The 72,089-nt window shown below is 41.5% G+C and overlaps 1 long non-coding RNA gene across 1 annotated transcript; it reads left to right on the top strand.

Moving 5' to 3' along the window:
• Positions 1-14,664: 14,664 nt before the first annotated feature.
• On the top strand, positions 14,665-37,953 carry LOC144339436 (uncharacterized). The gene is made up of 3 exons (XR_013414461.1): positions 14,665-14,801; positions 20,960-21,023; positions 37,820-37,953. It is a non-coding gene; the product is annotated as an uncharacterized LOC144339436 (long non-coding RNA).
• The last annotated feature ends 34,136 nt before the right edge of the window (positions 37,954-72,089 follow it).

Here is a 72,089-nt window from a genome sequence, read left to right as displayed (position 1 = left end):
GCTCACACCTGTAATCCTAGCACTTTGGGAGGCCGAGGCAGGTGAATTGCTTGAGCTCAGGAGTTCAAGATCAGCCTGGGCAGCATGGTCAAATCCTGTCTCTACAAAAAATGCAAAAATTAGCTGGGCATGGTGGTGCTCGCCTGAAGTCCCAGCTACTAGGAAGGCTGAGGTGGGAGGATCACATGAGCCTGGAAGGTCTGTGATACCACAAGGCTGTGGTAAGCCATGGTCAGGTAACTGGACTCTAGCCTGGGTGACAGAGTGAGGCCCTATCTGAAAAAAAGAAACGAAACAAAACGAAAAGAAAAGAAAAGAAAAAAGAAAAGCAAAGAAAAGAAGGAAGGAGAAAGAAATCATAAAGAAGAGAAAATATATTTACTATTTATTAAGTGGAAGTGGATCCTCATAAAGATCTTCATCCTCATCATCTTCGCATTGAGTAGACTGAGGAGAAGGACAAGGAGGGCTTGGTCTTGCTGTCTCAGGATGGCAGAGGCAAAGGAAAATCCACATGTAAGTGGATCTATGTAGTTCAAACCTGTGTGGATCAAGAGTTAACTCTATATGTAATATACACTCATTTAACTTACACTACATCTGTTAAGATTATTTTCCAAATGTTACCACTGTTTTGTATTACAGATAGAGAAACATAAAAATACTTTGCATTTCCTGATAATATAATCCCAAATATTTATACAGAGCATGACTTTGACATCAACATGGACTTTATTTATATAATGTAAATTATAATTGATCATGAAAAAATTTGATCATAAAAGAATAATGTTATAGAAGGGAAGGGTTATTGTTGCAGAAAATTATTTTTTGACATGGGAAAATTTAATGTTAAAGAACTACAAAAATAATAGCTATTATTAATTAGTTTTTAATTTTTGGTAATGTGTAGACAAAGGGTTTTATTTCTCTTTTCTTGAAATTAGAGCTGGGTGCGGTGGCTCAAGCCTGTAATCCCAGCACTTTAGGAGGCCGAGACGGGCGGATCACGAGGTCGGGAGATCGAGACCATCCTGGCTGACACGGTGAAACCCCGTCTCTACTTTAAAAATACAAAAAAACTAGCCAGGCGAGGTAGCGGGCGCCTGTAGTCCCAGCTACTGGGGAGGCTGAGGCAGGAGAATGGTGTGAACTCGGGAGGCGGAGCTTGCAGTGAGCTGAGATCCGGCCACTGCACTCCAGCCTGAGCAGCAGAGCGAGACTCCGTCTCAAAAAAAAAAAAAAAAAAAAAAAAAAGAAATTAGAGAGGAAGCTGAGCAGGCAAAACCAAAGCATTCACTCTGCAAAAATCTATAAAGTAGTGTGGAACTAAAAAGTGATAGATCATTACTAAAAGTAATAAGCCATTACTGTTCAATGTGAAATTAATAGTTAAATTGAGAAAAAAGAGCTTTAATATAATCCAAACCTTGTATGTGTTGTCTTATACCTGTAATCCCAGCACTTTGGGAGGCCGAGGCAAGAGGATTGCTTGAAGTCAGAAGTTTGAGATCAGCTTGGGCAACATAGCAAGACCTTGTCTCTCTCTCTATAAATATATATATTTTTTGTTATTTATATATATAATATGTTATCTAATATATATTATATATTGTTATTCATATTATGTTTATATATTTGTTAATTTTGTAGACTTATTTATTTATTTATTTATTTATTTATTTTGAGACAGAGTCTCGCTCTGTCCCCCAGGCTGGAGTGCAGTGGCGCCATCTCGGCTCACTGCAAGCTCCGCCTCCCGGGTTCACGCCATTCTCCTGCCTCAGCCTCCGAGTAGCTGGGACTACAGGCGCCCGCCACCACGCCCGGCTAGTTTTTTGTATTTTTAGTAGAGATGGGGTTTCACCGAGGTCTCGATCTCCTGACCTTGTGATCCGCCCGCCTCGGCCTCCCAAAGTGCTGGGATTACAGGCGTGAGCCACCACGCCCGGCCTGTAGATTTTGTTTAAAAGTAAAATGTTAACGCATTCCTTATAATATGTATATTGTCTTATAATATATATTATATATGACATAATATAAGGAATGTGTTAACATTTTACTTTTAAACATAACATTGTAGCTACATTAGTGTATTAATATTTTCTTTTTTTTTTTTGAGACAGAGTTTTGCTCTGTCACCCAGGCTGCAATGCAGTGGCACAATCTCGGCTCACTGCAAGCTCCGCCTCCTGGGTTCTCGCCATTCTCCTGCCTCAGCCTCCCCAGTAACTGGGACCACAGGCGCCTGCCACCACGCCCGGCTAATTTTTCGTATTTTTAGTAGAGACGGAGTTTCACCATGTTAGCCAGGATGGTCTCGATCTCCTGACCTTGTGATCTGCCTGCCTCGGCCTCCCAAAGTGCTGGGATTACTGGCGTGAGCCGCCGCGCCCGGCGCCTAATATTTTCATTTCTGGCCGGGCGCGGTGGCTCAAGCCTGTAATCCCAGCACTTTGGGAGGCCGAGGCGGGTGGATCACGAGGTCAGGAGATCGAGACTATCCTGGCTAACATGGTGAAACCCCGTCTCTACTAAAAATACAAAAAATTAGCCGGGCGTGGTGGCGGGCGCCTGTAGTCTCAGCTACTTGGGAGGCTGAGGCGGGAGAATGGCGTGAACCCGGGAGGCGGAGCTTGCAGTGAGCCGAGATCAGGCCACTGCACTCCAGACTGGGAGACACAGCGAGACTCCGTCTCAAAAAAAAAAAAAAAAATTTTCATTTCTATGTTTACACAGGAATGATAACACATTTGGCCTATCAGAAAATGAGGAAAACTTTTTCTATGCATCTTTAATATGGGAAGAATACTTTTATGTAATTGACTTAATATAAATTGACATCATAGAACATGGGGAAGAAAGGATGTTTTGAAGATGGAAGGTAATTACTACTATTTTTTAAACGGCTATAATTTCTACTTCCCTACTTACCAGGTTTAATTAATAACTGTGTTCACGGTGCTCTCTGATTTGTAGTTTATGGTATGTACTATATAAATGCTACGAATTTGCCAGTGACTTTATTTCAAATTGCTATTTGAAGTTTTAATTTTTTTTTTTTTTTTTTTTTTCAGACAGAGGCTCAGTCTGTAGCCCAGGCTGGAGCGCAATGGCATGATCTCAGTTCACTGCAACCTCCACCTCCTGGGTTCAAGCGATTCTCCTGCCTCTGCCTCCAGAGTAGGTGGAATTACAGGTGCTTGCCACCACGCCTAGCTAATTTTTGTATTTTTGGTAGAGACAGAATTTCACCATTTTGACCAGGCTGCTCTCAAACTCCTGATCTCAGGTGATCTGCCTGCATCAGCCTCCCAAAGTGCTGGGATTACAGGCATGAGCCGCCTTGCCCGGCTTGAAGTTTTAAATTTTTATTCCAATTAGAATAGAGTTGGTCAGGCGCAGTGGCTCACACATGTAATCCTAGCACTTTGGGAGGCGGAGGTGGGTGGATCAGGAGGTCAGGAGACCGAGACCATCCTGGCTAACATAGTGAAACCTCGTCTCTACTAAAAATACAAAAAATTAGCCGGGCATGGTGTCGGTTGCCTGTAGTCCTAGCTACTTGGGAGGCTGAGGCAGGAGAATGGCGTGAACCTGGGAGGCAGAGCTTGCAGTGAGCCGAGATAGTGCCACTGCCCTCCAGCCTGGGCGACAGAGAGAGACTCCGTCTCAAAAAAATAAAAAATAAAATAAAATAAAATAAATAAATAAATAAATAAAGACTTAATATACCAGTGTGTAGGTATTTATGTGCTGTACTATTTTCTTAAAGCCATCTCCCTTACTTCCACTATCCTGTGTTCTGTCCTTCCAAAGGATGTGAACTTGATGTTTCCACAAATGAATTAGTCAAAGCAGAAACATTAATTTGTTGGAGCAAAACTGTATCAATAATGCTACAAAGGAAAATTGTTGGAACTGAGGAACCCTGTATAAAATCACCACCACAAAAAAAGCGAACTTTTGTTTTTTTTTTTTTTTCTCCTTGAGATGGAGTTTCGCTTTTGTGGCCCAGGCTGGAGTGCAGTGGCACGATCTCGGTTCACTGCAACCTCCGCCTCCCAGGTTCAAGTGATTCTCCTGCCTCGATCGCCCGAGTAGCTGGGATTACAGGCATGTGCCACCACACCCAGCTAATTTTGTATATGTAGTAGAGATGGGTTTTCACCATGTTGACCAGGCTGATCTCAAACTCCTAACCTCAGGTGATCTGCCCACCTTGGCTTCCCAAAGTGTGGGGATTACAGGCATGAGCCACCGTGCCCGGCCCATTTCTCTCATTTCTTGCAAGTTTAAAGAATAAATAATTTCTAAGTGGCAAAATCACAAATAAGATGAATACAGAACAACCAAGGGACCCCTCAACACACAAATGTCTCATGAACTTCTACACATGAAAGAAATTTGAAATTGTTAAAAGTTATTCAATCCAGAAATATTTATGCAAAATGAAAATGAGTGCTTCTATTAAAGGATTATTTTGTAGTTTTATCCCATAAAATGTGAGTTTAGACAATTTTTAAGTGTTTTTAGTAATTTTAGAGTGAAGACTTCTAAAGGTACTGGAATAAAATCCTTTATAATGAAATAAATATCTATTAATGTCTCCAAAAAAGACTACATTGCCCCTCTTCTTCCATCTCCACCTCACAGCCTACTCTACACACACTTGACAGCCTACTTTACACACAAAGCTTGATAATTCCTGGTTATGTGGCCACAGAGAATAGGATCTAGGTTAAAAAGTCACATTGAACAACACAATCAAACCATTGTAGTCAGATCAGTCCTGGGGAACGTTAAGATAATTTTTATGCATGAAGGCAACTTTCCATAGTATTTTGAAATAGAACATGATTGCTTTTGATAACTATTCCTGTAGTGGTTAATTTTATGTGTCAACTTGGCTGGGCCATGGCACCCAGATATGTGGTCAAATGTTATTCCAGATGTTAGTCTGAGGATGTTGCTGGAAAGATATGACATTATTTATGTCTTTTCTCATGGACATGACATATATAGTGATACTGGAGTGAGACAGGGTCAGAATTTAAAAAGTACCAGGGAATGTCCGGGCATGGTGACTCACGCCTGTAATCCTACTAGCACTTTGGGAGGCTGAGGTGGGCAGATCACCTGAGGTCAGGAGTTGGAGACCGGCCTAGCCAACATGGTGACACCCCGTCTTTACTAAAAATACCAAAATTAGCCAGGTGTGGTGGCACATGCCTGTAATCCAAGCTACTCTGCAGGCTGAGGCAGGAGAATCGCTTGAACCCAGGAGGCAAGGTTGGAGTGAGTAGAGATTGTACCACTGTACTCAAGCCTGGGCAATAGAGGGAGACTCTATTTCAAAAAAAAAAAAAAAAAAAAAGTACCAATGAAATGAGGGAACAGATTAGTTTATGGTTTATCCCCTTCTATTACAGAGTGTATATAGCAAGTACAGAGAATGGGAAACTCAAATACCTTAAGGTAGCCAGTAATAGGTAGAGAGTCCACACTTACTACAATAGTGGGGCTTGTGGTATGAGATAAACTTGACAATGCCTAAATCTATTCTAAATCTATTCTAACTTCCTTTTCTTTTCATTCTTTTCTCCTCCACCTTCTGCTCCTCTCCCAACCTCCCCTTAATTCTTATTCTTCATAAGTTAATGCTGTAATGGTCAAACACAGAAAAAAACATCTGTAGACTACATTGGGGCATCAATTTCTGACCCAATTTAATAAATTTGAATTTGAGATTTCAAAGGAGTTGAACAGATATTGACACAGGACAGATACAGGACAATATAAGAGCTTACTTTGTTAAGAATGAATACTTCTGCTGGGTGCAGTGGCTCACACCTGTAATCCCAGCACTTTGGGAGGCTGAGGCAGGCGGATCACCTGAAGCTGGGAGTTCGAAACCACCCTGACCAACATGGAGAAACTCCGTCTCTACTAAAAATACAAAATTAGCCGGGTATGGTGGTACATGCCTGTAATCCCAGCTACTCGGGAGGCTGAGGAGGAGAATTGCTTGAACCCGGGAGGCAGAGGTTGTGGTGAGCCACAGATAGTGCCATTGCACTCCAGCCTGAGCAACAAGAGCGAAACTGCATCTCAAAAATAAAAATAAAAAAAGAATGAATAAATCTAACAAAAAAAGCAGGAGGAGTAGCAATGTAGATTAGGTTCATGAAGACTAGCCTGGGTAAGGGGGAGATGCAAAGAATATCACATAGAAGTGACGTTCATTAAACCTAGTACTCAAGCTGCAAGGCTCTAGAGGTTTGAAAACAAAAGCTCTCAAAGATGTCGACTTTCCCAAGTTCACAGGTAGCTTTGTGTAAGTATATTAGGCAATAACAGAGTTAACTAGGACACGTGCAGAATTCAGTTTCCTCTAAGGAAATAATTACGTAAAAGTACAGCCCCATTGAACCATAAACTTCCCAAGAGCTTATTTATACACATCCAACAATTTATCACATGCCTTGTACAAAGTAGGTACTTGATAAACATTAGTTGTTTCAAATAGAACTTAGTCATGTGTAAGTAGTTAATATGTTGTCTCAGAGGCCTTGTCAGTCCAAGAGAAGAGAAAGGAAAGTCTCTGTAAGATGAAGAAATAACTTAGGGGCATTGAGTCCTGAGGCACACCTCCAAGCAGGGCTTCATGGCAGGCCTTGGATCAAAAACATCCCTTCCTCAACACCCTCTGGGAGTGTTTTGTTTTTTATCTTCACATAACACCCCCAATTCCCACTACTGAAGACACCATTTAGCTAAAGCATTTTTCTTTTTTCTTTTTTAAAGTTATTATTATACTTTAAGTTCTAGGGTACATGTGCACAACGTGCAGGTTTACGTATGTATACATGTGCCATGTTGGTGTGCTGCACCCGTTAACTCATCATTTACATTAGGTATATCTCCTAATGCCATCCCTCCCCACTTCCTCTACCCCATGACAGGCCCCAGTGTGTGATGTTCTCCACCCTGTGTCCAAGTGTTCTCATTGTTCAGTTCCCACTTATGAGTGAGAACATGCGGTGTTTGGTTTTCCATCCTTGAGATAGTTTGCTCAGAATGATGGTTTCCAGCTGCATCCATGTCCCTATAAAGGACATGAACTCATCCTTTTTTATGGCTGCATAGTATTCCATGGTGTATATGTGCCACATTTTCTTATTTTATTTTATTTTATTTTATTTATTTATTTTTTTTTGAGACGGAGTCTCGCTCTGTCGCCCAGGCTGGAGTGTAGTGGCCGGATCTCAGCTCACTGCAAGCTCCGCCTCCCGGGTTCCCGCCATTCTCCTGCCTCAGCCTCCCGAGTAGCTGGGACTACAGGCGCCCGCCACCTCGCCCGGCTAGTTTTTTTTTTTTGTATTTTTTAGTAGAGACAGGGTTTCACCATGTTAGCCAGGATGGTCTCGATCTCCTGACCTCGTGATCTGCCCGTCTCGGCCTCCCAAAGTGCTGGGATTACAGGCTTGAGCCACCACGCACGGCATGTGCCACATTTTCTTAATCCAGTCTATCATTGATGAACATTTGGGTTGGTTCCAAGTCTTTGCTATTGTGAATAGTGCTGCAATAAACATACGTGTGCATGTATCTTTATAGCAGCATGATTTATAATCCTTTGGGTTTATGCCCAGTAATGGGATGGCTGGGTCTAATGGTATTTCTAGTTCTAGATCCTTGAGGAATTGCCACACTGTCTTCCACAATGGTTGAACTAGTTTGCAGTCCCACTGACAGTGTAAAAGTGTTCCTATTTCTCCACACCCTCTCCAGCACCTGTTGTTTCCTGACTTTTTAATGATCACCATTCTAACTAGTGTGAGATGGTATCTCATTGTGGTTTTGATTTGCATTTCTCTGATGGCCAGTGATGGTGAGCATTTTTTCATGTGTCTGTTGGCTGCATAAATGTCTTCTTTTGAGAAGTGTCTGTTCATATCCTTTGCCCACTTTTTGATGGGGTTGTTTGATTTTTTCTTGTAAGTTTAAGTTCTTTGTAGATTCTGGATATTAGCCCTTTGTCCAATGGGTAGATTGCAAACATTTTCTCCCATTCTGTGGGTTGCCTGTTTACTCTGATGGTAGTTTCTTTTGCTGTGCAGAAGCTCTTTAGTTTAATTAGATCCCATTTGTCAACTTTGGCTTTTGTTACCATTACTTTTGGCGTTTTAGTCCTGAAACTAAAAAAAAAAAAAAAAAAACCCGCTGGATGTGGTGGCTCACACCTGACACCTGTAATCTCAGCACTTTAGGAGGCCAAGGCAGGTGGATCACAAGGTCAGAAGTTCGAGACTAGCCTGACCAACATGGTGAAACCCCGTCTCTACTAAAAATGTAAAAATTAGTCGGGTATGGAGGCACACGCCTGTAATCCCAGCTACTTGGGAGGCTGGGGCAGGATATTCACTTAAACCTGGGAGGCGGAGGTTGCAGTGAGGAGAGATGGTACCACTGCACTCCAGCCTGGGCGACAGGGCAAGACTCTGTCTCAAAAAAAAAAAAAAAAAAAAAAAAAGCAAACTACATTTTTAGAGTTAATGTGACCCTAGTCACATCAAGATGAAGCAGTTTAAATTTGGTAGTTTTTCCCATAAACACTAGCCACAATCGGCTTTATTTGTGGAGATGGGGGATTTTGTTCTTAGTTTGGGAGTAGGAAACATTTTAAGGAGGGTGTGGCAGGTTGTTATAGTAAATGTACCTATTTGTATATTTTTTGAGACAGTGTCTTGCTCTGTTGCTCAGCTGGAGTGCAGTGGCACGAACATGGCTCAGCCTTGAACCTCTGGGCTCCAGTGATCCTCTTGCCTCAGCCTCCTGAGTAGCTAGGATCACAGGTATGTGCCACCATACCCAACTAATGTTTTTTGTTTTGTTTTGTTTTGTTTTGTTTTGTAGAGAGCAGGTCTTATCGTGTTGCCCAGGCTGGTCTTGAACTCCTGGGCTCAAGCATTCCTCCCACTTCAGCCTCCCAAAGTGCTGGTGGGATTACAGGTATGAGCCATTGCACCCTGCCTTGTCATAGTAAATTTAGAAAACAATCAACAAATAGGGGCCTGGGCAGAGGGACAGTAAGCATGAATGTCTTAAGGCTAGTTAAGGTAATTTAAGATCTTGACACTCAGAGTATCGCCTGAGGGCCAGCAACATGGTATCACCTGGATGCTCGTTAGAAAGGCAGACTCTCAGGCTTCACTCTGGCCTACTGAACCAAAATCTGCTGCATTTTAACAAACACCTCAAGTTATTTTTATGCTCACTAAAGTTTGAGATATCCTGTTCTAAAAAATTCTTTTTTATTTCCAAATAACGTCTAACAAAGTCCCTATAGGAAAGTTGGGAAATGCTTTGATTCTTCCTTGTTCTTCTCCAAATGACGTCCCACTTCTAGGAGCTAGGATTTAAGGCTGTGCTGTTACTAACGTATTTGAATTATAGGATAGGTTACATAGGCTTTAAAAGTAGCTTAAAAGCCAAACCAATGCTTGCCATATAGCATCCACGTGGAAATGTGTCCTGATTTAGACAGCTAACCTACAAATAAGCTATTTGAACAGAATTTCTTGATGAATTTGGATTGCTTTTAGTCATCCACAGAAAAGGACTATTCTTAGCCTGGAAAACAGAACTGAATTTTGTTGCACCGATGCATAAATAGCAGCGTTAATAATATTAGAATATCCCTTTTTAAATGTCTGTGACAGTGAGAAAAAAAATCAAATATCTAAACAAAATTTACACATGGCAAATCATGCTAAAAATAAAACACTTAATTTTCCATTGAAGAAATCAAAAAACAGCTAATAAATGGGGAAAAAAGTTCCTTTCAAGATTGTGTGTAGCTTAAAGTCAGCTATATTCTATTCATCTATCTCTAGTATCTAGAAGTATGTCTAGAACAAATAAAAGTCTCATTGGGTTGTGAATGAATTAATAAACGAGTTAATGTCATGTTTAAAGTAGGTTCTAAGAAAATATTTGTCAAATCAACAAAAATGTACAGGAAGACACTAAATTTAAAATATTAGTTAATACAAGAGGATGATTCAGGGTGACTAGCACATATTAAAACAGCGTGTTTTGCCGGGCGCGGTGGCTCACGCTTGTAATCCCAGCACTTTGGGAGGCCGAGGCAGGTGGATCACCTGAGGTCGGGAGTTCAAGACCAGCCTGACCAACATGGAGAAACCCCGTCTCTACTAAAAATACAAAATTAGCCGGGGTGGTGGCACATGCCTGTAATCCCAGCTACTCGGGAGGCTGAGGCAGGAGAATCGCTTGAACCCGGGAGGCGGAGTTTGCGGTGAGCCGAGATCGCGCCATTGCACTCCAGCCTGGGCAAAAAGAGTGAAACTCTGTCTCAAAAAAAAAAAAAAAAAAAAACCAGCGTGTTTTACACTAATGAGGACAGAAAAATTTTTAAATGATCTTTAATGACTATACATTTTATTTAGATATATTGATATGGTTTTTATCAGTAGAGGAGGTAACATTTGTAGATTACTAAAATGAATTGATTTTCGTTGCAAATCTTCACATCTAGGTAATCACTCATTTGTGCAGTACTGACATCAATGTTCATTGTCAAAGGTTTAACCTCTAAAAATATAAGAGAATAAAAATCAACTTGCCAATTAATATGCTTTGATTAATTGCTAATATGTATTTTGAATATTTTGTTCTGTGTCAAATTCTCCCATGGCATGACAAACTAATTAAATGCCTGAAATGCAAAAGGTTTTATAAACATCTCATTTTAATCCAAGTCAGATTAACTCAGAAAACTATCAAGCCAGTAGGTTTTATGTGTGAAGTGAAACCTTATATACTTCAACTGCAACCAGTACCTAAGGACAAAAGGGGCTCTTCAGGTTAACTTTTCTAAAAATTGAATTCAGGATTGGAGTTTACTTACCTTTCTTGTCTGTACACACGAAGCATTTATTTGCAAAACAGAATTCAACACTTAAATCATTTCAATGTTTACTTTCAACCTCAGTGCAGGCTGTTGCAAGGGCTACATCTCCAAGAAACGAATCACTTTGAAGCCAGGCATGGTGGGTGGCTCACGTCTGTAATCCCAGCACTTTGGAAGGCCAAGGTAGGCAGATCACCTGAGGTTGGGAGTTCGAGACCAGCCTGACCAACATAGAGAAACCCCGTCTCTAATAAAAATACAGAATTAGCCGGGCATGGTGGCACATGCCTGTAATCCCAGCTATTCAGGAGGCGGAGGCAGGACAATCACTTGAATCCAGGAGGCCGAGGTTGCAGTGAACCAAGACCGTGCCATTGCATTCCAGCCTAGGCAACAAGAGTGAAACTCTGTCTCAAAATAAAAAAAAAAAAAAGAAAGAAAGAAAAACAAATCACTTTGAATCTATGTGCTCAAATTGCTTTTTTTTTTTTTTTTTTTTTTTTTTTTTTTTGAGACAGAGTCTTGCTCTTGTTGCCCAGGCTGGAGTGCAATGGTGTGATCTCTGCTCACTGCAACCTCTACCTCCCAGGTTCAAGCCATTTTCCTGCCACAGCCTCCCGAGTAGCTGGGAATACCATCACTCCCGGCTAATTTTTGTATTTTTTAGCAGAGATGGGGTTTCACCATGTTGGCAAGGCTAGTCTTGAACTCCTGACCTGAGATGATCCACCTGCGTTGGCCTCCCAGAGTGCTAGGAATACAGGTGTTAGTCACCGCGCCTGACCTCAGATTGCTTTTTGAATAAAAGCATTTTTTTATTAGTCATTCTTATTTGTCTTAAAACTACCACTTCTAAGAAGTGCTTCTCTGAATCCTAGTACACTGCAATTGTATGAACAGAGTTCAGAGTCCACACTCACACTAAGATCACTTTAAATATACAAAGGACTTTATATCCCACTTCAGCATTTACCTTTCCAGAGTAGATGATACTGATGTTTTTCAATCATTGCCATGCCTTTGTAACTCTACCTGAGCTGTACTCTATATACACACACTAATTAAAATATCGATATTGAGTGCCCACTGTGGGACAGACACTTGGGATACTGGGATATATCATAGTAGTGAACAAGACAGGCAACGACATGACTCTTACAGAGCTTACATTCTAGAGGGACCTGGGAGTGGGAAGACAGGAAACAAATAAGTAAATATCAGTTAATGAGCAGTGCTATGATACAAGTAAAACATCTGATACACAGTGCCTCCTGGGCAACCTTAGATTGATCACCAGAAGTGTTCTCTCTAAGGAAATTATATGTAAGCTCAAATGCAAACAAGGTGGCAGGCCTGTAAGCATCTGGGATAAGGGCATTCCAAACAGAGAGAGAACATCTAACACAAAATCCTCAGAATGAAGAGGAGTTAGGCATGCTTACCAAATAGAAAGAAGTGGGCATGAAGAGAGTGATAGGAAATGAAGTCAAAGGGGTAGGAAGAAAGAAGTTCACACAGGACCTTATAGGCAAAAAGTAAAAGACCTTGAATTCTTTTCTAATTGAAATAGGAAATCTTTGAAATGTTTCAAACATAGGAGTGACATGATCAAATTTAGTACTTAAAAAGATCACCCTGGCTGGGCGCGGTGGCTCATGCCCATAATCCCAGCACTCTGGGAGGCCGAGGCTGGCGCATCACCTGAGGTAAGGAGCTCAAGAAACAGCCTGGCCAACATGGTGAAAACTCATCTCTACTAAAAATACAAAAAATTAGCCGGGCGTGTTGGCGGGCACCTATAATCCCAGCTACTCTAGAGGCTGAGGCAGGAGAATGGCTTGAACCTGGGAGGCAGAGGTTGCAGTGAGCCAAGATCACGCCATTGCACTCCAGCCTGGACAACAAGAGCAAAACCGTCTTTTTTTTTTTTTTTTTTTTTTTTCTTGAGATGGAGTCTTGCTCTGTTGCCAGGCTGAAGTGCAGAGGAGTTATCCCGGCTCACTGCAACCTTCGCCTCTCGGGTTCACGCAATTCTCCTGCCTCAGCCTCCTGAGTACGTGAGATTACAGGCACGCGCCACCAAGCCTGGCATTTTTGTATTTTCAGTAGAGACGGGTTTCACCGTGTTGGCCAGGATGGTCTCAATCTCTTGACTGAGTGATGCACCTGCCTTGGCCTCCCAAAATGCTGGGATTACAGGTGTGAGCCACCACGCCCCGCAAAACTCTGTCTTAAACAAACAAAAAAAATCACCCTGGCTGCTCTGTGAAGGATGAATTATAGAGGGTCAAGGTTGCAAGCCAAGCCAACAGCTACTGCAATCTAAGAGGGAGACAACAAAAGGGGCTTGGACAGCGTGATAAGGGCAGACATGGAGCAAAATGGATGCATTTTAAAAATAATCGATAGAGGCAATAGAGGCACCTACAAATGCAAAGATTCTATAGCTCTTTATAAAGGTATGTTTTCCTATTTTATTTCAAATGTTACAAATAGCAATATTAGAATTCTATGGCTCTTTGTGAACCCAACTAGGTCATAAGATCAATGTCTTCATAGAACATCCTATACAGATTCCTCAGATTCCTTCCCCTATCCCTCTGGGAAATAAGAAAACTCAAAACTCACCACCTCTTTGAGCAGTTTGGAATGTTTTTATAAAAATGCATGATTTATTGTTTGTCTGTGAAATCTTTAGGGGGAGGAATAGAGTTAAATTTATCTGTCAACTGAGCACAGCACAGAAGGCACAATGGATTCCTGGTAAATACATACACGATAAATAAATAAATGCTACCAATACTAAATTTCACTGGTCCCTTTTCTGTGTATATAAACTTTATAAGGGATCCTTAAAATGTATCCCATTTGTTATTCCACCACTTGGAAAATATTGTTTTGTTTTTTTTTTTTTTAGGATAATTCACATTAACTTCTACAATGGCATTGTTTGATAATGAAATATTTTCTTTTAAAAGTATTTAATTAAATTGATGGCAGTACCAATACATAGAACATTATGTTTATATTTTGTATTTATTGGCTAAGGCTGCCATAACAAATACCATAGACTAGGTGGCTTAAACAACAGATATTTATTTTCTCATAGTCTGGAGGCTGAAAGTCCAAGATCAAAGTGTTGGCAGGTTTGGTTTCTCCTGAGGTCACCTGGTCTTTCCTCTGTCTATCTCTCTGCATAACCACCCAAGACGTTCATTTTGCCTACTGCCCAGATGGAGCCTATTTATTAAGGCAGGGGAATTACAATAGAGAAAGAGTTTAATTTATGCAGAGCCCACTGAACAGGAGACTGGAGTTTTATTATTACTCAAATCAGCCTCCCTGAAAATTCAGGACTGGGTTTTTTAAAGGATAATTTGGTGGGAAGGGGGCCAGGGAGTGGGGAGTGCTGATTGGTCAGGTCAGAGATGAAATGAGTTGAAGCCGTCCTCTGGCACTGAGTGAGTTCCTGTATGGAGGCCACAAGACCAGATGAGCTAGTTTATCTATCTGGGTGTCGCCAGCTGATCCATCCAGTGTGAGGTGTAAAAAATACCTCATACACCAATCTTAGATTTTATAATACTAATGTGACCTACAGGAGCAATTGGATAGGTTAGTAATCTTATGGCCTCTGGCTGAATGGTTCCTGAGCCATAATTTCTAATCTTGTGTCTAATTTGTTAGTTTAACAAAAGACAATCTGGTCTCCAGGCAAGAACAGGGTTTGTTTCAAGAAAGGGCTGTTATTATCTTTGTTTCAAGTTAAACTATAAACTAAGTTCCTCCCAAAGTTCGTTTGACCTACGCCCAGGAATAACAAAGGGAACTTGCAGGTTAGAAGCAAGCTGGAGTGAGTTAGGTAAGTTCCTTTTCACTGTCTAATTGTCTCACTGTTATTATTTTTGCAAAGGCGGCTTCATCTGTGTCCAAATTTCCTCTTCTTAAAAGGACTCCAGTCAGATTGGATTAGGGCCCACCCTAACAGCCACATTTTAACTTCATCACCTATTTAAAAGCCTTTCGTCCAAATGCAGTCACATTCTGAGGTACAGGGGTTATAGGGCTTCAATATGAATTTCGGGGGACATAATTCCTTTTTTAACATATTTTAACATATTTCTTTATTAAAAATAATAATTCATTAACAATAAGAAAACAAACACTATTTTTTAGTGACTATTTTTTATGCCAACGTGGCATAAGAAGAACTATGTATTTGTTTTTTGCCTCAGTTTCTGGAACAATAGCTTCTAAAACCCTTGGAGTTTCCAGAATGGTTAGAGTAAGAGGAGCTTTTTCGTTATTCATAATACGCCTCTTTCAACCATACCTGAGTTTATGCTAATGAAGTGACTCTTGGAGGATGGAGGCTAGTTGCCAGAGGAACCAACAACATGATTGGAGAATTAAAACTTAGCCTAGCAGGGTGCGGTGGCTCAGGCCTGTAATCCCAGCACCGTGGAAGGCTGAGGCAGGCAGATCACCTGAGGTCAGGAGTTTGAGACCAGCCTGTCCAACATGGTGAAACCCCATCTCTACTAAAAATACAAAAGTTAGCCGGGCGTGGTGGTGGGTACCTGTAGTCCCAGCTACTAGGGAGGCTGAGGCAGGAGAATCGCTTGAACCCAGGAGATGGAGGTTGCAGTGAACTGAGATCATATCACTGCACTCCTGCCTGGGTGATAGGAGAATCCATCTCAAAAAAACCCAAAAAACAAAAACAAAACAAAAAAACAGGACTTTTAGCTCCACCCCCAGACCTCTGGAGAGGAGAGACGCCGGGGGTAGAGTCAGCCTCTATCACCAATAACCAATGACTTAATCAATTCTGCCTACACAATGAAACCTTCATCAAAACCCCATGTAATAAGGTTCCAAGAGCTTCCCAGGTGGTGAACACAGGGAGATGCTGGGAAGGTGGCACACCCAGAAAATGCATGAAAGTGCCATGCCCCTCCCCGCATACCTTGTCCTATGCCTTTCTCCCATTTGGCTGTTCTGGAGTTGTGTCTTTCATAATAAACTGGCAATACTAAGTAAAGTGTTTCCTTGAGTTCTGTGAGCTGTCAGGGGAAATTATTGCACTTGAGGACAGGGTTGTGGGAACGCCAATGTGTAGCCAAATCAGGCAGAACTGTGGGTAACCTAGGGAATCACTACTCACAAGTAGCCCCCGAAGTGGCGGGCAGTCCTGTGGGAATCCAGGTTAAATTGTGGGACACCTAGTTGGTGTTATGGAGAACTGGAGAATTGCTTGATGTTGAAAAGCCACACTTGGTGTCAGAAGTGTTGTAGGTACAAAAAAGTTTTTCTTTTAGCTAACCATTAGCACACACATATATACACACACTCCAGCCCCATGAGATAAATAGTATTATTTACCAGTGATGAAACTGTGGCTGAGAGAAATAAGGTAATTTGGTAATGATCTCAGAGATAGCATGGTAGGGCTAAGATTGGAACTGTTCTTCTAACAGTTACAAACTCTTGCCATCCATAATAGGATTATTGTGAATGTATTTATTTAAAAGTACTTCAAACAGTGCTTGACACATAATGACTTTGCAAATGTCAATTTACATCCCCTAATGCTGGAGACTTAATGGAAAATAACATTTATTATTTGTTTATTTATTTAAAGATTTATTTAGAGATCATTCTGTTGCCTAGGTTGGAGTACAGTGGCACAATCATAGCTCACTGTAAACTTGAAATCTTGGCCTCAAGAGATCCTCCCAAGCAGCTGGGACTACAGGCATGTGCCACCACACCTGGCTAATATTTTTATTTTTTGTGAAGACAGGGTCTCATTATGGTGCCTAGGCTGGTCTCGAACTCCTAGGCTCAAGTCATCCTCTTGCCTCAGCCTCCCAGTGCTGGGATTACAGGTGTGAATAATGCTGGCCAACAATAGCATTTAAATCAATCCTTTCTGGCTCTCCCAGTTTTTCTGGAATGCCAGTTTGAAATATACGTTTTTAGAAGATTGGCCATAATGATTATTTCTCTCGACTCAGTGTCAAATCCTGTTCACTGTTGCAGTAGATGCCTCTGTGTACATATGAATTTATAAGAGGAAGATAATGAAAGTGCTTTTACATTTAAAAATAGTTTCCACAATTCTAATGCTTAGCAACTAGCATTAAAAAGGGAAAGTAAACCACAGTGACATTCTTTTTCCTTTAAAGACCATCTTGTTTAAAGAACCATCTCTATTTGTGAGTGCTTTAAATCAGCAAAAATTAAAGAAAAATATAATTAACTTCAAGTTTAACATAGCAGCCTATTAACTGCTTAAGACTTCTACTATGTATTTACTAATTCATACTAATAAAAGTTGATGATAAAATGACATATATTGAGAAATAAAAGTTAACTCTCCAAACTAAGAAAACATGCAATAAATGTAAATGCAATCAAAGAGGATTCTAAACAGAATTTCCTTTTGTTATTTCACTGGTAACTGCTATAATGCTATCTCAAAATGGCAAATAATAAAGCAGTCTTGATTATGATGTTTGTAATCTATTTTTAAATGCTCCAGCATAGACAGTATAATATCATGAACGTGTTCATTACTGTTAGTTTCAGCTTTAAATCAAGGGGCAGTCAGTGGCTTTCATGGAGATTCCAGAGATGGTCAGTAAGCAATTGATCAGAAAATGCCACTTTTTGGAGTTAACTAATACAAGTACGTCAGCTATCTGCATCTCAATACCTGAGATTTGGCTAATTAGCATATGAAATGTCAGAAGTGGTTTTTTATCTGGGAGAAATTCATGGTTTATTTATAGGCATAATGAATGTCAGAAAATGTAAAGTCATTGGTGACTTTAAATGTATTCATGGATTGCTAAAGTATTTTGGATACATTTTCTACCCTTACATGAATCCAGTAAGGCCTAAAACCTGTCGAGTAGGGAAGTGACCTAAGGGTGGACCCCTAGACAATTCTGTGTCTCTTCTTTGATTCTGAGAACTACTGACTGTCCAAGACAAACTGGGAAGAAAAAATCCTGCCTGTAGACTATTGTTTTATCTATCTCCAGTAAACTTGCATGCAGAATACCCAAAGAACAGAGAGCTGGCATGTTGTCAAGTTTAACAGAACAGGTTGTAAGAACTGTTTTTCAACCTGCTTGTTAGTAAGTGCTTGTTAAATAAATGTCTGTTTGTATGGCAAAACTGGGCAAGAGGTTTGCTTTCATTACAAGTTGGTAGCTTTTTGTTGGGGAGGAGCCAGCCATTTCCCATCCAAGGCCTTCAGGGTCAGATAGAATTCAAGAGTTGTGTCTAATCAAAGTGACTGAGTTCTGCCAGGCGCGGTGGCTCACACCTGTAATCCCAGCACTCTGGGAGGCTGAGGCGGGTGGATCACCTGAGGTCAGGAGTTCGAGACCAGCCTGGCCAACATGGTAAAATCCCGTCTCTACTAAAACCACAAAAAATTAGCCGGGCATGGTGGTGGACACCTGTAATTCCAGCTACTTGGGAGGCGGAAGCAGGAGAATCTCTCGAATCCGGGAAGCAGAGATTACAGTGAGCTGAGATTGCGCCATTGCACTCCAGCCTGGGCAACAAGAGCGAAACTCTGTCTCAAACAAACAAAAACAAAAAACACAAAGTGGCTGAGGTCACAGCAGCACTTCAGGAGTTTTTTTTTTTTTTTTTTTTTTTTTGAGACGGAGTCTTGCTCTGTTGCCCAGGCTGGAGTGCTGTGGCGCCATCTCGGCTCACTGCAAGCTCCACCTCCCAGGTTCATGCCATTCTCCTGGCTCAGCCTCCCAAGTAGCTAGGACTACAGGCGCCCGCCACCACGCCCGGCTAATTTTTTGTATTTTTAGTAGAGACGGGATTTCACTATGTTAGCCAGGATGGTCTCGATCTCCTAATCTTGTGATCTGCCTGCCTCGGCCTCCCAAAGTGCTGGGATTACAGGCATGAGCCACACGCCCAGCCAGATTCTTTCTCTTTAATATTTAGTTTTCTGTGGATCTATTAAGATGACTCATAGAAAAAAATACAATATATTAATCTTAATCATCAGGCAGTTTCAAACAGACCCTTAACAATAAATAAACATGAAATCATTTAAGTGAATATTTTACTTATTTTTTAGGTTTCAATTAACATTCTTTTTCATCTTCCTGGAAAATGGAAAAAAAACTGGCAGAAAACAAAACGCTTTTGCCAAACTCTTGTTGTTTTTTTTTTTTTCTCGTTATTTAAAGCCACGTGTTCTATTAAGGGAATTTAATGTATATGTTGCAAATGTTTTAAAAAGTGTGTTTTACTAGCAGAGATCACTGAGTTAAGGTAACCAAGCCTGAACATAGCCCATTATAACAGAAGCCACGGGATTGTTTTAATGAATCAGTGACTTTCCTAAGGTACGATGGAATAGAATTTACCTACAGAGGAAATGGATTTTACTTGAACCACTAGGAATTGAGGTTGAATATATTTATCACCAGTGAGATTTATTAAACCTTGTAATGTATGGAGGGCTTAGGAATGTGGCATAGATTGACTAGACAAATAAAAATTCAGAGTTGGAAGGGGATTTTGAAAAGTTGCAACCTCGTTTGGCCTCGGTTTCTGCTTCTCTGAAATTTAAAGGTTGGGGCATTTTGTCAAATCCCAGTCGATTCATATTAAGGAGCATTTTTATTATTCACTCACCAAGGGTCTTATATTTCGAAAATTTTGCTAACCAAATTGCATCTAATGACTAATAAAGGCTTTCTCAGATTTTAATTAATGAAACATATTAATCATTGCCTCTGATCAGAGTAAGATATCTAGGATTACCACACCGGGTGCATATACTGTTGGCCAAAGCCAAAGAAATTTGATACTTTAGTTCACCTGTGCAGACTGATTGTGGTTAAATTTATTATTTCCATCAGGCATTTTAAAATATAGGCAGTGATGATTATGTGAGGATAATTGGTTCCAGAAAAGGGCCACTTAAAGTGAGTTAATGCAAAACAAGGGTCACTGCCTTGAAAGCTTAAAATTATGAAAATAAGTTTACTTGGTTAGGCTTGCAGCTTAGGGTATATCTGTACCTAAAGTTTCCATAGAACTATAACAAGAGTAACAAGAATGTCATTTTGTTTTATTTTGGTGTAATTTTTCCCACAAAGCTTCTCCTCACCTTTAACTTTCTCTGCAAATTCACAGAGGAGGATTACTTAGCAGGTAGGGGGAGCAGTGCAAAATAGTCAGGATTCAAAGGTTCCCTTAATCCAATTATGCAGGCCCATCATTGTTGCCCAGGATCCTTGATTTCAATTTGCGGTTGATTTTTGCGCTGTATTTGCACTATGTAGTTTAAAGGCTGCAAGCATCAGGTGACTGCCAAAAAGAACAAAGGTATTGAAACCAAAAAGGCTGAATCTAGTGTGAATCTGGAAATAGGGTGGGGTCGTTTTTTGGTAAGTGGTTAGTTCGTGAGTGATTTTTTTTTTTTTTTTTTTTTTTTTTTTGAGACGGAGTCTCGCTGTGTCTCCCAGGCTGGAGTGCAGTGGCGTGATCTTGGCTCACTGCAAGCTCCGCCTCCCGGGTTCACGCCATTCTCCCGCCTCAGCCTCCCAAGTAGCTGAGACTACAGGCGCCCGCCACCACGCCCGGCTAATTTTTTGTATTTTTAGTAGAGACGGGGTTTCACCATGTTAGCCAGGATAGTCTCGATCTCCTGACCTCGTGATCCACCCGCCTCGGCCTCCCAAAGTGCTGGGATTACAGGCTTGAGCCACCGCGCCCGGCCATGAGTGATTTTTTTTGCTTTCATCTTAAGATTGCTTTCTTCCCTCTGCAACCTGGTACCTTTTTCCAGGGGACCACTGGAGAAACCCCTGTAGGGAAAATAGCTCACTGTTATCCATTGAAAAAGCATCATTAACTTGGCTGACCCAGGAACTCCAAGTTGGGAACAACTAGATTTTTTATTACAGTCTTCCTGTGCCTAATATTCTACACATTTAATTATATGCTCTTTGTTTTCTGTTGTAGAAATTGAAAGCCTGAGGGATTGTTATCTGCAGGAGGTCACATGGCCAATTACTGACTAAAGCAGGTAAAGAATCTGGATTTCTGACCTTCTCTTTGGACACTTTAAAATAATATTTAGTTGAGGCCGGGTGCGGTCACGCCTGTAATCCCAGCACTCTGGGAGACCGAGGTGGGTGAATCACCTGAGGTCAGGAGTTCAAAACCAGCCTGGCCAACATAGTGAAACCCCGTCTCCACTAATAAAACAAAAATTGGCAGGGCATGATGGCGTGTGCCTGTAATCCCAGCTACACGGGAGGCTGAGATGGGAGAATCACTTGAACCCGGGAGGTGGAGGTTGCAGTGAGCCGAGATCGTGCCATTGGACTCCAGCCTGGGCAATAAGTGTGAAACTCCATCTCAAAAATAAATAAATACATAAAATAAAATAAAATAATATTCTGTTGAACTTGCTCTGTGGAGAAAAAAACAAAATAAAATAATATTTTGTTGTTGAAACTATGATTTTATTAATTTAATTCATGCCTTGTCTTTAAGCTCTGGTATATTTTAATTTGGCTAAATAGAAATATACATATTAAAACAACAACTGTTTATTTCCCAGGAATCCTAATGGGTTTTACAGGGTTATATTAGCATATCTTGTTTATTCTTTTTTATTTTATTTTATTTTATTTTTTGGAGACGGAGTCTGTCTGTCCCCCAGGCTGGAGTGCAGTGGCATGATCTCGGTTCACTGCAACTTTTGCTTCCTGGGTTCAAGTGATTCTTGTGCCTCAGATTCTAGAGTAGTTGGGACTACAGTCATGCACCACCATGCCTAGCTAATTTCTGTATTTTAGTAGACATCATGTTGGCCAGGCTGGTCTCAAACTCCTGACTTCAAGTGATCCACCCATCTTGACCTCCCAGAGTGCTGGGATTACAGGTGTCAGCCACCACACCCAGTTTATCTTGTTTATTCTAACAAAATCTTTTTAGCCTGGAGATTCAAATTAAGTTGAACCTAGAGATTCAAATTAAATTGAAACTTCAGGAACTGGCAATTCAGCACAATTTGGTACAACCCAGGCAGTAAATTTCATTTGTTAAAATGTTGCAAAGTCTTGGCAGCACATGGCCTCAGTCATAAGAAGGCCATATGATTTAATTGTCAAGTGGGTTCTTTGGGTGTTGGGGAAGGGCGACAGTCCTCAGGCTGTCACACTGGAGCCAAGGGAGAAGGGATGCATTTGAGTATTCAGCTTTGAAGTGAATGAACTTCAGTGTTACTGGTCTTCAAACATTTTAATATATACAATTTGGATTCACCTTAAATTATGGATCATTTCCCCTATAAATCTATTGATTCTATTTTACAATTAGAGACAGATAAATCACCAATAGTATGTAAAAAACAGCTCAACTGTAGCTTTGCATCAGCAGAATCTGGTGTACATATATATGCACAGCTACGTATTTCTTTATTTTTTAATTTTATTTATTTACTTTTTGAGATGGAGTCTCACTCTTTCACCCAGGCTGGAGTGCAGTGGCTCACTCGTCTCAGGTCACTGCAACCTTCACCTCCCGGATTCAAGTGATTCTCGTGCCTCAGCCTCCCGAGTAGCTGATATTACAGGCACGCGCCAACACTCCTGGCTAATTTTTGTATTTTTAGTAGAGATGGGGTTTCATCATGTTGGCCAGGCTTGTCTTGAACTCCTGACCTCACGTGATCCACCCACCTTGGCCTGCCAAAGTGCTGGGATTACAGGCATGAGCCACCACACCCAGCTGTTTTTTTAATAAGTAAGGAAAATGTCATAAGTGGGAGTTGAACAATGAGAACACATGGACACAGGGAGGGAAACGTCACACATGGGGCCTGTCGGGGAGTCGGGGGCTTGAGGAGGGATAGCATTAGGAGAAATACCTAATGTAAATGACGAGTTGATGGGCACAGAAAACCAACATGGCACATGTATATCTACGAAACAAACCTGCACATTGTGCATATGTATCCCAGAACTTAAAGTATAATTTAAAAAAACAAGTAAGGAAAATAAAGAGTTCACTTGAACCCGGGAGGTTCTGATTACAGTAATATTATCGGATTTTTATGTATAAAGTGACAGTTGAAATTAGCTGTTTTCCATGTATATATGCTGTAATTCTTAGCACAGTTTATACTTCTGTGATGTGACAGCAAATCACATGGAAAATATGTATTTTATCTTCAATCTGGTAATAAGAAAAATTGAAAATATTTCCTGTAATCAAAAGGAGATATTATTGTTTTTATTGATGAATGTGAACTCTTCTTTTAAAGGCTAAGAAAATGAGAGGACTGGGGAAAAACCAGCTGTAGACTTACTTGAGTCCCTGGGCTAGGATCCTGGAGAAATGCTAAACTCACGGCCTTTCAGAGAGAAAAAACTGGCATTCAAATGTGTGGGTTCTCAGAAGTGCACAGCTGATGTCCAGATGGTGACAGTTTGGGGAGAAGCAGGGCTGTCGGCACCAGGAACATTCAGGTTGCATACAGATGTTCTGTGTGGGCAGGGACAGAGGGAAGCCTTGCCTAACCAAGAGAGAACCTTGGTTAAGGAATTATTTAGGAATAATTCACCTGAATAATGGGAAAGATAGAAAAATGTTTCATTCAATTTAATGTATTAGTCAGTAGCTATAACATACAGGAAAACATGCCTGAGATATTTGAGGTCACACTCTTTGAAGTTCTAGTAAATGTAATAAAGAAAATGTTATTTTGTCATCTCTAGGATGTAACAGTATACCTTGAGAATCTTACTGGTTCAAAAAGAGCAGATGTATAACCTGTATTATCAGCTTCACTGGATTCTAGCCTATAAGATTGCCAGCCCATGGTTTGTTTAAGCCCCAACTAGTGATATAATCACTGCGAGGAACAGGTACACTGGGGCAATGCCATTTTTCAGAGTCAGCAGTATCCACGTACTTGATGCTACACGGTTAACTTTGCTGTTGTACCTTGCTCTTTACATAGAGGCTGAAAGATTCTACTCTACAAGCTGCAGTGTACTAAATAAACGAAGGGGGATGGGAGAGAGAAAGGGCAGTGAGAACAAACAGAGTAGGGTAGTGGTAAGTGAATCATAGAAATATAAATCTAGAAGGCAGTGACAGCTGGAAGGAAATCCCAGAAAAGGCCAGGCGCAGTGGCTCACGCATGTAATCCCAGCACTTTGGGGGGGCTGAGGCGGGTGGATTACCTGAGGTCAGATGTTTGAGACCAGCCTGTCCAACATGGTGAAACCCTGTCTCTACTGAAAATACAAAAATTAGCCGGGTGTGGTACCGCACGCCTGTAACCCCAGTTACTTGGGAGGTTGAGGCATGAGAATCACAAATCTCAGGAAAATCTTTATTCAGTTTGGCTTGTCTTGGCTCAAAGCATCCTTTGAATAGTGTTTTCTTTAGATGGTTTTATTAGTAGAAATCTGCAGGTCTAAAATGGTCATCAGGCTGGGCGCGGTGGCTCACGCCTGTAATCCCAGCACTTTGGGAGGCCGAGATGGGCGGATCACGAGGTCAGGAGATCGAGACCATCCTGGCTAACACGGTGAAACCCCGTCTCTACTAAAAATACACACACACACACACACACAAAAAAAAAAAATTAGCCGGGCGCGGTGGTGGGCGCCTGTAGTCCCAGCTACACGGGAGGTTGAGACAGGAGAATGGCGTGAACCCGGGAGGCGGAGCTTGCAGTGAGTGGAGATCGCACCACTGCACTCCAGCCTGGGCGACAAAGCGAGACTCCGTCTCAAAAAAAGAAAAAAAAAAAAAAGTCATCAATTCCATTATGAAGTATAAATGTGGATGTTAACTTTCACTAAACTACATAGCAGATTAATGTCTGTCTTGGACTCTACAGACTATGCTGAGGGCCATGATTACTTGTATTAAGCTTCAAAATAGAGTATGGCTTTCAGTCTTCCTTGAGGAAGCCTCGGGGATCTGGTCTTTGTAATTCTATTGCCATTGGGAAAATAACTTCATTCATTCACAGGATCAACTGTGGTCTCTATCTGGTATTTCTCTCGATTCAGAGGGATATGAGATTGGAGAGACTGTGGGGCATGCACTCTAGCTAGGAATCCCCCTGCTCCTCCTCGACATGCCTAAGGATGGTGAGAAGCAGTGAGAAGGAAAATGTTTCCATGTGTCCCTTGTTTTAGGACACAACCTATAGATAAAGAAACACTGGATCTATATCTATGTCAATTTATATGTCGATTTATAGCCATCAATTAAAAAAGGAACTTGGAGTGATACTACAGGTGAGCAAACAGAGGCCACGCAGTTGTTTATTGACAAGCTTCAGGGAGAAAAGCAAAGACTTCTGATTTACTGTTTGTACTATATTGCTTTCCATGGTTAAGCATTCCTGGGACTTTGGAGTTTGGAGGTGTATAGTGATTTGATTTTAGCTCTCCACTAGCCTTACCCTTGATCCAGAACTGATACACAACTAATTTTCAGTATTTTCATCCCTGGAGGCAGGAGTGAGACTATTCCCACCCAAGCCACAGAATGAGAGTAGGGGGAAGGAAATCAAGGCATTCTTATTCAAAGAAAGGAGACTGGTGCTAAGCAAACAGCAGGACACTGCAGGTGTTCAGTGATTTCTTTCAATGCAGCTTCAGATCTAAAAGGCTTTATTAATTATACTTTTTAAAGTATAATTTAAAAGGCTTTATTAATTATACTTTTTAAAGCATACTTTAAAAGGCTTTATTAATTATACTTTTTATTTTTGTATGCTTAAACTTTTCAAAACTCTTTCCCATCTATTATCTAATTTTAGCCTCACCATTAGCCCTCTATTTAATGAGGCAGTATAGAGTACTCATTACAAGCACAGATGCTGTGGCTGGTGTTGAAAACTTGTCGAGATGTATGTCCTTTGGTGAATTTCACCTATCTGTGCCACAGTTTTTTCATCCGTAAAATGAGGATACTATTAGCAGCCTCTTTATATATAGGTTGGTTATGAGACCTGTATAAGTTAATACACATAAAACTTGTAACGGTACCACTGTCATACTAAACTATCAAAAAGTGTTAGCTATTTTGAGCAAACTGGGGTTGTGAGAAGTTAAAACATTTAGAGAAGCTAAATTCCACCAAAATCCTAAGGTCACAAGACCAGTAAGTGTTGAAGTCAGGACTTGAATGCTAGTTTAATTATGTCAATTCTAGAATTCATTTCCAGCAATAAGATATTCTGTGACTATCTAAATACACATACATGTGCACATACATGCATGCGTATGTATTCTATCTATCTATCTATCTATCTATCTATCTATCTATCTATCTATCTATCTCATCTCTCTATCTAGAAAGAGAAAGCCTAAGAGAGAAGAAAGGCCCAGCATTCGTATAAATTTATAATACATATCATAGTATTGTAATTACATATGAATAGTTATGTGATTATGAGCTTCTTGGGGACAGGGACTCTCTCTTCTTTTTTTTTTAAAGAAACTGGAACCAAACATAAACTGTCTGCCCATATGCATAGATGCTGTGGAATGAAAGAATGGAAGAACAATTGGATGAAGTAATGAATGAATGAATGAGCATATGAACATTCAGGATGCAGTTTCACGCTTGTCGCCCAGGCTGGAGTGCAATGGCACCGTCAAGGCTCACTGCAACCTTTGCCTCCCAGGTTCAAGTGATTCTCCTGCCTCAGCCTCCCAAGTAACTGGGATTACAGGTGCCCACACCATGCTCGGCTAATTTTTGTATTTTTAGTAGAGACGGGGTTTTACCATGTTGTCCAGGCTGGTCTCGAACTCCTGACCTCAGGTGATCTGCCTACCTCTGCCTCCCAAAGTGCTGGGGTTACAAGCATGAGCCACTGTGCCTGGCCATGGTTAGCTGTTAAAGAAACACTCTAAATCTCATAAATTAAAGCAAATAATTTGGAAAGGTTAGTGTCATAATAAATCCCAATGGTACTGGCACAATAGAAAAGCACTTGATGCAAAAAATGTCTACTGTTGGCCAGATATGGTGGCTCATGCCTATAATCCTACCATTTTGGGAGCCTGAGGTGGGAGGAGGTGGGAGGATCACTTGAGGCCAGGAGTTTGAGACCAGCCTGGGCAACATAGTTAGACCTCCTCTCTACAAAAAACATTAAAAATTAGCCAGGCATGGTGGCACGCACCTGTATTCCCAACAACTCAGGAGGCTGAGGTGGAAGAATCACTTGAGCCCAGGAGGTCGAGGCTGCAGTGAACCATGATTGCTCTACTGCAATTCAGCTTGGGTGACAGAATAAGACCTGTCTTTAAACAAACAAACAAACAAGCACCAACCAAACAAACAAAAAACACAGCTTCAAGTGGTCTAACTGCACTTATTCTTGGGAATTAAAAGTATTAAAAAGTCTAATAACTTCAGAATTCAGTGTTTCCTCAGTGTAGCACAGCCCGCTTTCATAGTTTTAAAGAGCTGGTCTTCCTTTTCTCTGTTAAAATTTTCTTTGTTTACCTGAAATCTTCAGTGGGAGAATGAAAAGCTGTAAAAATTATGCATTAGCAATCATCTAACTTTTTTATCCAGTTCCCTGACCCCCTCATCACCCAGATCCCAGTTTCTGCCTACGAATAGACAATAAAGCTTTTATGAACCTACCCCACCGCCCCCTCTCAAGGAAATCACTGTTTCCTACCATTCTATGGCTGGCTACTTGGTGAGCTAATCACTAGTGACAAATAAAGATTTGAGCTGTATGCAAATGAACAATCTAATAATAAAAGTCTGTATGCACCCTACAGAATTCTCTAAGCCATTCATCCTTTTAATTCAATTTTCCTTGAAATTATACCCTATCCGAAACAACATTTCAATACCAAAGATGTGGCATGGGGCCCTGCAGCATCCCACTTATTATGTATGTTGCTTTACTGTGATTTGTAGATATGCTTGTTTGATTTCTCCTAATTTTAGGTTTCCAAATTAATTTTATTAGTTCTCCACATAAAACCATGATAACTAAATTTCTGCAACAACATGCCTCAGGCATGCACATAGTACATTTTCCTTCTCTTTTCCCTTCCTGCCTTAACTACTCTGGGGCTTAATTTTTGCTCTTTCCTTCAACACTTAACACTTGAGAAAATCAGATTCTAAGTTATTATCAGGATCTTCATTTTCACTTGAATATTTAAATAGCTTATTCTGTAGAACACATTTGCAAGATTTAGGATAATGAATATAAGCCAGCTTTCAAACTTAATTTTAAGTTCAGGGGTACAAGTGCCGGTTTGTTACATAGGTAAACTTGTGTCCTGGGGGTTTGTTGTACAGATTATTTCATAACCCACATATGAAACCTAGAACCCATGAGTTATTTTTCCTGATCCTCTTCCTCCTCCCCCACTTCACTCTCCAAAAGGCCCCAGTGTGTGCTGTTCCCCTCTGTGTGTCCATGTGTTCTCATCATTTAGCTCCCACTTATAAGTGAGAACATGTGGTATTTGGTTTCCTGTTCCTATGTTAGTTTACTAAGGATAATGGCCTCTAGCTCCATCCATGTCACTACAAAGGACATGATCTTGTTCTTTTTAAGGCTGCATAGTATTCTATGGTGTATGCACACCACATTTTCTTTATCCAGTCTATCACTGATGGGCATTTAGGTTGATTCTATGTCTTTGCTATTGTGAATGGTGCTGTGATGAACATACACATGCATATGTCTTTATAATAGGATACTTTATGTTCCTTTGGGTATATACTCAGTAATGGGATTGCTGGGTCAAATGGAAATTCTGTCTTTAGGTATTCGAGGAATTTTCACATTGTCTTCCACAATTAGCCAGCTTTTCAATACTAAATTTAAAAAGTTGGGTCAAAAATTTGCAGCTGTAGAGGCCAAGGGAAACTTGCCCTTTGCCCTCTGAAGATTCATTGAAAAATCAGCTTGCAAAGGGCAGATTATTTGGAGGAAAAGCATATAAATATATTTAACCTGTATGTGGCGAGAATGACAGTGATTACCCACCCCCAACAATGTAGTCCGGAGGCTTACAAACTATCCCGCCAATACAGATTATTAGTGGGGGGCGGGGAGGAGAAGAATTCTGTTGGGGGGATTACTAGGGAGAATGAGTGGGCCAGAAAACAGATTAATTTGTACATTATCATGTGAAAGGGTCTGTTTGGTGTGGTTATATTCTTGGTCTTAAACAGAGGGGAAGAAATAACAATTGTTCCTTCTGATGGGTCTGGATCTTAGACAACTAAAGGCTATGGGGAGGTTGTCAGAGAGCCACAATATTTTGGGGTATCAGTTTCTAACCCCAACACAGCCAATAGTAGTCTGGAATACCAGCTATTTATTATAGATATAACTCTAGCATAGACATATTGAAAAATCTTAGGATTTCCACAATTCAATCTGCTTTTCCCATTGCTAATTATGAAAGAGACTGCCTCTATTAGTCTTTTTTTTTTTTTTCCTTGAGACAGAATCTCGCTCTGACGCCCAGGCTGGAGTGCAGTGGCACGATCTCACTCACTGCAAGCTCCGCCTCCCAGGTTCACGCCATTCTCCTGCCTCAACCTCCCCAGTAGCTGGGACTGCAGGTGCCCGCCACTATACCTGGCTAATTTTTTTGTATTTTTAGTAGAGACGGGGTTTCACTGTGTTAGCCAGGATGGCCTCAATCTCCTGACCTCGTGATCTGCCCGCCTCGGCCTCCCAAAGTGCTGGGATTACAGGCGTGAGCCACCGTGCCTGGCCTTCTTTTATTTTGAGACAGGATCTCACTCTGTTGCCCAGGCTGGAGTGAGGTGGCATGTTCACAGCTCATGGCAGCCTTGACATCTCCCCACAACCCCTCAGGCTCAAAGGTGATCCTCCCACCTCAGCCTCTTGAGTTGCTAGGACTATAGGCAAGCATTGCCATGCCTAATTTTTTACTTTTTGTAGTGGGGAGGGGTCTCATCATGTTGCCCAGGTTGGTCTCAAACTAGACACAAGTGATCCTCCCACCTTAGGCTCCCAAAGTGCTGGGATTATAGGCATGAGCCACCCAGAGGAGCATTGAATTAGTCTTAATGGTAAGAACTCAGAATAAATTGGGAGACATACATTTAATTTTTACCTTTATTGTTGACTCATATTTAGCTTAAGGCAACAAGGCCAGCCATATTCATAAACAGAAGGTGGACATTCACAAAGTATCATTTTGGGCCTGGTGCAGTGGCTCGTGCCTTACTGTAACACCAGCACTTTGGGAGGCTGAGATGGGTGGATCATTTGAGCTCAGGAGTTCAAGACCAACCTGAGCAAAATGGTGAAATCCTGTTCATATTTATTAAAGTTATTTTTTTTAAGTGTCATTTTGTGGGGGTAGGTACTAGTATTATTCTCATACCAGTGCCTGGTGTTTTACTATTGAAGCTTAATTTATTTGTCTCATCTTTCTCTTTTAGAGAGCAAAGGGAAGTAATGCATTCAAACTCTAAGAACATGCTATAACTTAATATGCTATATTACTGGGCTCTTTGCTATATGACTGCAATGTATATGTGTGTGTGTGTGTGAGAGAGAGAGAGAGAATGATGGTTACAGGTAAAGTGAATAAGGCAAAGTGAGAGGGCAAAAGATCAGAAAATGTTGTTTGGGGACCCTGAAGACAAATTGCCTTTCTGTGTGTGTGTGTGTGTGTGTGTGTGTGTGTGTGTGTGTGTGTCTTTGAAGCAGAGTTACTCTGTCACCCCGGCTGAAGTGCAGTGGCACAATCTCAGCTCACTGCGGCCTCCACCTCCAGGGTTTAAGTGATTCTCCAGACTCAGCCTACCAAGTAGCTGGGATTACAGGCACATGCCACCACGCCTGGCTAATTTTTGTATTTTTTGTATAGACAGGGTTTCACCATGTTGGCCAGGCCAGTCTTGAACTCCTGAGCTCAAGTGATCCGCCCATCTCTGCCTCCCAAAGTGCTGGGATTACAGGCATGAGCCACCACATCTGGCCAACAAATTGCCTTTTTGTGGTTTCCTTTTTTTTTTCTTTTGTGGTTTTAATGTTTTGTTGGTTTATTTGTAGAGATGAGGTCTCCCTATATTGACCAGGCTGCTCTCAAATCCCTGTCTTCAAGTGATTCTTCTGCTTCAACCTCCCAAAGTGTTGGGATTACAGGTGTAAGCCACCGCACCTGGCCTTGTCTACACCGCAGCTGGCCTTGTCCATTTCTTAAACTATGAAATATGAGATAAGCTGTGAATCTATACAGTTATTTGAAGATATGTCAGTTATTGGTTGATAATGTGCTTAGAAAACAATGCTAGACAAATAAATGGCATCAGTCATCTAAATGAGAACATCAGACATCCCCAGTGATGTGCTATTCTTGACCTTTAATACCTGACAGTGAATAGAGCTGTTAGGAAACATGCATGCACACACACCTCTAATTCTGTTATGTACTACCTTTCATACTGAGCCATCTAAGCTACCCCGAAATCATGGCAGTTGACATAACACATTTTAAAATAAAACAAATAAAACAAACAAAAAAAACATAAGTTGCTTCTCCTCCTTAGGGCTTATACTTTATAAAATGCTATTCTGTTTTTCAGTTCTTCCGATATGATTTGTAGACGGCAATGACAGATTGCATTTTTAAATCCACTTAACTTTCTTTCCTCTGAATAATCCTATCAACAGGCTCCCTTCCACGCCTTTTTCTTATCATTAAGAACAGCTTCAGTTTGGTCTGTCTGAGCAAAAACTAGATTAATTGTATAGTTCTAGGAACTCAACTGCCATGTTCTGAGAGGTAAAGATGAGGATTTCAAAAGTGAATTTGTCTTTATTAGGAATAAATGGACTTAAGAACACTTCTGCGTTGTAAGTTAGTAGTTACTCATCTGTATTGAATTAATGGAATGTAACATGTGATGACTTCTCTTATAGTTAGAAATATGAAGAGACATTGTTTAAATCTTTTGGCCAGTATCTCAGAAATTCTGCAGAATTCTATTTTGCCTTATCTTTTGGGAAGCTACAGGAGCAGTAAATATTTATCATTTCGAAAAGTTGCCATTTTTAATAAAATCTTTAATTTGGAACTGATATTTTAATACTTTACACAATTGTGCTATGTTCACTTTCAACAGATATCATAGAAGACTATTTGTCTTAGGAAAAATATATTTTCTCCATTTCATAAGAAAATTTAAAAACATCATTTTGAGGCCGGGCGTGGTGGCTCACGCCTGCAATCCCAGCACTTTGGGAGGCCGAGGCGGGCAGATCGCCTGAGGTCGGGAGTTTGAGACTAGCCTGACCAACATGGAGAAATCCCGTCTCTACTAAAAATATAAAAAAATCTGCCAGGTGTGGTGGTGCATGCCTGTAATCCCAGCTACTCGGGAGGCTGAGGCAGGAGAATCGCTTGAACCCAGGAGGCGGAGGTTTTGGTGAGCTGGAGATAACGCCATTGCACTCCAGCCTGAGCAACAAGAGCGAAACTGCGTCTCAAAAACAAAACAAAACAAAACAAAAAACATAATTTTGAGATGAATTAGTTCATTACAACAGTTATATACATATTAACTATTTCCTCCAAAAAGCTTCAATTGAGTTCATCCAGCATTTCGGGAAATTAGAAAGAGGCACGCATTACCCTTGGTGGGAAAAAAACTATTATGGCATCTAAAGGTTAAGCAGCTTGCCAAGTTCACTAAGTCAAGCAGTGGGATTGAGGATAAAGCTATAGGTTTCCCTGTCTTCCAGGCAGTAGCGGAGTGAGATAAGACCTACACACCAGGTGTTTCTAAACAGAAGCAGAGTAGAGACAGACACCCAGAACAAGAGCCCTGCTCTCTTTCCACAGGCCGAGTCAGTTTTCTGAATTAAACAGTAAGACTATCTGTGGGAAAATGGCTGGTGATTCACATCTTGAATAGTGTTGCCCACAGCAGTTTCTAGTGCATCTGCAGGTGCTGTCTGCAAAGCTTTAGTGCCCAGGGCACAGGTGGTGAAACAGGCAGCCCTTTTGCTGCTCTCCCCCACCCTTGAGGGTTGAACACACTTGCACCTCTCTCCAAAATTTTCCTTTTAGAATAATGGTGCTCTATGGTGCAATAAAGTTGATCACAAATGCACAGAAAGAGTCAATTCCCCTTAGCCAGCGCTGGAGGGGTTGAGGAGGGCGTGGACTCCATTTCTCATGATCCTTTCTACAAGGCAGCTAAGGGCCCAGTGAGTCAGGGGTGGTCTCTAGGTCACTATCTGTGTGAAGCTTGTGTTTATCAACCTCCTGGGGCAAGTGTTTGCTCTGCTGGAGAACTACAATAGAGAATGTGGGAAGCCAAAGAGCATGCTAAAACGGGCAAACACTTGTGTAGATAATCCCATTTTCCCACTTTAGAAGTTGCATATCTAAATAGAAATGCAAGGATGGAATCCATTGGACCACACTGTGGTTTCCAAAGATTATGGAGGTAATTTGTGAGATCGAAGATGTCTTTCTAGGGTTTGCTGGAAAATACAATTCTAGTTATGGAACTTTAATTCAATGGTTTCCTGTTAACTCACATTGTAAGATATTGTTTATTGGAGGAAGTCATCCAGAGTAAGTTTAAAGGTTTTAATGCAGTATATATGGTTCATCCTTCTCACTGCTGATTTATTTCCCTAATCAACTTTATACCCTCCACCAGTCCCACCCCTCACCCTGTGCACACTCAGATACATTCTCCACTCGAAGTTATTAACAGTTTCCCGGTAACATCAGGCTCTTTTACTCACACATGTCTCTTCCTGGGGTTATCCACCCTAACCCCTTCTTGTCTGCCTGCAAAGCTCAAGCTTTGCCTTCTGTATGAACCTAAACTGGCTACCACCCCACCCCACAATAAAATTGACCCTTTTACTTTCATACCCCCATATGGCCCACTTGATTATCATATTTATTTGTTTACAAGTCTACCTTCCTGGACTAGACAGACTATAAGCTCCTTGCGGTGGGACCTGTGTTTTATCTTTAAAGTCTTCTGAAACTAACATGGTGTCCCAGGACTTAAATACATTTGTTGAATGAATAATGATCGATGTTCTTTACTGTGTTCTATCTATCTTCTGATAGAACAACCTACAGTTGCAGGGTTTTTTTGTTTGTTTGTTTTTTGAGATGGAGTCTCTCGGTCACCCAGGCTGGCGTGCAGTGGCATAATTTCAGCTCACTGCAACCTCTGCATCCTGGGTTCAAACAATTCTCCTGCCTCAGCCTCCCAAGTAGCTGGGATTCCAGGCATGCGCCACCATGCCTAGCTAATTTTTGTATTTTGTTTGTTTGTTTTTTGTTTTTTTGGTTTTTTTGAGATGGAGTTTCACTCTTGTTACCCAGGCTGGAATGCAAAGGCGTGATCTCGGCTCACTGCAACCTCTGCCTCCTGGGTTCAAGTGGTTTTCCTGCCTCAGCCTCTGGAGTAGCTGGGATTACAGGCGCACACCACCATGCTTGGTTTTTGTTTGTTTGTGGGTTTTCTTTTTTTTTTTGAGAGGGAGTCTCGCTCTGTCGCCCAGGCTGGTGTGCAGTGACGCGATCTCTGCTCACTGCCAGCTCCGCCTCCCGGGTTCATGCCATTCTCCTGCCTCAGCCTCCCTAGAAGCTGGGACTACAGGCCCCCCACACCAGGCCCGGCTAATTTTTTTGTATTTTTAGTAGAGACGGGGTTTCACCGTGTTCGCCAGGGTGGTCTCGATCTCCTGACCTTGTGATCCGCCCGCCTCGGCCTCCCAAAGTGCTGGGATTACAGGCGTGAGCCACTGCACCCGGCACTGTGTTTTGTGTGTGTGTGTGTGTGTGTGCGTGTGTGTGTGTGTGTGTGGTTTTAGTAGAGACAGGGTTTCATGTTGGTCAGGATGGTCTCAAACTCCTAACCTCAGGTGATCAGCCCGCCTCGGCCTCCCAAAGTGCTGGGATTACAGGCGTGAGCCACCGTGCCCGGAACTGTGTTTTTTTTTTTTTTTTTTTTTTTTTAATTTTTAATTATTTTTTTATTTTTTTATTTTTAGTAGAGACAAGGTTTCATCATGTTGGCCAGGATGGTCTCAAACTCCCAACCTCGGATGATCCACCCTCCTCGGCCTCCCAAAGTGCTGAGATTACAGGCATGAGCCACTGCTCTGGCCTAATTTTTGTATTTTTAGTGGAGACAAGGTTTTGCTATGTTGGCCAGGCTGGTCTTGAACTCTGTACCTCAGGTGATCCACCTGACTCTGCTTCCCAAAGTGCTGAAATTACAGACTTGAGCCACTGTGCCTGACCCAGTTGCAGTGTTTTAAGCCGTGAGGAATTTGGGAGAATGGAGAGGAAAGATTTTGGAAACTCGAAGTCCAATTCTATTTAAGTCCTGACTGTGCTGAATACTGTTTGGAAATAATTTATTCCTCTTTTTTTTTTTTGACTACTTAAATTCCTAGATCAGCATAACCCAGGACATTTGTTTGTTTGTTTGTTTTTGAGACAGAGTCTTGCTCTGTCACCCAAGCTGGAGTGCTGTGGTACAATCTAGGTTCACTGCAACCTCTGCCTTCCGGGTTCCAGTGATTCTCATGCCTCAGCCTCCTGAATAGCTGGTATTACAGCATATGCCACCGCTCCCAGCTAATTTTTGTATTTTTAGTAGAGACGGGGTTTCACCATGTTGGCTAGGCTGGTCTCAAACTCCTGACCTCAAGTGATCTGCCCACCTCGGCCTCCCAAAGTGCTGGGATTACAGGCGTGAGCCACCGTGCCAGCCAGGAAAAATTTTAAACAATACTGATGTCTGGGTAACGACTCTAGAAATTCTACATAAATTGGCCTGGAACAAGTGCTGGCTTTAGGAGTCTTAAGCACACCAAGTGATTTTAATATGCAGTCAGGGTTGGAAAACCACTGCTTTAAGTGTACTTACCTAGGACCAGGACTTATACATCCCCTGTATATTGAAAATTACCAACTTTACAGGTCCAACTTTAACCTAACGCCTGACCTCCACACTCCAGAACATAAATACCTCATTAATAATGTCTAATAGGCATCTCCGGTTTAGCATCTTCAAAAGCAAACATGCCCCGGAACCAAGTAAAGGATAACTTCATCCTCCCAATAGAAACCATTCTTCCAGTGACTTACTCCAAAAATCCTTGTAGTCATCTGCAACTGAGGAGACAGAGTAAATTGAACAGCGGAGGGGAAAGCCAGATAAAGTGGGTTGACAAGTAAATGAGAAATATAAGGGAGAAGAAGACTTTGACTGCAAAAGGAGGAACATAGAGAACCAGCTATAAGTAGAGTTAAAGTGAAGGGACTTGTTTATAGTTTGTTTTATAAGTTTGGAGATAACTGACTTCATTTAAATGAGATGGACCCATTTACAAAGTACATTGATATTAGCAGGGCATGGTGGTGCATGCCTATAATCCCAACTACTCAGGAGGCTGAGGCAGGAGAATCTCTTGAACCTGGGAGGCAGAGGTCGCAGTGAGCAGAGACCGCCACTGCACTCCAGACTGGGTGATAAAGTGAGACCCTGTCTCAAAATAGATAAATAAATAAATAATACATTGAGCACATTGCTTACTTTCTCTGAGTGTCTTTATTTGATCATATGTTTCTCAAGAGTGCACAGGTGATATGGCCAATAAAATAGGTGAACTGGAGAAATATTTGAATTGCAGAGACATTTAGAAGATATATTTACATAATTTGTATCTGTTGTTGTTGTTTGTTTGTTTGTTTTTGAGATGGAGTCTTGCTCTGTCACCCAGGCTGGAGTGCAGTGGCAGTCTCAGCTCACTGCAACCTCTGCCTCCTGGGTTCAAGGAATTCTCCTGCCTCAGTCTCCCTAGTAGCTGGGATTACAGGCATCTGCCACCACGCCTGGCTAATTTTTGTAATTTTAGTAGAGATGAGATTTCACCATGTTGGCCAGGCTGGTCTCAAACTTCTGGCCTCAGGTGATCTGCCTGCCTTGGCCTCCCAAAGTGCTGGTATTACAGGCATTACAGGTGTGAGCCACCGCGTCCAGCCTAGAATTTGCATTTGGATGTGGGATGAGGTAAAGGGAAGAGTCAAGAATGTTGCTGAGAGTTGCTGGCTCATGGGTGGCTGGTGGTACCTTCAATCAGCTAGGGAAGAGAGAAGGAAGAGGAGATTTAAAGGAGAAAGGGAGAACTTCGGTTTTAGGCATAGCATATTCTAGGTGGTATTTATTATTCAACACTACAAATTTTTACTGAGGCATTTAATCCTTGTTGGGGGTTACAAGGATATTTTACTAATGAATAAACCCTAGTTCCTGTCTCCAATAAGCTTGCAAAGTTTTATTTTATTTGAAACAGAGTCTTGCTCTGTTGCCCAGGCTGAAGTGCAGTGGTATGATCTCGGCTCACTGCAACCTCCACCTCCCGGGTTCAAGTGATTCTCCTGCCTCAGCCTCCTGAGTAGCTGGGATTACAGTTGTGCACCACTATACCTGGCTAATTTTTTTTTTTTTTTTTTTTTTTTGAGACGGAGTTTCGCTCTGTCGCCCAGGCTGGAGTGCAGTGGCCAGATCTCAGCTCACTGCAAGCTCCGCCTCCCGTGTTCCCGCCATTCTCCTGCCTCAGCCTCCTGACTAGCTGGGACCACAGGCGCCGCCACCTCGCCCGGCTAATTTTTTGTGTTTTTAGTAGAGACGGGGTTTCGCCGTGTTAGCCAGGATGGTCTCGATCTCCTGACCTTGTGATCCGCCCGTCTCGGCCTCCCAAAGTGCTGGGATTACAGGCTTGAGCCACTGCGCCCGGCCTAATTTTTGTATTTTTAATAGAAATGGAGTTTCATCATGTTGGCCAGGCTGGTCTCAAACTCCTGGCCCCAAGTGATCTGCCCGCCTCAGCCTCCCAATGTGCACGGATTATGGTTGTGAGCCACAGAGCCCAGCCTTGCAGTTTTAAAGCGTTTATGAAAAGAACCACGATAAAAGAAGAGTAAGGTAAGTGCCATAAGAATTATGCAAAGATGTGGCCGGGCGCGGTGGCTCACGCCTGTAATATCAGCACTTCTGGAGGCCGAGATGGGTGAATCACGAGGGAGTTCAAGACCAGCCTGGCCAACACGGTGAAGCCCCATCTCTACTAAAAATACAAAAACTAGCCAGGCATGGTGGTGCACACCTGTAGTCCCAGCTACCTAGGAGACTGAGGCAGGAGAATTGCTTGAACCTGGGAAGCAGAGGTTGCAGTGAGCTGAGATCGTGCCACTGCATTCCAGCCTAGGCGACAGAGTGAGACTCTGTCTCAAAAAAAAAAAAAAAAAAAGAATTATGCAAAGATATAAAGGTGTTCAAAACGGGTACCTTTTTTCGTATTTGGGAAGTTGCTGGAGAATTGATTCAGGAGTGACTTCAAGGAGAAGATGATGTGTGAGGTGAATCCAAAAACTAATCTTTTTTTTTTTTTTGAGATGGAGTCTAGCTCTGTCATCCAGGCTGGAGTGCAGTGGTGTGATCTCCACTCACTGCAAGCTCCGCCTCTTGGGTTCACGCCATTCTCCTGCCTCAGCCTCCTGAGTTGCTGGGACTACAGGCGCCTGCCACCACGCCCTGCTAATTTTTTTGTGTTTTTAGTAGAGACGGGGATTCACCGTCTTAGCCAGGATGGTCTCAATCTCCTGACCTTGTGATCTGCCCACCTCGGCCTCCCAAAGTGCTGGGATTAGAGGCGTGAGCCACCGCGCCCGGCCGAAAAACTACTATTTTTATAAGTAGTAGCATTAGGGAGAACACTTACGGTAGAAAAATTGGCTCCATAACAGAATAGAACTGTGAGGGGACTAGCAATGTTTATGAGACTAGCGCTGTACACTGAAGGTGCTGTGGGCTATGTATATCCTGATGATCAGAAATAAATCTAGAAAGGCTGGACTTCAGAGTTAGACAGGTCTGGGTTGGGACATGGTTCCACCACGTGCTAAATACCTAACCTAGGGAATATTACTTAACTTCTGTCAGCCTCGGTTTTCTCATTTCTAACATTTCCTTTTTTTTTTTTGAGACAGAGTCTCACTCTGTTGCCCAGGCTGGACTGCAATGGCGTGATCTTGGTTGACTGCAATGGCGTGATCTTGGTTCACTGAAACCTCTGCCTCCTGGGTAGGAGCAGTTCTCCTGCCTCAGCCTCCCGAGTAGCTGGGACTACAGGCGCACGCCTCCACGCCAGGCTAATTTTTGTATTTTGAGTAGAGGCGGGGTTTCACCATGTTGACCAGGATGGTCTTGATCTCTTGACCTCGTGATCTACCCGCCTGGATCTCCCAAAGTGCTGGGATTACAGGTGTGAGCCACCGCGCCCGGCCAGTTAACACATTTAAAAATTTTTTTGCAGAGACGGCTACACTATGTTGCCCAGGCTAGTCTCAAATTCCTGGGCTCAAGTGATCCTCAAATCTTGGACTCCCAAAGTGTTGAGATTACAGCTGTGAGCCTCTGTGCCTGGCCTCATGTTTCCTGGATTGTTAAGATTGTTTTGAGATACCTGGCTTTGTGGTGTTATACATATGTAGGTTTTTGTCCATGGTTCTTGGCTGATAACTCCCATAGCCCTTGTTAGTCTTTTGTTGCAATGTTGAGTGTCTTAGCCTCAGGGGCAGGCCTCAGGAAACAAAATCTCTCAGACCTTCTCCTGCTCTTCTTTTACCTGCCTCAAGGCAGGACCCTAATCTTCCAGACATTTCTGATTGTGGGTCTCAAGACCCTACCCAGATTGTGTCCTACCCTCTACCCTGAGGGAAGGAATGTGACATCATGAAGCTTCCAAAAAACTCGGAGAGGACTCCATTCAGAGAGCTTTGGAATAGCTGAATGTGTGGAGCTTCCTGGAGGCTGGTGTGCCCAGAGAGGGTGTGGAAGCTCCGTGCCTTTTCCTCCATACCCCACCCTATGCATCCCTTCATCTGTATCCTTTATAATAAACCAGTAAACATGTTTCCCGGAGTTGTGTGAGCTGCTTCAGCAAATTAATTGAATCTGAAGAGGGGTCACGGAAACCCCAATTTGAAGCCAGTCAGTCAGAAGTTCTGGAGGCCTGGACTTGCAGCTGGTATCTGGGGTTGGGAAGCACTCCAGGCCTGAGCCTTCAACCTGTGGGACCTGATACCATCTCAAGGAAGATAGTGTCAGAATTGAACTGGAGGAGACCCAGCTGGTGTCCACTGCTTAGTGTGCGGGGAAAACTTCCCCCGTGTTTGCTCACAGAAGTCTTCTGTGTTGATGATTATTGTGGAGGTGTAAGAGTAGAAGAAAAATACGGTTTGAGAGTTTTTTGGGAGCAGGTTTATAGTGGTTGTTTAATAAATGGTAGGAACTATTATTTTGCAGAGGTCTTGAATTCCAGAGTGAAAAGTTTATATTTTCTTTGCCAGTTTATGGAAGGTCTTGCACAAGGTAAGTACATTGAAATAATCTTCCAGCAAAATACAGGATGGAGAGAAGAGAGAGAGAGAGGAGATGGGAAGACAAGTTAGGAGGCTATTTTATAGTCATCTACTAGGTCAATAACCTCCTCAGGCTGATATTATTTCATGGTTAATCAATGATATCAGAGTCCTGTTTTTTTTTTTTTTTTTTTTTGAGACGGAGTCTCGCTCTTCTGTCAGCCAAACTGGAGTGCAGTGGCTGGATCTCAGCTCACTGCAAGCTCTGCCTTTCGGGTTTAAGCCATTCTCCTGCCTCAGCCTCCCGAGTGGCTGGGACTACAGGCGCCCGCCACCTCACCCAACTAGTTTTTTGTATTTTTTAGTAGAGACAGGGTTTCACCAGGTTAGCCAGGATGGTCTTGATCTCCTGACCTTGTGATCCGCCCGTCTCGGCCTCCCAAAGCGCTGGGATTACAGGCTTGAGCCACCGCGCCCGGCCAGAGTCCTGTTTTTGACTTTTCAGAATATGAAAATCTTTTTTATTCCTTCTATTTTAATCCTGTTGTTCTACTCTTGGCTTTCTCTGCCAGCAGGAGAAAGAAAAATTAGTGAAATTTTAATGAATCAACCATTAAAAAGAAGGAATTTAAATATCTGTAGTTAATATGTGAAATAATCTTTGAAAGATTTGGATGGAGCAGGCTGAAGTTAATGACCTGAATTTAATCTTTTATCTTTTTAATTTTTAATTAATTTATTTATATCATTAAAACGAGACAGTGTGTCTTGCTAAATTGCCCAGGCTGGTCTTGAACTCCTGAGTTCAAACAGTTCTCTCACCTTGGCCTACTGAGTAGCCGGGATTAGAGGCGTGAGCCACCGAGCCAAGTCGGAATTTAATCTTTTATGTAGAATGTCTGTTTAAATAATTTCTAACTTTCTTTTGTTCCAGCAACATAACTGAGTCACTATAGCATTCTTAGAACTTGTATCTAAGTAATTTTCTGGCAGTTACTTTAAAAAAGGCAGTAGTAGGCTGGGCACAGTGGCTCACACCTGTAACCCCAGCACTTTGGGAGGCCGAGGCATGCAGATCTCCTGAGGTCGGGAGTTCAAGACCAGCCTGACCAACATGGAAAAACCTTGTCTCTACTAAAAATACAAAATTAGCCAGGCATGGTGGCATATGTCTGTAATCCCAGCTACTCAGGAGGCTGAGGCAGGAGAATCCCTTGAAACCAGGAGGCGGAGGTTGCAGTGAGCCAAGATCACTCCATTGCACTCTAGCCTGGACAACAAGAGCAAAACTCCGTCTCAAAAAAAACAAAAAACAAAAAAATAAAATAAATAAACAAAACAAGTCCAGGCGTGATGGCTCACTAGCACTTTGGGAGGTCCAGGCAGGCGGATAGCCTGAGTTCAGGAGTCCGAGAACAGCCTGGGCAACACATTGAAACCCCCTCTCTACTAAAATACAAAAAATTAGTTGGGCGTGGCGGCATGCGCCTGTAGTCCCAGCTACTCGGGAGGTTGAGGCAGGAGAATTGCTTGAACCCAGGAGACGGAGGTTGCAAGTAAGCCGAGATTGTACCACTGCACTCCACCCTGGGTGACAGAGCGAGGCTCCATCTCCAGATAAATAAATAAACAAAAACAAAAACAAAACAAAACAAGGCACTAGTGGGGCAGGGCTCATTCAGAGTCAGGAGACTTGCCACTGACGAATCACATGAGACCTTGGACAAGTCATTTCACACTCCTGAACCTCAGATTCTACATCTGTAATTTTAGGGGGTAATTTATTCTGTCTTATTCTCAGGATTGTTGTAAGAATCAAATGAGGTAATGGATATAAAAATGTTATGTTTTATAAGCCACAAAAGCAGAGGATTATTATTTAGACAAATCTACGTCCACATAAATAAGGTACAACCATTAAAACTGCATCTGAAACTTTCTCACTTACTTTGTTTCCTCCCCCGCCCTCTGAAGTTCTGCTCACTTTTTTTTTTTTTTTTTTTCAGTTGGCAAGAATTTTACTGCCATATGTCAACCACAATTAACCTCCCATTTTTGGTGAAATTTTCAAAGCATAATTTCTAACTAAGCAGTTTTGTCATTTTGACTTTCTGTTTGCTCTCTGCAATGCTTTGGAATAAGTATGGGAGAATTTGGTCTCATATTTAAGTTATTTCACTAAGGACAATTTTGTGCAAGGAAAAGTTATTTTTCATTCATTTAATAAGACAACTTTTTGTACAAAAAACTGTCTTATTATGCCACAGACTCCAGGGATGACTTAATAGACTGAGTCAGCATCTTTATCTGGTGATGCATTGGAAGATGTGTTAGCTCCCCTAAGGAGAAAGAAGGGGTAGACATTGAAAATAAAATCTCATTGCTTCCCTCTTTTTTTGGTTAATTTTCTGTTCTTGCCAACAAAAGGAAGCAGTTACTTGTGAAATATAGACACATGGATGAGAAAATGTGTAATTACTTAATAAGGGGGGGAGGACTTACATAATTAAACTGAAATTCGGTGCATGTTATGGAAAGGAAAACCATTCCAAGTAAGTTTCTGGCAGAAAATAATGAAGGAAAAATATTGAAAACATTTGCGGCTCTGAAGTCACACTTCTGTTGATACATATGGCGCTAATGGATTTTGTGCTCCTTTGCCTCCTGGTAAGCAGATGGTTTTATATTTGTGCTTAAGCTAGGTTAGATGGCTTGGTGGAAAAAAAGCAATGACCTTTCATCTCAAGTTGAGTTTTGGGTCTAATGATTTGTGGATTTTGTTCTGTCAAATATGAAGAAGACAAACTTTTCACATGAATATGTCACATTTAATACCCTTTAAGATACTCAAACAATGACTGGGCTTGGTGAATAAATCACAGTTGATCCTCAGATGGAATTTTTTTTTTTCTCACTGAAAGCAAGAGGAGTTAACGACAGTTTTATAACAGTTACTTATCTTATCTTGGGCAAGAAGTTAAAAGTTAAATTAGGGAACTGATTTGTCTCATCGGATTACCTGCTGAAGTACGCAAGTATACCAAATTCAAACAAGAATAACATTAAAAATATACACTCATTTTTGATAGGTTAACTAGAAAGTTATATTCTTGTAAATAGGTTGCTGTGGAGCTACAGTAATAGGCTCCTTTCTCTACTCCCCTACCCTCACATCATATTAGAAAAATACTAGACCTATTCCAAATCCTAACAATGTATTTTTATTTATTTATTTTTTTGAGACGGGGTCTTGCTCGGTCGCCCAGGCTGGAGTGTAGTGGTGCAATCTTGTACCATTGCAACCTCCGCCTCCAGGGTTGAATGCCATTCTCCTGCCTCAGTCTCAGACAGGGAGAGACAGAGAAAGAACAAATGAACTAACAGACTACACTGAGATAGCAAAAACCTCTCAAACAAGCAGTGATTTTCTGTGGAGGGAATATAGATGATTTTTTTCTTCTTACTTATTTGTATTTTCAAACAATCATGTCATCTGTAGAATAAGATAAAGTTCTTTTTTTTTTTTTTTTTTTTTTTTTTTTTTTTGAGACGGAGTCTCGCTCTGCCGCCCAGGCTGGAGTGCAGTGGCCAGATCTCGGCTCACTGCAAGCTCTGCCTCCCAGGTTCACGCCATTCTCCTGCCTCAGCCTCCTGAGTAGCTGGGACTACAGGCGCCCGCCACCTCGCCCGGCTAGTTTTTTGTATTTTTTAGTAGAGACGGGGTTTCACCGTGTCAGCCAGGATGGTCTCGATCTCCTGACCTCGTGATCCGCCCGTCTCGGCCTCCCAAAGTGCTGGGATTACAGGCTTGAGCCACCGCGCCCGGCCAAGATAAAGTTCTTTAAAAAAGACTTGTGGAAAGAAAAAATTCAAGTTATGAAAACGTGGGGTAGTAATTATTAATTACACTAGTAAATCTCTATGCTTAAGGGACTAGAAAGTGACTTAAATATAGGCATAAATAAGATAGTATGTATGTATGTATATATGTATTTATTTTGAGACGAGTCTCTCTCTATCACCCAGGTTTTAGCGCAGTGGCGCAATCTCGGCTCACTGCATCCTCTGCCTCCTGGGTTCAAGTGATTCTCCTGCCTCAGCCTCCCGAGTAGACCACACCTGGCCAAGAATATTGTATTTATATTTCATTTAAGACCCTGGAACAGTAAATGTTTGAGAAGTAAACTGTTTAGCTAGATCAGTCTGTATATACTGAAGGAATCCTGTATCATGATGCCTGCTATTACTTAAGAAAAGCTGTTAACTGAGGAGTAATATACTAAACAAAATCCAGTGCATACAACTCTCATATAAAAATAAACTTACTTTTAAAAAATAAAAACTGGTCCTTCTCTCTGAAATAATTCAAGATTTGAATTGAGTAAATTGCTATTAATAGCTATAATATGTTCTGACTAGAAACCATCAGCAACCATAGGGAGTAAGGAAAATTGTAATATGTGTTGATGAAGAAGATACTGGGAAACAGTCTCTCACACTCACATGCTACTGGCGTGAATATATTTTCACCACTCTGAAGAGTAATCTGGTAATATTCACCAAAAGCTTTATTTGACATGGCAGGGCAAGGTGGCTCACACCTGTAATCCCAGCACTTTTGGGAGGCCGAGGCGGGAGGATCACTTGAGTCCAGAAGTTCAAGACCAGCCTGGGCAACATGGTGAAACTCCATCTCTACTAACAAAATACAAAAAATTAGCTGAGCATGGTGGCGCACGCCTGTATTCCCAACTACTCTAAGGGCTGAGGCAGGAGGATCACTTGAACCTGGAGGTCGAGGCTGCTGTGAGCACTGACTGTGCCACTGTACTCCAGCCTGCGTGACAGAGTGAGGTCCTGTCAAAAAAAAAAAAAAGAAAAGGAAAAAAAACAAACAAACACAAAGAGCTTTAACATTGTGTATCGTTACAATCAACATTTCAATTTCTGTGAACTTATCCTACGGAATATACAAGAATGTGAACAAAACAATAGGGATGTTTATAGCATTGTTTATGATATTGAGCGAAATAGCTTAAATGTTCCATAAAAGAGAACTTTTTGCTTTTGAGCTTGAATTATACTAATGATATAGTAGACTATGCAGCCATTAATAAGAATTTGTGCATGAATGAATCTAATAAACCCAATGTTGAACAAAAGAAGCCATGCACAAAAGAGAATATACTACATGTCATTTGTATGGGGTTCAAAACCAGGCAAAAATAACTAGTGGTTAACTTTGGGAGAGCCTCATGACGGGAGGTAGGCAAAGAGGGTTTCTGTAGTTCTGCAGATGTTCCGTTTCTTGGTCTCAGGCTGTTTGGCATGTTCGCTTTGTGAGTGTTTGTCAAGCTCTACACTGATGATTGTTTACTTTTCTGCATGTCTGCTATACTTCAATAACATTTACCAGAAGAAAGGTTGTAAGGTATATTAATAACATGGAAAGATGTTCAGCACATATTAGTGAAGTAAAACATATAAAACAAGGCTGGGCGTGGTGGCTCATGCCTGTAATCCCAGCACTTTGGGAGGAGGCGGGAGAATCACTTGAGCCCGGGAATTCAAGACTAGCCTGGGCAGCATAGTCAGATCCTGCCTCTACAAAAAAATTTTAAAAATTATCTACATGTGGTGGGGCATATCTATAGTACCAGCTGCTCAGGAGGCTGAGGTGGGAGGACTGCTGAGCCCAGGATGTCAAGGCTGCAGTGAGCTATGATTGTGCCACAACACTCCAGACTGGGGAATGGAGCAAGACCCTGTTTCTCAAACAAAAAATTTCTCTCTCTCTAAATATAATACACACACACACACACATACACATATATACACATATATATGTATGTGTGTTATGTAGAAAAATAAATGGATAGATGTTGGATATTCACAAAGTGTCACTGGTAGACATCTCTGAATGATGGGATAATAGGTGATTTTTATTTTTAATATTTTTCTAAAATTGTTACAATAAATATATATTCATTTTATTTTATTATTTTATTTTTATTTATTTATTTATTGTTGAGACGGAGTTTCACTCTTGTCGCCCAGGCTGGAGTGCAATGGCATGTTCTCGGCTCACTGCAACCTCCACCTCCTGGATTCAAGCCATTCTCCTGCTCCAGTCTCCCGAGTAGCTGGGATTATAGGCGCCTGCCACCACGCCCGGTTAATTTTTTTTGTATTTTTGGTAGAGACAGGGTTTCACCATGTTGGCCATGCTGGTCTTGAACTCCTGACCTCAGGTGATCCACCCACCTTGGCCTCCCAAAGTGCTGGGATTACAGGAATGAACCACTGCGCCCGACCCTATATATTCATTTTAAAAGAGACAAGCATTACAGTATCATCGTGAAAATAAAAGTATATATACATTTGCTAAAATAGAGAGCAGAGTTAATTAGAATATGCAAATAGTGAGGACCTAAAGAAAGAGCTGACTGAGATCAGTTAGGATTAAACAACCTGACATTTTACGAAGCCTTGATTCAAAAATAGAACACTTTTAATTCTAGAGGTACGTGACATGTGGCTTCACAATGAATGTAGGATGTGAAAATTCTATGACCCTACTAGTTCACTAGGTGATACAAAGCGGTCTGGATCTTAGTTGTCCTGTCTGTAGAATGGGTGTAATAATAGCTTGTCTGCATTTTCCCAGAGGTCTTTTGGGGATAAGGATGTAATGATACAGGAATAGCTTTGAAGTTTTCAGAGATGCTGGTTCAAGGTATCATTATAAGGGCAGTTTATAAAAAATTGTGAGATTAGATACTACTTGAAATCACTTTGTGAGTTTTGTGAAACTATACTTTACCCTTAAGAAGCACCTATTCATTAAGAAGATTTTAGTTCTGGCACAGTGGCTTGTGTCTATAATCCTAGTTATTCAGGAGGCTGTGGTGGAAGGATTGCTTGAACCCGAAAGTTGAAGGAGAAAGAAGAAAGCAGCAGCAGAGGGAGACGGGAAGTGGGAGGCAGAGTGAGGAGAAGGAGATGGAGAAGATTTTAAGATAAGACTGTTCATTTTTCTAACTTTTATACAAGAACATTAAAAAATTTTTAGCCGGGCGCGGTGGCTCACGCCTGTAATCCCAGCACTTTGGGAGGCCGAGGCGGGCGGATCACAAGGTCAGGAGATCGAGACCACGGTGAAACCCCGTCTCTACTAAAAATACAAAAAATTAGCCGGGCGCGGTTGTGGGCGCCTGTAGCCCCAGCTACTCGGGAGGCTGAGGCAGGAGAATGGCGTGAACCCGGGAGGCGGAGCTTGCAGTGAGCCGAGATCGCGCCACTGCACTCCAGCCTGGGCGACAGAGCGAGACTCCGTCTCAAAAAAAAAAAAAAAAAATTTTTTTAAAGTTTTTTTATATAGAGACAGGGTTTTACCATGTTGCCCAGGCAGGTTTTAAACTCCTGGGCTCAAATAATCCTCCCACCTTGGCCTCCCAAAGTGATGGGATTATAGGCACGAGCCACATGCCAGGCCACAAAACATTTTTATAAAGAAAAGATGAACAGAAAATTACCTTTTATTTTCAACTTAGGAAAAATAGAACCATTTTACAGATCTAAATTATTACTATTATTATTACTGTTTTTTTTTGAGACAGAGTCTGTCGCCTAGGCTGGAGTGCAGTGGCATGATCTATGCTCACTGCAACCTCTGCCTCCTGGGTTCAAGCCATTCTCCTGCTTCAGCCTCTCAAATAGTTGGGATTACAGGCGCTCACCACCACGCCTGGCTAATTTTTGTATTTTTAGTAGAGACGGGATTTCACCATGTTGGCCAGGCTGGACTCGAACTCCTGAGTTCAAGTGATCTGCCCGTCTCTGCCTCCCAAAGTGCTGGGAGTACGTACAGGCCTTAGCCACTGTGCCTAGCCACAGATATGAATTATTTAAAAAATTGGATGATAGCACTAATTTTTAAATTCTTGTGATCAACTGAATGTTTCCTACTGCGAAGAGACTAAAGATGAGCCCTTCACTCTGGAGAACTCATTTGCTTCAGCTGGTGTTAAGAGTCCTGCGTATCTCCTTATTGTCAATTGCCTTTGAGACACATAGTCAAGGATTGGCTAGATTAAGTGCTAAAGAACTGATAGTTAAAAACAAAACAAGGATGGGCGCAGTGGTTCATGTCTGTAATCCCAGCACTGTGGAAGGCCGAGGTGGCTGGATCACTTGAGGTCAGGAGTTCCAGACCAGTCTGGCCAACATGGTGAAACCCCGTCTCTACTAAAAAAAAAAAAAAAAAAAAAAAAAAAATTAGCTGGGCGTGGTGGAGTGCACCTGTAATCCCAACTACTTGGGAGCTTGAACCGAGGAGGAGGCGAAGGTTGCAGTGAGCCAAGATTGCATCATTGCACTCCAGCCTGGGAGACAGAGCCAGGCTTGGTCTCAAAAAAAAAAAAAAAAAAAAAAAAACACAAAACCTAGAACTTTTCCTCTCTATTTCCTTATCTTAGGGACTTGGTATTGACATGTACTTAATATTTTACAATGACTTCTGCTTAAAACTACTACTTTTGTTTTGCCATATAGTGTATCTGAGGATTGTTTGTCCAAAATTTAACCTACTAGTTAATTGTATATAATAGTTTTGATGCACTAGAGCTCCCCACCCTCAATAAGTTAGATATGATTATCTACATCTTATTTTAATGAAACCGTGTAAATTGAGTAACAAGAGAGGCTTCCTAAATGGATTAATCAACAGCTATGAGTTTGCAAACTACTCTTGAACAAAATTGCTGCCTTGATCTGGGATAAGAATAGGAATGATAATTGTTTTCCTAACAAAAATATACATAGGTAATAGTTTTAAATTTTCAACAGTGAATTAATTCCAGAAAAAAATGTAAATATAGTAGTAAGACTTTGATTGCTTAATTGCTCTGAGCTTCAGTTTTCTTGTTTGTAAAATAGGAATAACAGCATGCTTGTGAGGATGAATGAATTAATTCATATAAGTTGTTTATAACAGTGCCCTATACTTACTAAGTACGCCACACAATGTTAGCTACAGTTGCTACCTTTTTTTTTTTTTTTTTAGGCAGAGTCTCACTCTGTCGCCCAGGCTGGAGTGCAGTGGCGCAATCTCGGCTCACTGCAAGCTCTGCATCCCGGGTTCACGCCATTCTCCTGCCTCAGCCTCCCGAGTAGCTGGGACTACAGGTGCCCGCCACCACGCCAGGCTGATTTTTTGTATTTTTAGTAGAGACCGGGTTTCACCGTGTTAGCCAGGATGGTCTCGATCTCCTGACCTCGTGATCCGCCTGCCTCGGCCTCCCAAAGTGCTGGGATTACAGGCGTGAACCACCGCGCCCGGCCAGTTGCTACTTTTGTAAATATAATGTTATTCTGTTTTCCGAGGAAGTTAATTACAGAATGCTGAAGTCAATACAAACAGATGAACTAAGAACAGTTTAGTAATAGAAACATTATGGATATTGTTGCCTTATCCAAAGGTACTACCGTTTATCCAAGGAATTCAGATAATAAAATGCTTTGTCTCTTAATCACCATAATTTGAAAACATCCAACATGGCTGAGCTTCTGATATATAGTATCTCACTGGAACTCGGCTTACATATTATAGGAACAGTTAACAAACACACAGTATTCTTTGGCTTAGGCCCTTATTCACAAAATTTAAAAATCAGAGACACATATAGGTCATATTTAAAACAGAAAAGCTGAGAAAGTATTACTCCATAGGGTACACAGGTATTGATCCATTTGGCCCCAATATAAAGAGCTATTCCTTGGTCTGGGAGACACATGGCAGGTGGACAATGGTCCAGGCCAGAGTAGGGTCAAAATCATTTTTTCCTAGTTCAGTATAATTCTGTAATAAGGTTCCTGTTGCCAAAACAATACACAGACATTTCAGTTTGGATAATCTTAAAATGTACACCTCAAAAAACAAAACAAGGAAAGAGGCCTTTGTAAAAATAGGTTGTTTCAGTTATTTCTTATAGTAATATTGAAATGTATTACACATCTGTGTGTGTATGCACGCACATGCATATGTCTAATTTTGTAGATAAGGAAACTAGGGTTCCTAGTCTGAGAGGCAGATAAAGGGAATAAACCATTTTCGCAACTCAGGATCTCACTAACAAGATCAAGCTTTTTAGAATGCAAGGTGCGTGCCTAGAAAAATTTTATTTTGCAGGCAATGAAGAGCTCTCCCTTCCCTTCCCTCCCCTCCCCTCCCCATCCCTCCCCTCCCCTCCCCATCCCTCCCCTCCCCATCCCTCCCCTCACCTCCCCATCCCTCCCCTCACCTCCCCTCCCCTCCCCTCCCCTTCCCCTTCCCCTTCCCTTCCTTCTTTCCTTCCTAGAGCCAGCCTGCCCTCCTTTCCTCTCTCTCTTCCTTCTTTCCTCTCTCCCTTCCTCCCTCTCTTCTGATAAATAAAACTTTAGCACTTGATATTCAGAGGTCAATGCCAGCATATCACAAGTTGGTCTTCAGGCTTACCTTTACTGATCTTTAGTTCTAGAAAGACCTTAAAGCACTGTACGTTTCTGAGTTTTGAGGACTCAGGATAAACAACTTAGCCTAGGCTTATTTTAAACTGGTACTTGGGAGTCCACTTTATTTATTTACTTGGCTCCAACTCTTGGCTTTCTTTCTTCCTGAATAGGCACTGAAAGATTTGTACCTATCTCAAAGCATTAGTGTGAAACTCAAATAATTAGCTGCATAGGAAGATTCTAAATTAGAAAGTGCTGCATAAATGCCAGCCTTTGTTGTTATATTTTACAACCTTAAATACTTAATAAGTAATGCCAGTTAATTTCCCAAAAAAGAACCTTGAAAAGTTGCTGCTGTGTAGACCATTGTTATGTCAGATGTTATACAATTTTAGTTGTCTCTATTTATTTATTTTTTAATTTTATTTATTTATTTTTGAGATGGAGTTTCACTCTTGTTGCTCAGGCTGGAGTGCAATGGCACAATCTTGGTTCACCGCAACCTCTGCCTCCCGGGTTCAAGTGATTCTCCTGCCTCAGCCTCCCGAGTAGCTGGGATTACAGGCATGCACCACCACGCCCGGCTAATTTTGTATTTTTAGTATAGATGGAGTTTCTCCATGTTGGTCAGGCTGGTCTCAAACTCCCAACCTCAGGTGATCCGCCCGCCTCGGTTTCCCAAAGTTCTGGGATTACAGACATAAGCTAACATGCCTGACAGTTATCTCTATTTATTAAACAATATACAGTGAATAAAAATACCATGTGACTATTGTACATCCTATAGCATAATTACCAAGCAAATACGTATTTAGCCTGTCAGAAGCCTAATAGAGAGTCTCAGCCTTGGTTATAGACTAAAATTAATAGTGGTAACTATAAACAGTGACAGATTGGATGGCAATCCCTGTCCAGTCTCAGTTTGCAGTTTTGTCTTTGGCAGAACATGTTGGTTTTATGACCAACAATATATTGCAATCCAAGGAAAAAAATGGAACCATTATGAGCCATTTTCAAGGGCTGTTCCCCCAAATGCACAATGTAATCACTGAACTGGGAGGAACAATTCCTTCCTGATGTCACATGGTGGGAGCTGTTGTTTATATTATTGCTATTATCATTTTTAAAGACAGGGAGTATGTATAATACTTCATCTTCCAAAAGGGAGAGGCATGAAAGCTGAGTGCTTACGTGCGGCCAAAAGTTTGCCTTGAGAAGAAATAATGGAAAACCCCAAAAAGAAATTCAATTTCAGGGTGTATTCCAAGTGTCAAAAAGAAATTCAATTTCAGGGAGTATTGCAAGTGTCAGATGTTTAACAAAAGTTCAGTTTCAATTCATAAACATGGGTTGAGGAAACACATATAAAACAACTGAAGATAAGAGACATCACAGAGATCTTAATTTCAATTGAACTGAGAAAATGTGCAAATTTACTGTTCCATATTTTATTTATATGAGCCATAAATTCCTGAGTTATTAAAAAAATGAAACATCAGCCAGCCATAGTGGCTCACATCTGTAACCCCAGCACTTTGGGAGGCCGAAGCAGGCGGATCACATGAGGTCAGGAGTTGAAGACCAGCCTGGGCAACATGGCAAAAACCCACCTCTACTAAAAATACAAAAAGTAGCGTGGCATAGTTGCGCTGACCTGTAATCCCAGCAGGAGGATCACTAGAAACCGGAAGGCAGAGGTTGCAGTGAGCCGAGATCACACTACTGTACTCCAGCCTGGGTGATAGAGCAAAGCTGTCTAAAAAAAAAAAAAAAGGCCCGGTGCGGTGGCTCACGCCTGTAATCCCAGAACTATGGGAGGCTGAGGTGGGCGGATCATGACGTCAGGAGATCCAGACCATCTTGGCTGACACAGTAAAACCCCGTCTCTACTAAAAATATAAAAAATTAGCCGGGCGTGGTGGCGGGCGCCTGTAGTCCCAGCTACTTGGGAGGCTGAGGCAGGAGAACGGCGTGAACCCGGGAGGCAGAGCTTGCAGTGAGCCCAGATCGCGCCACTGCACTCCAGCCTGGGCGACAGAGCGAGACTCCGTCTCGAAAAAAAAAAAAAAGAAAAAAAAGAAAGAAAGAAAGAGATAAACACTATTTGTTTTATTTTCATTTTAATTTGCTGTTTTCTGGTAGGCTAACAGTGATATTCAAGGACTAGTTAAGGCCAAGCATGGTGGCTCAAGCCTATAATCCCAGCAATTTGGGAGACTGAGGTGGGCAAATCACTTAAGCCCACGAGTTCGAGACCAGCCTGGGCAACATGGTGAAACCCTGTCTCTACAAAATTAGCTGGGGGTGGTGGCGCACAGCTGTAGTTTCAGCTCTTTGGGAGGCTGAGGCAGGAGGCTCACTTCAGCCCTAGGAGTCTAGGTTGCAGTGAGCCATGATCATGCTACTGTACTCCAGTCTGTCCAGCCTGAATGACAGAGTGAGACTTTGTCTTAAAAAAAGACTAGTTAAGATCTGCAAATAGAAGAAATAACTAATTTTTTTTTTTTTTTTTTTTTGAGACGGAGTCTTGCTCTGTCACCCAGGCTGGAGTGCAGTGGTGTGATCTTGGCACACTGCAACCTCTGTCTCCTTGATTCAAGTGATTCTCCTGCCTCAGCCTCCTGAGTAGCTGGGATTATAGGTGCATGCCACCATACCCGTCTAATTTTTTTATGTTTGGTAGAGACGGGGCTTCACTATGTTGGTCAGGCTGGTCTTGAACTCATGGCCTCGTGATCCACCTGCCTTGGCCTCTCAAAGTGCTGGGATTACAGGCATGAGCCACCGCGCCAGGCCTGCAAATAGAAGCAATATCTTTTTTTTTTTTTTGGAGACGGGGTCTTGCTCTGTTGCCCAGGCTGGAGTACAGTGGCTCAATTTCGGCTCACTGCAAGCTCCACCTCCCAGGTTCACACCATTCTCCTGCCTCAGCCTCCCGAGGAGCTGGGATGACAGACGCTTGCCACCACACCCGGCTAATTTTTTTGCATTTTTAGTAGAGATGGGGTTTCGCCATGTTAGCCAGAATGGTCTCGATCTTCTGACCTTGTGATCTGCCCGCCTCAGTCTCCCGAAGTGCACCCGGCCGAATAGAAGCAATATCTATGCAAAGATACTCATCCTTTTGTTTCTGGTTCCATCCATTTGTTTTCCATTTAATTATTTTTAGCTCTTCAGTTAGACTGATAAAATTGGGAATAGTACTATTCAGAAGTATTTCCATGAAAAATTCACAAACTGATAGAAAACATCTCACAGATAAAATTTACTTCATTTAGAGGAAAAATATTGGTCTGATTGACATTCTTATTCAAAATTATAGCATATAGGCCAGGCGCGATGCCTCTTGCCTGTAATCCCAGCACTTTGGGAGGCCGAGGTGCGAGGTGGGTGGATAATTTGAGATCAGAAGCTGGAGACAAGCCAGGCCAACATGGTGAAACTCTGCCTCTACTAAAAATAAAAAAATGAGCCAGGCATGGAAGTGATACAATCTCTTTGTGCTTAAGTTTCCTCATCTGTAAAGCTACCCAGGAGGCTGAGGCAGAAGAATTGCTTGAACCCAGGAAGGGAAGGTTGTAGTGTGCTGAGATCAAGTCACTGTACTGCAGCCTGGGCAATAGAGTGAGGCTTCACTTTGTCTCAAAACAAACAAACAAATAAAAAACAAGCAAAAAAAAGTGTAGCATATTAAAGACAAAAAGAGACTTTAAAGTTTGGTGAAAAAGTTTTAGGTTGAGTGTGATGGCACATGCCCACAATCCCAGCACTTTGGGAGGCTGAGGCAGGAGGATTACCTGAGCCTGAGTTCAAGACCAGCCTGGACAACACAGTGAGACTCCATCTCTACAAATAATTGATTAATAAAATGAATAAATTAATAAAATAAAATAAATTAGCTATATTACTTTGTGGAAGTTATACAATCTCTTTGTGCTTAAGTTTCCTCACCTGTAAAGTGGGGATAATTATAACATCTTCTTTATGGTGTTGTGAGGAATAAATGCATTATTAATAACACATTGCAAGTATTTGGAACAGAACATGGCACATAGAGGGTGTTCAATAAAAGAATTTATTATTATTTACTTCAAGATAAATATGTTCAAAATGATATCATTAATAGAAAATTAACTATTCTAACATATTTTTTTAAACTTAATCGCAGATGTGATAGTAACACTTATTGATTTGTTTTTATAGAGAGACTTCTGAATGAATGTGGCTGGGAGTATATGCCCCTAACACACCTTACATGTTCAGAACTGTAGGCCTGCAGGCCCAAGTTCCACAGACTGAGATAAAACCGATTTACCCATTCAGTCACTTAAATAACTAATTTTTATGAAGCAACGGACGATAGTATTTCTAACTTCCTTTAGATGCTAGGAAAAAAAAGGGTATCCTCCAAAACTGCGTTGTAGAAGAATAAACCAAAAGGGAAAATTTTGAATACCAACCCAAACTTTAATTTCCTCCTCCAACCGCTGACTATCCTAGATAGGTAGGATGATATGGTTTGGTTGTGTCCCCACCCAAATCTCATCTTGAATTCCCATGTATGGTGGGAGGGACCCGGTGGGAAGTAAATGAATAGTGGGGGCAAGTCTTTCCTGTGCTGTTCTTGTGATAGAGAATAAGTCTGATAGTTTTACAAAGAGGAGTTTCTCTGCACAAGCTCTCTCTCTTTGCCTGCTGCCATCCATGTAAGATGTAACTTGCTCCTCTTTGCCTTCACCATGATTGTGAGGCCTCCCCAGCTACATGGAACTGTAAGTCCATTAAATCTCTCTCTTTTTTTTTTTTTTTTTGAGGCGGAGTGTCGCTCTGTCGCCCAGGCTGGAGTGTCGCTCTGTCGCCCAGGCTGGAGTGCAGTGGCCGGATCTCAGCTCACTGTAAGCTCCGCCTCCCGGGTTTACGCCATTCTCCTGCCTCAGCCTCCGAGTAGCTGGGACTAAAGGCGCCTGCCACCTCGCCCCGCTAGTTTTTTGTATTTCTTAGTAGAGACGGGGTTTCACAGTGTTAGCCAGGATGGTCTCGATCTCCTGACCTCATGATCCGCCCGTCTCAGCCTCCCAAAGTGCTGGGATTACAGGCTTGAGCCACCGCGCCCGGCCAAATCTCTCTTTTTAAAAAAATTTTTTTGAGATGGAGCCTTGCTCTGTCACCCAGGCTGGAGTGCAGTGGCGTGATCTCGGCTCACTGCAACCTCTGCCTCCTGGGTTCAAGCAATTTTTCTGCCTCAGCCTCCTGAGTAGCTGGGATTATAGGAGCCTGCCACCATGCATGGGTGATGTTTGTATTTTTAGTAGAGTTGGGGTTTCACCATCTTGGCCAGGCTGGTCTTGAACTCCTGACCTCATGATCTACCTGCCTCGGCCTCCCAAAGTGCTAGGATTAGAGGTGTGAGCCACCATGCCCGGCCAAAACTCTTTCTTTTGTTAATAGACATACTCAGTCTTGGGTATGTCTTTATCAGTAGTGTGAAAACAGACTAATAAATGGGATCCTAGCAAACATCCTGGTAAACCCATCATAAAATCAAAAAATTTTCAAGTTGAATCATCTTAACTCCAGATGCTCCTCAATTACAATGTGATTACATGCTGATAAACCCAGGGTGAGGTCGAAAAATCTCCACTAAAACCATTTTAAGTCAAGGACTATCTGTATTTTTGAGAGCTTCCTGGGTGACACTAAAGTGCAGGGCAGAAACTATTGAGGCTGGAACAAGGGAGAGGCCTGGGCCTGCATGGCTTTGACCAATAGGATTACCTTGAAGGGTGGGTGAGATTTAGTGGACTGAAGAGACCACTTAAGAGACTAATGCAATAATCTGGATTACTGTCTATGGCTTTCCTGCCTCGCCCGCCCTCCCTCCCTCCCTCCCTCCCTCCCTCCCTTCCTCCCTCCCTTCCTTCCTTCCTAGATGGAGTCTCGCTCTGTTGCCCAGGCTGGAGTGCAGTGGCACAATTTCTGCTCACTGCAACCTCCACCTCAAAGTTCAAGTGATTATCCTGTCTCAGCGTCCCAACTAGCTGGGATTACAGGTGTGCACCACCACACCTGCCTAATTTTTGTATTTTTACTAGAGATGGGGTTTCACCATGTTGGTCAGGCTGCTCCGGAACTCCTGATCTCAGGTGATCTGCCCACCTTGGCCTCCCAAAGTACTGGCATTACAGGCGTGAGCCACCGCACCCAGACGCCTGACTGTTTCTTATACCTGGTCTCTCAATTCTAGTAACATCCTGTCAGAAAACACATAAGCTATCTTTAGGTGCTAAACCTTCAGGAGAATTGCTGACTATGAATTCTCACAAACCACAGGGGCAATCATTCAAATAGGGTTTTTTCTCCATAGATGGGTTTCAGCAATTTACGGACACTGTAAAATTGTACACAAAAATTTTACCTAAATATGTGTATTTTTCCAGAGTGATGATCCACAGTTTTAATCAGGTCAGCAAAGAGCTATATGATCCCCAAAAAGTCAGCAACACGTGGAGAAGGAGCACGTATGACTTTGCTGTGGATAAAATGAGTATATTGAGAGATATGGTCACTTTGAATACAGCTCTTTTTTTGGGGGGGGGGGACAGTCTCATTGTCATCCAGGCTGGAGTGCAGTGGCATGATCTCCGCTCACTGCAACCTCCCTCTGCCTCCTGGGTTCAGGTGATTCTCCTGTCTCAGCCTCCCAAATAGCTGGGATTACAGGCGCCCACCACCACGCCCAGCTAATTTTTGTATTTTTAGTAGAGATGGAGTTTCACCATACTGGCCAGGCTGGTCTTGAACTCCTGACCTCAGGTGATCCACCCACCTTGGCCTCCTAAAGTGGTCCCAAGCCCAACCACTTTGAATATAGTTCTAATATAATGTGTGGGTATTTTAAAAAACTGTCACTTAACTTGAATTCTTGAGTAGTTTCTAATCCCAACAAAACATCAGAATTACCTAAGGATATTTAAAAAGGACTTGGTTTCAAATCTCATCTCAGAATTACTGAATTAGGAGCTATAGGAGAGTACTACATTGATTTACTTGTGGTCACGTTTGGGAACTATTTTTTTTTTTTTTTTTTTTTTTTTTTGAGACGGAGTCTCTCTCTGTCGCCCGGGCTGGAGTGCAGTGGCCGGATCTCAGCTCACTGCAAGCTCCGCCTCCTGGGTTTACGCCATTCTCCTGCCTCAGCCTCCCAAGTAACTGGGACTACAGGCGCCCGCCATCTCGCCCGGCTACTTTTTTGTACTTTTTAGTAGAGACAGGGTTTCACCGTGTTCGCCAGGATGGTCTCGATCTTCTGACCTCGTGATCCACCCGTCTCGGCCTCCCAGAGTGCTGGGATTACAGGCTTGAGCCACCGCGCCCGGCCACGTTTGGGAACTATTGAGATACTCTTTTACTTATAAATAATTAGAGCAAAAGTACTTAAATTCTCTACTATTTTGCTCTTATTAGTATAAATAATTCTTTATGCAGAAAAATGTAATCTGGAGCTTTGTTTTAAGAAAACATCCTTAATTTGACAACTCTGCAAGTGTGAGATTATCTTTATAATCCAGTCTGTAATTCCAGATAATTTTTTGAGATGAGAATTTGTTTATTTGTTTCTCTGTTTCTCTGCTCTCCTCTCTCCCTACCAAGAATTGCCACTCAATACTTTTTTCATAGTGCTGTTTCTACCCAAGATTTCTGGGCCAAGGTGAAAATCATTCTAAATTACCTCATCTCAGCACTTGAATGGATATACTTTTTAAAGAAAGAGGTTTCCTGGTTTGGCAAAATTATTTTCACTCTCATATGAATCTGGCCCTCCTATGAATAGCCTTCTTATTTTCCTCTCCTTATGTTATCTGCTCCACATCTGGTACCCAATAAGAGGCAGAAACAGCATATTATCAACCACACTGAGAAAGGCTCTTAGAAATCTTGGATCTCATTTATTGTACTGTCGAAGGCATACTTTGGAATATCTGAAAAGCTTTAGATGATTAAAAATGAAATATAAGAATGTGTTGTCCTAGACAAACACGAAGGAAGAAAAGAAACTTTTTGTATATTGTGGGGCTGCAATATCTCCAAGGACAGCTTGGAACAGCAGCAGGAACATTATGATACTCAGAAGGACTGATTATGTAGGATTGATGCAGTATTTGGTATTATTTCTTGTTCTGTCAGATTTAATAATGTAAATTTCACATAGTTAAGTATCCTGAATAATAGAAAAAAATTGCTATTTTGCTGCAAACTTTCCAAAAAAGAAAAATTTTAATTAAGTTCTACAAAAATAATCCATGCTGAGAAAAATTTAATTTTTTAAAAATATTTTTTTCCAGGGTTATGGCTACAGTCCTCTGGCAGGTTTTACTTTACACCTACCTTCCTCTCATTTGTAGTTTCTTCTTCCACTTCTTCTCATGTTTCTCTTTTCCATATTTCTGCATCCTTTGGTTGTCCTTTTCTTCTGCCACTAATCTCAGCTTCCTTCTTGGAACTGTGAGTCCATAGCATTGTAGAGCTCGGCAGAGACTCTTGGGAGTGAAAACATGTGCTTCGGCTTGGCACGGTGGCTCATGCCTGTAATCCCAGCACTTTGGGAGGCCAAGGTAGGAGGATCACGAAGTCAGGAGTTCAAGACCAGCCTGACCAAAATGGTGAAATCCCGTCTTTACTAAAAATAAAAAATTAGCTAGGCGTGGTGGTGCACACCTGTAATCCCAGCTACTCAGGAGGCTGAAGCAGGAGAATCGCTTGAACCTGGGAGGTGGAGGTTGCAGTGAGCCGAGATTGAGCCACTGCACTCCAGCCTGGGTGAGACAGTGAGACTCCATCTCACACACACACAAAAAAAAAAACAAAAAAAAGAAAGAAAGGAAACATATGCTCCTTCAGTGAGGATATCCAGTGACCAGGAATTTGAAGGGTGTATAGTCTGTTTGCGCAGTTTTCAATCCCTCCCTTACCGTGGAACCCCTGTTGTTGTTCATTTGCATTACTGGGGTTGTCTTCCAATGTTAAGTTTTTTTCTTATTTAATGTATACTTCATTATTGCTGTGGTAATTAACAAAGTATCAGACCCTTCTGGGTGTAGTTGTTGCTATCAACCTAAAATATCATCAGGGAAAGAAATTAAGACTGTCTGCTTTTCTAACATACTCAGGAGTTTGAAGAAAATTAAACAATGACAGTAAGATTTTCAGGCAGAGGAAGTATTTACTGATGGAAATGAAAAATATTGGGGTCAAATAAAAATGTAGTATAATTTGCATGAAAAAAATGTACCAGATCCCAAGCTGACTTCACATCTTATGTGATATTTTTCTTCTCCCTACGTTTAGCACTGCAGAGTGAGAGAAAATAGTTTTAAGGGTTGTCCATTGAAAACATGCTTTTCTCTAAAGCAAAGGTTCTCAAAGGGCTGATTTTGCTCTCCTCTTCCAGGATATCTGGAGACATTTTTAGTTGTCAAAACTAGAAAGCTGCTGCTGGTATCTAGTGGGTCAAAACCAGGGATGCTGCTAAACATTTTCTAATGCACCCCCTCTTCCCTCCACTTTGCCCTCTGCTGTTGAATAATTGTTTCACCAAAATTTCAAGAATGCTGAGGTTGTAAAACCCTGTTCTACATGGCAGCTGTGCCCTGTTACATGACTTGCTGGGCTGGGATCCTGTGCACCATAAGGAAATGTGTCCATGGGGCCTGATGCTGACTCACAGATGACAATTGTGCTACCTTTGGGAAAACTGGCTATGCTTGTTAGACTTGATGGGTGTTTATGTGTCTGTCAGACACTTGGTTTGTAATGGAAAGTGAAATGGAGTCTGTTAAGCAGAGGCTGGGATGGAGCACAATCTATTTAAAGAACACTAGACTGTGAGTCAGCAGCCCTGGCTCTGCCTTAGCTGGTGGAGGGGTTTGAACAAACCACCTCACCTTTCCGGGCCTTGGTCTACTCATCTATTATATAAGGTTTGAACAAGCTCCTCTTCCAAAATTACATGACCAAATAAAAACAACAACAAAAATACCTCACAGTTAAATGGAACAGTTTATCATAGTTAGGCTGAACATCTTGATTTGTAATTCCTTAAAATTTTCCTCATCAAAAATAAGACTCATCTTTAAAGATCTGCACTCAAGATTTATTGTCTTGCATAAGTTTTGTATCCTAGGAAAACAGAATACTCGTGTTTAAAGTTGCCCCTGTGCAATGCGCTTATTAGAAAAATCTAGTCTGTTTAGGCAGTGGTTTGACCACTTACCCTGAAGAACTGTCTGGGTTTTTCTGCCAGACACACCAACATAGCTGAAGGCTAAAGCCCCCTGGAAAAAGGACTAGGTTCTAGTCAGGTCTCAGAACAGTCACTGGGGATTGTGGCTCTCCTGCAGGATCATGGCCTCAGCTCTTATCCTACACCACTCCCTTCTCTGAAAACTTCCTGTCTAGATAGAGCATTGGTCTGACTCATCACTACCCAGAAGTTTGTAAGACGATATGAGGAAAAGAAAAAGAAGCAGGATTAAATAGTTGCTCATTGCTCGGCACATACCATGCGCTTTACAAATGTTATCTGACTTAATCAGCAAAAATACCTGATGAGGTGGGTAATATTAACATCCCTTTACAGATGAAAACTGAGGCTCAGAAAAGTTGAGTTATTCTTAAGTGATAGGAAACCTGAATCAAGGGGACTTAAATAATAAATGGGTTTATTCGGTGACATAATTTAGGAGTCCAGAGGTAGAGGCAGAAGTAGAGCTTGGTCCCAGACCTTAATAAATATAACCATTTCTCTCTAGTTCTCTCTTGAGTTTTCTGAAGCATTGGCATTGGCTTTGAACCACATGGTGCCTCCTAGAGGCTCTAGCCTCTACCCTTCAGGAAATTCCAAAACCTCACGGCGCTTGAGTACAGTGTGGTTCCCAAATAAGCGCTGGGATATACTCGTTCTCACCAGCTCTTTTTGAGTCACATGCTTCTCCCTGGACTAATCACTCTGTTGAGGGGTGCGAGTTGGTGCTGGGAAATGTTGATCAGGCAGGGCCCATTCCAGCAGGTGTTGCATCAAAGGTACAAATTAGAAGTGGATGGAATTCTTTTGGATATTGTTAGAAAAAAAAAAAAATAGAAAAACTAGATGTTGAGGTAGTAACTCAAAAGTCACCCACTAGCAGGGGTTAGGAAATGACCAAAGGCCTGGAGTGTCTAGTACAAAAATGGTTTTTTTTTTTGAGGTGGAGCTTTGCTCTTGTCGCCCAGGCTGGAGTGCAGTGGTGCCATCTCAACTCACTGCAACTTCCACCTCCCAGGTTCAAGCGATTATCTTGCCTCAGCCTCCTGAGTAGCTGGGATTACAGGTGCCCGCCACCTCGCCCAGCTAATTTTTTTTTTTTTTTTTTGTATTTTTAGTAGAGACAGGGTTTCACCACATTGGCAAAGGTGGTCTCGAACTCCTGACCTCAAGTGATCTGCTCGCCTTGTCCTCCCAAAGTGCTGGGATTACAGGCGTGAGCCACTGCGCCTGGCCCAAAAATGCTTTTTAAATAAAGTGAAAACAAATTTTAAATTCAAACATCAGATGAAAAGGAGACTTGCCAGAATCTGAGCCACTGATCCTTAATTCCCAATTACGTTCTAGAAATTCTGGAGATTTTATGTTAGTAATTTTTTTTGATATGCTAGTAATTTAGAGATTTTTAATTTAGTGATATTAGATGAGATATTAGATACTACTTAGATAAGATATGGAATCTGTCCCAGTAAGTATGTTTTCTTCATTGTTCATATTACCAGACATGTTCTTCTCATTGTTTGGTGGCAGTCCTCATGAAAAGGTAACCGGGACAGATTGGTTCTGTACATCCAACCCTTCTGATTATCTTGAAATGGGATCATGTCACGGTATCTTCCCCCACTCAATATCTCACCAGTTTCCCAAAATGATTTAATTTGTGTTTAGCTATGAACTATTTCTTCATGATTAATAACATGAAAATTAAAGCAATTTGAGTCAATTCCATACAATTTTTAAAATAATGAAGCTAATACTTTCTTTTCTTTTCTTTCTTTCTTTTTTTTTTTTTTTTTTTTTGAGACGGAGCTTCGCTCTTGTTGCCCACGCTGGAGTGCAATGGCGCCATCTCGGCTCACTGCAACCTCTGCCTCCCAGGCTCAAGTGATTCTCCTGCCTCAGCCTCCCGAGTAGCTGAGATTACAGGCGCCTGCCACCACGTCCGGCTAATTTTTTTGTATTTTTAGTACAGACGAGGTTTCATCACATTGAGCACGGCTGGTCTTCAACTCCTGACCTCAGGTGATCCGCCTGCCGTGGCCTCCCAAAGTGCTGGGATTACAGGCATGAAGCCACCGCACCCAGCTGAAGTGAATACTTTGAAAAGAAAGACTACATTATTATGTCTGATAAAGAGATTTTTTTCTTCTATAATATATAATACAAATCTTTTTTTCTTTTTAATTTATCTTTCATTACTCAGAACATATAGAATACAAACTTTTTTTTTTTTTTTTTTTTTGAGGCAGAGTCTGGCTCTGTCATCCAGGCTGGAAGGCAGTGACCCGATCTGGGCTCACTGCAAGCTCCGCCTCCCGGGTTCACGCCATTCTCCTGCTTCAGCCTCCGGAGTAGCTGGGACTACAGCCACCCGCCACCACGCCCGGCTAATTTTTTGTATTTTTAGTAGAGACAGGGTTTCACTGTGTTAGCCAGGATGGTCTTGATATCCTGACCTCATGATCTCCGCACCTCAGCCTCCCAAAGTGCTGGGATTGTAGGTGTGAGCCACCGTGCTGGGCCAAAATACAAACATTTTTAATTAAGAGAATTCACATGAAAAGAGGGAAATTGCCTGGGAAGCAATTTACCACTTAAAAATAAAAACTATAAATGTGGACATTAATGAATTTATCTTCAAGAAATAAAGGGAACTAAATAAAATTTAACATGAAATAAAAGGAAATAACCAAAAAGTTAACTTGACATAGAGAACTAAGTTTTCTATTCTGTAGCACCTTAAGAAAAACCAAAGGCAGTGGACAAAGGCTACAGTAAAATAGACTTTGGTTCGCTGTTGGGCAATTTTCAAACGAGTGGTAGCTCAAGAGTGTGGTTAACAGACAAATTATAGAGTCAGGAAGTCGTGGGTTTAAATATTTTCTCCCCCATGTACTAATTGTATAAGCTTGGCAAGATGTTTAAATACTCTGAACCTTAATTTCCCTGTCTGATAAGTAGGGAAAATAATGTATAACTTGCAGTGTTATTATAGTGATCAAATGAGTCAATGTATGCTAAGTGCTAAGTGTAGCAACTGGCCTCGATAAGGATTCAACAAATGGTGGCTCAATAGTTGTTTCATCATCATCATCATCACACTGTTACTATTATTTACCAGAAGTATCACACGATAAAAATTCCCGGCTTTGAAAACAGTAATTTCAGCCATCACTTGAGGGATTCAAGTAGCTTCTTAAGGTGCCTGGGCTTGAAGTAATATGGTCTGGATTTGAATTTTAATTCTAACACTTGTCGGCTCTGTTACCTTGAATAAGATATTTGATTTGTATAACCTTCAGTTTCTTATCTTAAATTCGAGTAATAATATATTTCAAAATAAACATATTTATTTTTTACTGCGTAATAAATAACAATCAAAACAAGAACAAAATTTCTTGAGCATATATTAGTACCAGCACTATTCTAAATGCTGGGGAGTTCAAACAAACAAACAAACAAACACCCCATTGCTTCCTCCATTCCCTGAAAGACTACTTAGCCAAGATATGGTGACAATTAAACAAAAATTCAGACTTGCCATGGGTGGTAACTTAAAAGCCTAGATTTGTCTTTTTCAAATGCCTATCCATGAATGAGGTCGGATTGCCTGCAGTTAAATGAAAGATTGCTTTGAAAAGTCCAAATTCCTGGGCTCACCTTTGGTAATTATGGGTCAGTAATCTAGGGTGGAGCCTAGAAATTTGTAACTCTTCAGGGGTCCTGTTGCATAACTGAGGCTGAAAACCAATGCTATTTATTATTCTACATGTCTTCCAACTAGGAGTTTCTACAATTCTAGAGACTTTTCTAAATAAAAACAGGTTCTTGAGTGATAAATTTTCCAGTTTGTAGTCACGGAGACATCTTCCTTCTAATTAATTGCAGAAAAAGACATAAGGTCAGTGGATCTATTATATTTGCGCTATAGAAAAGCTTCACCTATGCTTTCTAAAGGGTTTGTCTTGAGCATTACCATCACCTCCCTAGTTGCCTAATCTCTAATAAATGGAGAAGAGAGATGAAAAAACCAAGTGAACAAGTTCAAAACCTGAATGCAAGCCAATCAGGAGATATAATGGGTAACATGAATAAATAAAAAGGTGCAAAAATGTCAAGTATATTAAGTTTGTCAAATAAATGAGTGCGGAAACTCTACCTCCACCTCAGTCATGCAGGACTGTGCTATTTACAAGGCACAGGAGAAGCAACATCTGCATCCAAGGAAGATTTTGCCTGTGAGAAACATCCTTAATTACAGTCCATGTACAATAGGAAAAGGATTAATTTCCAGCTCAGAGCATAATCTTTAGGAAAGAAAAACAACTGGTTTAGGAAAGTGGATCAAAGACCCTGATTCAAGTTCTGCAAAGTCAGGTATCACAAAGAGCTCGGTTCCTAAATTGAGGGACAGTGACGTAGGGTGTAGGTGACAAAGGAAAAGGTAACGTGTGTGTTTTACATATATGTTTGTATGTTTACTCACATTTTATTTATTTTATTTATTTTTGAGACAGGGTCTTGATCTGTTTGCCCTGGCTGGAGTGCAGTGGCGCTATCACGGCTCACTGCAGCCTCAAGCTCCCGGGTTCAAGCCATCCTCCTATTTCCACTTACACGATAGCTAGGACTACAGATGCGCACCACCACGCCTGGCTAATTTTTAAATTTCTCACTATGTTTCTCAGGCTGGGTTTACTCACATGTAAGTACACATGCACTCACTCTCTTATACACACATAGATAAATACATATATATTTCAAGACTGTACCTACATAAATAATTTTAATAAATCATCAATCTGTTATTCCTTGACTAACTATATGGACAGAAGAGTTTTCCCAAGTTTTAGTGCAGAATATAGAGGGAAAAATATTATGAAATAAGAATTTCATAATTCTTAGTTGGGATTTGACTCATAGTCAAAATAATTTCCTGTGTTTGTGGGCTTTTCTCTCTGTCTCTCTGAAAACAGAGTCTGGGAAATGAGAAATCCTTTTTCATGAAAGCAAACATACTTATTTTGGTTCCCTAGATTTTTATTATGGTCTAAACACCTAAAGGAGATGTAAGTGTTGTGAAACTCCGAAATAGCTGGAAGGTAGAAGCGCACTGGGGCATTTTTCAGGATATACTTTGACAGCAATGGTGGCAGAATGTTGAACAGGGAATGCAGGAATGACACTTGGTAACTAATTCTCAGGAGAAGGGAATGAGTCAAATGTTTCTAAAGAAGCAGAGCAGTGTATCAGAATAAGAAAATAACTATTGTATAAGATAAAGGAATGGAAAACTGACTTATTGAGAAGGAAAGGCCTTTACAAAATTGTAGTGGACTTAAAAAGACTAAAAAATGTATTATAAGTGCCAAGTGATAAAAAATATCTGTGCATCTTTGCCCAAATAACACATAAAAAATAGAAATTGAACAGAGAACAGAAACCTTGGACTTTTTACACAATGAGGAGCTGCTGTTTCAGCTGTACTTTATCGCCAGTCAAGGGGAGGGAAACAGATTCTTTGGGTGCCATCTAGTGATTAAGTGGAGGAAGGCAACTGAAAGAGTGAATTTCCTTAGAGTTTTGGTATTTCCTGTATAGGAAAACATAGTATAATGAAACATTTTAGTTTCAGGGTTAAGACACTAGTTTGAAATTTATTAAGGAAATTAACATTCACTAGTATAAACAACGTGACTTGGAGAAGGAGGGGACTTTTGCCTCTCAGTTTTTGCTCAACCTTCAGTATCTAGAATGGCATCTAGCATACTGCTTGAACTTTATGTGAACCTATTTAAAACAAAATGAATTAGTCCAGGCGCAGTGACTCACGCCTGCAATCCCAGCACTTTGAGAGGCTGAGGCAAGCAGATCACTTGAGGTCAAGAGTTCGAGACCAGCCTGGCCAACATGGTGAAACCCCATCTCTAATAAAATACAAAAATTAGTCAGGCGTGGTGGCATGTGCCTGTAATCCCAGCTAGTCGGGAGGCTGAGGCAGGAGACTTGCTTGAACCCAGGAGAGGAAGTTTGCAGTGAGCCAAGATCATGCCACTGCACTCCAGCCTGATGACAGAGCAAGACTACATTTTAAATAAAAAATATATATAAATTTTAAAAAGGGAGGCAAAATATAGGATTTTAGAGACTATATATATATATATATATATATGTAGCATATGTCTACACTTTTTGAAAGGATAGCACAACTTTTACACATCATTTTAAATAACGAAATTAGAATTCATTACACTAAGGCATTTTCACTGTTATAGATTCCTCAAAATCATGTTAAGGGTTCTTTGCAGAGTTTGGAATGGGATGTCAGACAACCCAGGAGTTTCTCATCCTGGATACAAAGGAACATAAGGAAGAAATGCTCCCTTTTCTGCCTGTTGACATTGGTTTCTGACAACGCGATGCCTGGAACCGCTATAGCCATCTTGCAGTCATGAGGTGAATGAATTCACACACCAAGAATGACAAAGTGAACGGTTGGGAAGATTGGCATATATAACATTGTTGAGACATTAACTAACCAGAGGTTTTCCTACCTTGAACTTTTTATTATATGGGTAATAAAGTTTCTCCTTTTTTTTTTTTTTTTTTTTTGAGATGGAGTCTCGCTCTGTCGCCCAGGCTGGGGTGCAGTGGCCAGATCTCAGCTCACTGCAAGCTCCGCCTCCCGGGTTCCCGCCATTCTCCTGCCTCAGCCTCCTGAGTAGCTCGGACTACAGGCGCCCGCCACCTCGCCCGGCTAGTTTTTTGTACTTTTTTTTTAGTAGAGACGGGGTTTCACCGTGTTAGCCAGGATGGTCTTGATCTCCTGACCTCGTGATCCGCCCGTCTCGGCCTCCCAAAGTGCTGGGATTACAGGCTTGAGCCACCGCGCCCGGCCAAGTTTCTCCTTTTAAAAGTGATTTAGAGATAAGTTTTCTTTTGCTTGCAACTGAAAACATCTTAGCTAAAATATGCAAGGGGAATATAAAAAATAAATATTAAGAAATATTTGTTTAAACACTAACGGAAAAGAGAATTAATGTAAAAAGAATATTTATTTTATTTAAATAATTTAGTTTTTGAAATTAGTGTGCCTCAGCCTCCCCAGTGGCTGGGACTACAGGCATATGCTGCCAACCCCGGATAATTTTTTGTATTTCTAGTGGAGACCGGGTTTCACCATGTTGACCAGGCTAGTCTGGAATTCCTGGCCTCAAGTGATCTGTCCACCTCAGCCTCCTGAAGTGCTGGGATTAAAGGTGTAAGCCACCACAGCTGTCCAGAATATTTATTTTAAATAAATAAGAGACATAATTCTGCATGTTATAAAATCAACAGAGGGAAAATTGAAGACAAATCTAAAAAAATGTATTGGGTGAACTTCGAATTGAGACTAGGAGGAGCTAAATACCATAGAAAGAACAATTTAAAAAGACACGAAAACAAAAACTCTGCTTACCACTTCAGGGGTGCTATAGTAAACTCTTAAAAACTAAGCTACAAGAATTTTCTCGAATGCTCTATCATGCAAACAAACAAACAAACAAAAAACAGGGAAGCCAAACTTCTGCACACAGCATCTATGTTATGCTAAGCTTTCTGGCTACTAACCGTGGCACTCTGGTGTTTTTGTACACTGATATAAGATGTTGATCCAAATTTACTCTGATTTTCCTACCTCAAGTTAGGGTAGTTCCTGCCAAAGGTAGATTTTACATACTGAGTCACAAATGTCATTTACAAAATATGTTTCTCCCATAAAATATATAAATTTACCTTTTAGCATCCTCCCTTAAATTTCTGGAAACGAAATCAGAATTAGTAAAAAGAAAACTCTAAATTGAATAAAAAATTAAAAATGAAAATAGCTTATTGTTTTGTTTTAAATTCAAGGAAAAGACAAAGAGAATAGAAACTTTTTTTTTTTTGAAACAGAGTCTCACTCCGTTGCTTAGGCCAAAGAGCGGTGGCAGGATCTTGGCTCACTGCAACCTCCGCCTCCCTGGTTCAGGTGATTCTCCTGTCTCAGCCTCCCAAGTAGCTAGGATTACAGACAGGTGCCCGCCACACTCGGCTAATTTTTGTATTTTTAGTAGAGATGGGGGTTTCACTGTGTTGGCTAGGCTGGTCTCGAACTCCTGACCTCAGGTAATCTACCTGCCTTGGCCTCTCAAAGTGCTAGGATTACAGGCATGAGCCACCGCGCCTGGCCTGAAACATTTTAAAAGTTAATTTTGATTTTAGTAAGTATAAATTTCGCTGGGTGCTCTACTAAAAATAAAAAATTAGCTGAGCCTTGTGGCCAGTGCCTGTAATCCCAGCCACTCTGGGGGCTGAGGCAGGAGAATCGCTTGAACCTGAGAGGTGGAGGTTGCAGTGAGCTGAGATCATGCCACTGCACTTCAGCCTGGGCAACAGAGCGAGACTCTGTCTCAAAAAACAAACAAACAAAATTTAATTTTTTGGATTAAATTTGTATATCAAGACTTGGAAGTTAACAGCTATTTGCATTTATTCTTTCTCAGCAAACACACGCACAGACACATGTACAAAATAAAACAGAAATGGAAGCTCCTTTTAGAACAATAATCTGATCACTATCATTTCCTCTGAAATAATTTTTTGGATAAGAGAATAAAAAAGTAGCCAGTTTATTCTTTTTTTCACCTTTCTTTAAAGTAGTAACTGAGGCCAGATGTAGTGGCTCACATCTGTAATCCCCGCACTTTGGGAGGCTGCAGTGAGAGGATTGCTTGAGTTCAGGAGTTTGAAACAAGCCTGGGCAATATGGCTAAACACCATCTCTACAAAAAAATACAAAAATTAGCCAGGTGTTGTGGCATGTGCCTGTAATCCCAGCTCCTCAGGAAGCTAAGGCAGGAGGATTGCTTGAGCCAGAGAGGTCGAAGCTGCAATGATCTGTGAATGTGCCACTGCACTCCAGCCTGGGCAACAGAGAGACAGACCCTGTCTCAAAAAAAAAAGAAACAGGGAGGAACTGATCAACTGATACTACCATCAATCATCTTGCCATCTTTTATTATTTCCATTTCATTATTAAAACCATTTTGTTTCCCATCCAATCAACTTTCAATAAAATTGAACTTCTCCATTCCTTGGTTTATGAAAGTATGCTTTACCATTTGGTAAACTTTAGAGAGGTGGCCCTGTTACTTTCCTATCATTTCAAAACTAAGTTATTTCTGCCACTATTTCACTATGATCAATAATGTAATAAATTTCAAGTCTGCAAGGATTTAGATGTGAAAATCATCTTTGTATCACAGCTAAGAAACATTCCCAGAATCGCCGGTGCCGTGGCTCACCCCTGTAATCCCAGCACTCTGGGAGGCCGAGGCGGGCGGATCACGAGGTCAGGAGATCGAGACCATCCTGGCTAACACGGTGAAACCCCGTCTCTACTAAAAATACAAAAAATTAGCCGGGCCTGGTGGCAGGAGTCTGTAGTCCCAGAAACTCCCGAGGCTGAGACAGGAGAATGGCGTGAACCCGGGAGGCAGAGCTCGCAGTGAGTCAAGATCGCACCACTGCACTCCAGCCTGGGGGATGGAGCAAGACTCTGTCTCAAAACAAAAACAAAAACAAAAACAAAACAAAACAAAAAGAAACATTCCCAGAATCTTTTTCTTATACAGAAATTGTCAGAGTATGGTAAAGTATGTGGTGTTTTTCACTAACCTCATAGGTATCTCTTTTACCTCTTTACAATTATGTCATAAATAACAATAAACCAAGCGATTATACCTTTACAACACATCTGTGAGATAGGTATAGTATTATTCCTATTCTACAAATGGAGAAACTGAGGCTTCAGTTGAATGACTTTTCGGAGATCATGTAGCTATCGAATAACAAGATTAGGACGTGAACCCAGACCAACTGAGGATAAAAACCTCTAGCAAATAAGCAAATCATCTTAATTTCTTTGTTCTGATGAGGTAACAGTTATTTTAATTTGCTTTATAAAAATCATGTCAGAAAGGATCACTCATACATTGCTGGTGGGAATGTGAAATGGTTTGGCAATTTCTTGTAAAATTAAACATGCAGTTACCATATGGCCAGGAAACTGCACCCTTGGGGATTTAGCCCAGAAAAAGGAAACGAGTTCATGCAAAAACCTGTGCACAAATGATCATAGTGGCTTTATAATAGCCCCCAGTTGGAAACAACCCACATGTTCCTTAGCAAGTGAAGGGTTAAACAAACTGTGGTACAGCCGGGCGCAGTGACTCATGCCTGTAATCCCAGCACTTCGGCGGGCGGAGGCGGACATGGGCGGATCACCTGAGATGAGGAGTTGAAGACCAACCTGGCCAACTTGATGAAACCCTGTCTCTACTAAAAATGCAAAAATTAGCCAGGCGTGGTGGCGTGCTCTGGTAATCCCAGCAACTCGGGAGGCTGAGGCAGGGAGAATTGCTTGAACCCAAGAGGCAGAGGAGGCAGTTAGCCAAGATTGTGACACTGCACTCCAGCCTGGGTGACAGAGCAAGACTCCGTCTCAAACAAACAAACAAACTTTTGGGGTTTTTTTTAAGGTACTGCTTTCAGTTGTATGACATTTTTGAAATGAAAAAAATTACAGAAACAGAGAACAGATTAGTGGTTGTTCAGCGGTTAGGAATCAGGCAACTGGGCAGGAAGTCAGTAGATATGGTTATAACAGGGCAGTACCAGGGATCCTTGTGGTGATAGAACTGTTCCGCATCATTATTGTAGCGGTAGATACACAAACTTACCAATAATGAATAACATAGAACTAAACACACACTCATACACACAGCTGGAAAAATCTGGATAAGATCCATGGATTAAGGCCGGGCGCGGTGGCTGACGCCTGTAACCCCAGCAC

Source organism: Macaca mulatta, chromosome 2, assembly GCF_049350105.2.
Source record: "Macaca mulatta isolate MMU2019108-1 chromosome 2, T2T-MMU8v2.0, whole genome shotgun sequence".
Lineage (NCBI taxonomy): Eukaryota > Metazoa > Chordata > Mammalia > Primates > Cercopithecidae > Macaca > Macaca mulatta.
Note: the sequence above shows the minus strand (reverse complement) of the source record. Positions and strands in the feature narration are given on the sequence as shown.